General features: G+C 48.2%; 2 protein-coding genes, 1 long non-coding RNA gene, 1 other non-coding gene and 2 pseudogenes across 5 annotated transcripts in view; 2 read left to right on the top strand and 4 right to left on the bottom strand.

Annotated features, from left to right (window-relative positions):
- LOC144119964 (uncharacterized) overlaps nucleotides 1-3536 on the bottom strand; it is a 94347-nt gene extending 90811 nt beyond the window's left edge. The window contains exon 1 of the mRNA XM_077652460.1: nucleotides 3468-3536. Coding sequence (XP_077508586.1) covers nucleotides 3468-3510 — 43 coding nt within the window. The 5' untranslated portion in view covers nucleotides 3511-3536. The remainder of the gene's footprint in view (nucleotides 1-3467) is intronic.
- Nucleotides 3537-20110: 16574 nt separating this feature from the next.
- On the top strand, nucleotides 20111-37550 carry LOC144119963 (uncharacterized; annotated as a pseudogene). The gene is made up of 11 exons (XR_013312417.1): nucleotides 20111-20545; nucleotides 21976-22069; nucleotides 23020-23142; nucleotides 24022-24227; nucleotides 24601-24712; nucleotides 25952-26156; nucleotides 26519-26647; nucleotides 28146-28464; nucleotides 28733-28846; nucleotides 33177-33267; nucleotides 37031-37550. The product of XR_013312417.1 is annotated as an uncharacterized LOC144119963 (transcript).
- A 21278-nt stretch (nucleotides 37551-58828) lies between these two features.
- On the bottom strand, nucleotides 58829-59008 carry LOC144122313 (U2 spliceosomal RNA; annotated as a pseudogene).
- A 153-nt stretch (nucleotides 59009-59161) lies between these two features.
- On the bottom strand, nucleotides 59162-60522 carry LOC144118912 (uncharacterized). The gene has a single exon (XM_077651689.1). The coding sequence runs from the start codon at nucleotides 60437-60439 to the stop codon at nucleotides 59162-59164; it is 1278 nt and encodes a 425-aa protein (XP_077507815.1). The 5' UTR covers nucleotides 60440-60522.
- A 1035-nt stretch (nucleotides 60523-61557) lies between these two features.
- On the top strand, nucleotides 61558-70905 carry LOC144118911 (uncharacterized). The gene is made up of 3 exons (XR_013312183.1): nucleotides 61558-63164; nucleotides 68852-68954; nucleotides 70855-70905. It is a non-coding gene; the product is annotated as an uncharacterized LOC144118911 (long non-coding RNA).
- On the bottom strand, nucleotides 62320-62513 carry LOC144122309 (U2 spliceosomal RNA). The gene has a single exon (XR_013312904.1). It is a non-coding gene; the product is annotated as a U2 spliceosomal RNA (small nuclear RNA).
- Nucleotides 70906-71556: the final 651 nt, after the last annotated feature.

The raw sequence follows: 71556 nt of genomic DNA, 5'->3' as shown, positions 1-71556 counted from the left end.
TGTGTCAATCAACGTGGTCGACATTGACAATGCGATGAACGGCTGTGTCAAAATAAACGTGAAAAGTGCTAATGGATCAATTACAAAATAAGTCGGGCAGTTAAAATCTGAAGTTAAAAATATTTTTAAACGATCTGCTCGTTACATAATTAGCAGTTATTATCGTACTGCCACTCCCACTAATAGGAAACCTAGTTTGCCTTTTCCTCTACTCGCACTGAGACGTCAAATACTGCCGCTAAGTTAACTTCACAAAATATACTATCCTAACATACCTCACGATCGACGTTTCGCTTCAGCGCGCTACACACACATCACGTCGCCAGGACCACCATCATAATCTGTTACATGCCGCACCAGACTCGCTCGTTTTAGGACTGGAACCACCTTTGTGAAGCTAGTGTCAATATCAATTTTTTTTTTGTTTACAAATGCTGTAACATCTCATTTGGGTGTTCCAATTTTACCATTCTGCTCAAGTGCCACCTCTCGACGTACATCTGTGTTTTCTTTTTCCTATGATTTATCGAACTTATGTTGCACTTCACTCTGATCTGCAACCCCCGACCAGGGCCCTGAGGATACTAAAAATAAAAACTCACAGGACCATTACGACTGTGTAACGCAAGATTCAGCGATAGCTGTTTAGGCGTGTAGTTTTGGGGATATTTTCCTGGCGCAATGCTGTAGTGGTCACATGATGCACCCCTGCACTGGCAGGCGACTGTTCCAAACAAAGCCACCCGTAGGCGTATGCAACCCAAGATGTCCGGTTACGCCGATGCCGACGACGGCGGACGACAACGCGCAATCCAGGGATGGGCGCCTAACAGCTATCGCTGTAAAAATAAATTCTGATGACAACATAGCCAGTTCTCTTGTGAGCAAGGAGGACACAAGCAACTAGACGTTGCTAAAATTAATTAAGTGCATTAAGTAAGCGTAAATACCATACCGTAGCGAAACTACTATTTTGTGTTGCCATCGGAAAGTTCATGTGCTCAGGATACATATTTTCCACAACTAAACAAAACATAAAACTTGCACTACACACAGGACCTGAATTACTAAGATGAAGAAAATATCACTATAAGAAGATGAAGTAATAAATACGAGCTTTAGTTAAAAAGTGATCAGATGCGTCGTTAGTTAAGCACAAGCATTAAACTATCACAGCTATTATGGCGCACTAACCCTATTGCAACGGGAGTGGTTTTTGAGAAGCCACTGCCTGTTATCAATGCCTGAATACTATGCATGTGAAAGGTTTCTGTCGGTCCGACGAGCGTGGTAGCACGACTACGTCTGAATCATTCAGATGGCACAGGCCTATTTGGGCATTAGCAGGAGATACGACCTTTTCTTTTTTTTACCGTGAGCAAAATACGGAGAAAAAGCCATCATGATTACCGCAGCGTTGACAGCGCTTGCACTATCCGTCACCTACAATTATAAATGTGCTCCACGCACACGTCATCCATATGCATAGTACCTAAACCACATATGTATAAATGGCTCCGTATATATGAAACTGGAATGCGTTGCGTCTTGAATATGCATATGCACTACAAAAACTGAAGACTGAGCTCGGTAATGCGTCATAAGCTTTTGAAACTATAAACGCCTAGAAACAGTTTCCAGCATATGATTTCCCATTGACGGTAGCAATAGTCTTTTAGTCATGGATTAACCTAAAAAAATCTTCTTACTCATGCTAATTTGGTGCATATTAAATGCAGCAACATATATGCATATTTCTGAACGAGTTCACGTGTGCTAGGCTCAAGACTCACGTGCACCGCAGAGAGCAGCACGTCGACTCGAATCTAAAGAGCGTCCACATCCCAGGGCGAGAAGTGGAATGCCCATACGCGGATGGTAGACCGGCATAAAGTGACGGCGCGAAGTGCAAATCTTGCGTTCCAGCCCATTTTCAGAGGGGCGTAACTACTCCTGTCCCAGTACGTCACGAATTAGGAACGATGTGGAGAGTGGCGCCAGCGTGCGTGAAAGCTGGCAACTATTATCCTATCCGAGAGGGAATAAAGGGAAGCGCAATACGTGCAACAAAAAATTCTAAAGCGCCAGAGAGCAGTTAGTATGCAAATAAAGGAACGTAAAGTTGGGAATAAAGCTTCAAAACAGTTGAAGAAAGACCCCGTCATGTCTTTCTTCACTTTTCACGTCCACGTCGTGTGCCCTCTTATTTTCAGGTCGCAAAAAATGCTGAGTACAAGGAGTGTAATATCCAGCCAAACGGCGCTATTTTTTTCATCTAGCAACCTCCAGTCGGCATTGCATGTGTGCTTCCGAATCCTTATCTGGAAAGGAACTTACGTTATTCCCTTAAACAGCAACTGAAGTGCTTTTTGAATTCGCTGAGTTTAAAAGAACCTAATGTGTGAAACATGCTGTTAAAACCTGCGAAATCGTTTTGCCCTACCATTTGAAATGTCGGCGTAATCGCCGAACAAAGAGGCATCGGCATTGAGGCTTCTCTGCAGTGCACATCGATGGGCAGACTCTCCGATAATGACGTCACGTACGACGGCGCTACGTTTCCAGCGAAAAAAATAGTTGTTTCATGGAAGGAAACCAACGCCGTAGAAGGTTAAGCTCACGAAACATTGTTTGGCGGCATCAGATGACGAACAGCAGCAGGCAGGCTAAGGCAGCGGGCATCTTTCGGCGATAAAAACGCCACTACGAGCTTCCTCGCACTTCCCGAACACAGTGAGAAGCCTGAACGTCGTCGTGGTTTTAATCGACGAATACGTCACCATTTTAAATGCTAGTTCAAAAATAGTTCGCACGCTTTTTTTAGAAGCTTCGTAGATTAGAATTCTTGAATAACCTCGAATTCTCAGAAAAACATTTAGGCTCCCTTTAAGAAAAGCAGAAAAAAAAAACAGCCGCCTTTTTTTTCTCAGACGGTCCTTCACCGCATGCATTTCAGATGGACAACTTTTCAACGAAGAGCACATTTCGTGAAATGCACTTGTTTAAAAGTGAGGAAATGCCTCTCATGCCGCACCGCTTCACCACCATTACTGCGGATCGACCACTGCAAATGCCAGGCGCATGGCAACGTGCTCTTAGCTATCTGAGCGTATACAGATAATTTATGATCTAAAAGAGCCAAACTACAGCTCCACTTAGAGAGATAATCTCAGATAAATTTTCTACTTGCTTACCTGCAAGCATCGCTGAAATAATCTAACGAACCTTGCATCGTGTTCTACCTGCAAGCATCGCTAAGCTAAGCTAACAAAACTTGCACCGTGTTCTGCCATGCCAGATATCATAAGCAACCCAGCCTCGAGAAATCGGCGCGCTATCGCTGTGATGCGATGACGCTGCAGTCTCTGCGCCAGGATGGGGCGGCGTTCACGAAGAATGCACTGTCTTACGTCCGCAAAGGCGTAAAGAACACAGAACAATGATGTAAGAAACATGGCACCACAAACCTGATAGGGGCGAGTTTCTGCTCGGAGACGAACAGCGAACCATGCAACGGAGATCTTGATACTTCGGCTTCTTTTTTCGAACGACGAAGACACGCGCAGACCGTGGCGGTGTCAGTCGTCAGCGTCTTCGGCGCTGATAATTATTGGTCAATCTGCGCGCTGCTGCGTAATTTAAAACCGCTACCTGTACAGCCGCAAGGCTTGCAACCCTATTTAAGGACCACTGCGACTCAAGAGTATAACTCGGACCTACCTAAAAGAGATTATAAACCCCAGATGGTATTTCTAAAATATATACATAACGCCGGTAATTTTGACCTTAATATACAGAAATTATTTGCTAACCGCGTGACCAACTTTTGAAGGAAAGACGGCAAGCCGCCGCAGAGGCTGAATGGTTATGGCGCTCGCCTGCAGATTCGAAAGATGCGGATTCGATCCCGGCCGCGGCGGTCGAATTTCGATGTAGGCAAAATTCTACAGACCCGTGTACTGTGTGATGTCAGTGCACGTTACAGAACCCCAGGTGGTCGAAATTTCCGGAGCCCTTCACTACGGCGTCCCTCATAGCCTCAGTCGCTTCGGGACGTTAAAGGGACACTGAGGAGAAATTGAAGTTGGCTTGTATCGATAGAATACCAACTCCTGATCACAAAAACGCCGCTCTTACTGAAAACAAACCTCTTGTAAGGTAGAAAATAGCAAGAACCAAAATACAGGTATCGCCACCACTGGCCAATCTCGCAAGTACAAGCGTGGTGACGCCATAGGACAAGAGACGCCACCTTGGAGGAATTTTCCATCCTACTTGGTTTCGCGAATCTCTGAGGCTGACAAAGGTAGGTTGCGCAGATCAATATTGAAGTAAGTTTTGTTTAAAAACCAATAGTGCACTTTTATCACACAAGGAAGGCAGGCAAAAGACAACCTGAATGTAGGAAGCAAAGAAAACGGATGCTTGGCGGCGCCACAGGCGGCCAGGTGAACTTCGATTTGTTACGGCGCTTCGCGTCTATGAGCTTTGCGTGCCCCGTGGTTTTGTTCTTGACGCGCTTCGATTTACAAGCGCTGAAGAGCAGAGGAACTTCAAGTGCCGCTTCAAGTGCTAGTTAGCCTTTGAAGGAGACAGTTAAGGCTTGTCAGATGATCGCCACTGTCGATGAAAAGCTATGATGGCACGATGGTCGGTGATCGTACAAGGCAGCGCTTGTGTATTCGCACGCTCGCCCGGCGAAACATTCCCGGCTGTGCCAGTCAACTTCAAACTACTTAACAGAAATCGTTTATGAGGGACGGGAGACAAGGTACAAGGCAGTTCAGAAAAATTGCTGATAGCCTAGCCCTGTTAGGCCAGGATATACCTAGCGAAAGCGCGGAGATTTCTGCATCAGAAGAGTGCATTCACTAGATGCGCCATTATTGACGGCTGTAACTTGAGCCGTCGTGGCGGCGCGGTAGCGTTACCGCCTCAAACGCCGAAGGACCTGGTTCGATTCCGAACCTCGGCACCGGACTTCTTTTCTTTTATTCAGCGAGTGGGCGGGGCGTTTCAGTGGCTCCCATGGATGCCGCCGCTGAATACGTTGGTTACCGGTTAAGCGCAGGCTCTGTTAAGGCGCGTTTATGCTGCGGCGAGGCGCGCGCGCGCGCGCTGCACGGCGAAGTCACGTCGGTCAAAGCGAGACCTTCTATACTCCAACTGCGCTTGACCGCCGACGCGTTCGGCGGCTTCGGCGCACTCTGACCGCATTGGCAGGGAGATTGGAGTACGTATCTATTTCGCGCCAAGTGCGCCAGCCGCCGCCGGCTCGGCCAGACTGATTTGGCTCCGCGGCGAGGTTCGCGTTATATTCAATAGCTGCGGCAGTTCGGCGGAACTGTTCTTTTCCAGCTCGGATATTTTAATCCATTCACAGTACATATCTGAAAGTACATGCAAGTTGGCGAGAGAGCCAGATCCAATGGACCCGTTGGATCTAGCGGAAGCCGTTGAAGCGTCGTGCGCCGGCTTTGGTTTTAAGCCGCCGACTTTAAACGCGACCGCCCTCGAGCACCCATTTGTTTTTTGTGGCAAAAAAAATAAATAAATAACTTGGCCCTTGCAACCTGCTGCGCCATGCAACCACGCCGTTCAAGGAATCACACTCCGTTGGCCCCAAAGCCCCGGTCAGCCTCCGATGGGCGCAAGGCGCCGACCTTGCACTGGCCCCTTGCGACTCCCCGCACTGGGGTTATGATATTAAGTTTGCAACGGCGGCTCTCTGAGGAAGGGGGAAACCACCCGCCGGCGCCTAACCTAACCGTGCTCCCTCAAAAGCATCGCACGCTCTGTGGGGCTGAGGTCGCTGAAATGCGGGCCAGAGTTTTTGCGAGAACTACGTCGTCGGGTTCGGGACTGGGATCCATCGTAACGCTGGCAAGACGCCGGTGCAAACGTAAAAGAAGCGACGGTGGCGACCCCCGATAGATGCCTTCAACGTGAGGCGGCGGTAGCTTTCATTTCGGCAGCTGCTAGACCGCACCGCTAGCCGCCAGAAATCACGGAGTCTCCGTTTACGTCACGTTTCACGTCACTCCGTTCTGTGTCGTCATAAGAGTTCTCCGTGTCGTCATAAGAGTTCTCGAGTTTGAATCGGAGCGGCGGGAAAAACTTTTTCAACTTCGAATCCAAATTTCTTTGAAATAAATGCATCTTTCGCTCCCGGACAAGCGTCAACAAAGCCATGAAATGCCGAACTATCAGATATTGCTAACAAAAAAAATTTGATAGGGTTTTCCTCAGTGTCCCTTTAAGAACCCCTTAAACCATATGTGGTCCACCATGATGTCGCACTACTTGACCTTTGTCCTTAAGATTCGTCTTTAGAAGGCGGTAAAATAGGTCGCAGCGTTCATTGGGTGACCAAGCTCTCGCGATTAACCAGTAATTCAACTGCCGCCTGTCAGGATGGCAAGGGGGGGGGGGGCTGTCTATCCAGTGTGTGGAATGCACTCAACGTTACAGACGCCAAGCCACGTCTACTTACTCGATGCACCACAACCTTCGCTCTTTAACCAGGTTCAGCAGTAGTTAAACCACAGCTAATATTTTTCGCCGAAAAATTGGGTTCAGCATGGTTTCTGTATGTAATATTTGACGCTTGGAGGGGTGTCGGCCCCTGCAAGCCCCAATGGCGACGCCGACTCATTACCAGCAGCAACACCGACACCGGCTATATGGCACAGCTGAGGCTGACGCGCCTGCATATACCCTGCCTATCAGTGCATTGCCCCCTACTTGAGAGTAGATTGACGTGCATGCAGGGTGTTTCAGCGAAGTCCATCAGTAATATTTAAAAATAGGCTTCCTGAGAAATGAATATGTATCTTGCGGAATGATAATACCAGTAGTGGTGGATGTCCGAAAACAGGTTGATTATTGGTTGGAAATCGCGGTTTAACGCCCCAAAGCAATTCAGGGACTCAGGGCGTCGGTACGTTGTTGGTCTACGATCCTTAATCGGGCAAGTCTTCTGGATTCTGCGCGTTGAAGGTATGTGGCGACGTCGACGTTCTCTTCTTCGGTAACGTTGGGCAGCATGGCGTCTGGCGTGGTCGTGGCCTCCCTGCCATGGACGAGCCTAAAAGGCGTCATCTGGGTGGTCTCCTGCACTGCGGTGTTGTAGGCGAAGACGATGTAAGGCAGGATGGCGTCCCAGGTCTTGTGTTCGGCATCCACATACATGGCGAGCATATAGGCGGTAGTTTTGTTCATACGCTCGGTCAGTCCGTTGGTCTGCGGATTGTATGCAGTTGTTCTCCGGTGGCTGGTTTGGCTGTAACGCAGGATGGCTTGCGTTAGTTCCACCGTGAACGCTGTTCCTCTGTCCGTGATGAGCACATCGGGGGCGCCGTGTCGCAAAAGAATGCACTCCATGAAAAATTGGCTACTTCTGCTGCTGTTCCGTTCCGTAGGGCTTTTTCCTCGAAGTAGCGGGTCAGGTAGTCGGTCGCTATGATGATCCACTTATTTACAGACGTTGACTTTGGTAAAGGGCCAAGAAAGTCCATGCCGATCTGCTGAAAGGGCCTTGAGGGGGGTTCAGTGGGGTTCAGAAATCCTGCTGGTCGGATGGGAGGGGATTTTTGGTCGCTGACAACCTCGGCAGGTTTTCACATAATGTTCGACATCGGCAGACAGCCGGGGCCAGTAATACTTGTCTTGAATGCGGCGGAGGGTGCGAGTAAACCCGAGATGTCCAGCTGTCGGCCCGTCGTGTGAAGCCTGTAGAACTTCTTCGCGGAGACAAGCAGGCACAACAAGGAGGTAGGCTGTTTTGTTCGCTGCGAAGTTCTTCACGAGGACATCATTGTGTACATAAAAGGAAGACAGTCCTCGCTTGAATAAGGCGGGGGGTGAAGAAACCTTGCCTTCCAAGTACTCGACGAGGCGTTTTAGATCGCGGTCCGAGCGTTGCTGCTGTGCAAAAGAGCTGAGGCCGATGGATCCCAGGAAGGCGTCCTCATCGTCGTCCGGCGGCGGTGCATCTGCAGGGGCTCGTGAGGGGCAACCGGCGTCAGAGTGCTTGCGTCCGGACTTGTTAACTATGGTGACGTCAAACTCCTGGAGACGCAGACTCCATCGAGAGAGTCGGCCAGAGGGGTCCTTCAAATTGGCAAGCCAGCACAGCGTGTGATGATCGCTGACCACCTTGAACAGACGTCCATGCAGGTAGGGGCGTAATTTCGACGTAGCCCAGATGATGGCAAGGCACTCCTTCTCAGTTGTCGAATAGTTAGCCTCGGCCTTGGAAAGGAAACGGCTAACGTGCGCGATCACTTTCACCAGCCCGTCGCTTTTTTTAACGAGGACGGCGCCTAGGTCCACGGTATTAGCGTCGGTATGAACTTCAGTACTATCGGCGTTTTCATCAAAATGCGCGAGGATCGGTGGGGACTGTAAACGACGCTGAAGTATTTTGAAGGCTGCTGCTTGCGGCGCTTTCCATTTAAAAAGAAAGGCCGAGGCTTCGGAAGCCGACACCCCGCAGCCGTCGAAAGCGCCTACCAAACTCAGGGCAGACATCAATACTCTGTCAGAGAGAACTAGCGCTATATCAACAGAACAAGCAAGCTTCCAAGGCCTCGTTACTACCAAATTTGCAGAGATAGATATTCGCTTTGCAACACTAGAGGGACAGGTATCCCAAATAGCCACCTGCATGCAGCAAATAATGGATAGGCTTACAACAATCGAGGCCCGCCTACCCCCCACCTTGGATCTGTCCACGACGCCACAACCATCTATAACCCAACATGGCACCACGCCAAAAATTTGAAATTTGGCAATGGAACTGCAGAAGCTTCCGCCGCAAGCGAGCCCACTTGCAGCTCCACATCCAACAAGAACCGTCTGTTCCAACCCCAGACGTGATTGCATTGCAAGAAGCTAGCGGCAGGGCTACACTGCCAGGCTATAAAGCATACCTGCCACCTCATTATGATACTAGTAACGCAGCCGGCTCCTTCACAGCCACTCTGGTGCATAGAAATATCACCGCAATTCAACATTTTATAAATGATTCGGAAGAAGATTACACCCTACTTGAAATAGTACCAAGGCAAAAAGGAGGCTCAAATCTCTTCATCCTTAATGTATACAACCCTCCCAGAAACAAAGGCAATGGACTCCCACACTTGTTGATAAACACAGTAAAGCTGGCTGCTAGGGCTCAACTATTAATTGTGGGAGACTTCAACGCTCAACACCCAGCATGGGGATATACCAAAGCAACTCCGAAAGGGAACCTGCTCTGGCAAATCATACAGTCACTAGGGCTCACAACGCTAAACAACCCGAGCGACCACACACGCATGGGTAACAGTGTATGTGTAGACACATCTCCAGACTTATCCCTCTCTAAAAACGTCAAGGACGCAAAGTGGGTCAACACCAGGCAAAACCTTGGTAGTGATCACTTCATCCTTAGCATCACCTTCCCCACGACAAAACTTAAAAACAAAGCAAAAGAAATATGAACCACGGATTGGGACAAGTTCAGGCAACTTCGCGACAAAACAGCTCCAAAGGAGATCTCTAACCTTAGCGACTGGGTTATCTCCCTGAATGAGGATGTCAGCTCCACTAGCGTTGTGGTGCCAGTTGAGAAGGAGGAGCAGATTGCAGACTCAAAACTGTTACACCTGTGGCAGGCACAAAAAGGCCTCCAAAAACGCTGGAAGCAGCAAAAACACAACAAGCGACTACGCAAAAAGATCGCTGAAATCGAGAGGCGAATCGAGGAACATACACTTACTCTCCAAACACAACAATGGAACCAAATATGTGAAAGCGTCAATGGACAGCTCGGAAATAAGAAGACATGGCATCTTCTAAGACACCTGCTCGATCCAGAACAAACACGTCCCGTGAAACAAAGTCAACTGTACAGACTCATACATAAATATGAGGGTACAACTGAAGACCTAATCAAAGAGCTAGCAGAACGTTATCTAAACACGGATGATAGTACCACACAACCAGACTACCGGGGGACTCCTAATCCAAATTTAGACGCAGACATCACACACGCAGAGGTCTGGTACGCAATTGGAAAACTGCGGACAACATCTGCGGCAGGACCAGACAAAGTAACAAATAAGACTCTCAGGAACTTAGACGCAACGTCGATCGCGGCGGTTACAGACCTTATGAACAAATACTGGCATGCAGGCAACATACCACCAGAGTGGAAACACGCGAAAATCACTTTTATTCCTAAAGCGGGTAAGAAACTCAGCACTGAGAATCTACGCCCAATTTCATTAACATCATGCCTAGGCAAACTCATGGAGCATGTCATCCTCAATAGGCTCCAAAACTATGCGGAGGACATGAACCTCCTACCTGAAACAATGTTAGGATTCAGGGCCCAACTATCTACCCAGGACATTCTCTTGCAGCTTAACAAGGACATAATTGAAGCTGACGAGGGAACAGGAACGAAAGCAATATTGGGTTTAGACCTTGTTAAAGCTTTCGACAACGTCACCCACAAAGCCATCTTGACAAACTTGTCAGAAATCAACCCCGGAGAAAGGACGTACAACTACATCCGATCCTTCCTCACTAACAGAACAGCAGTGATAACGGTCGGAACAATAGAGTCTGCCCCAATCAAACTAGGAAGTAAAGGAACGCCACAGGGCTCCGTCCTGTCCCCTTTCCTTTTTAACCTCTCCCTCATCAAAATTCCCCCCAAACTGGCACAAATACCAGACCTACATCACACGTTCTATGCAGATGACATCACACTTTGGGTAACCAAAGGATGCGAAGGCTACATAGAAGACACACTCCAAGCAGCAGTGGACATCATCGAGGCATGCGCATGGGATTCCGGCCTCACTTGTTCTGAGCAAAAATCTGAACTCTTCGTGATCCGTCGTAAACAAAGAGGTAGGCGTACCACGACATCACCCCCGCAAATAAACGTCTATGTTAATGGACGATCTGTCAAAGAGGTACAGACCATGAGAATACTGGGGTTGTATTTACAAACAAATGGAAACAATACTGACACACTCACTAAGCTAAAACGCACGGTAGACGCGACGGCGCGATTACTCCGCCGCATAGCTAACCGCAGACAAGGGGTGAGGGAAAGAGATTTATGCCGCCTAGTGCAGGCCTTTGCGCTGAGCAGGATACTCTATGCCACCCCTTATCCGAAATTTTCGAAAGCAGAAAAGGACAAATTGGATAGCATGATACGGCAGGCCTATAAGGCTGCGTTAGGACTCCCACTAAATGCCTCAACCGAAAGGCTTATGAGGTTAGGAATACATAACACCTACAATGAACTGAAAGAAGCCCATTTAATGGCTCAAACAGCGCGATTAGCCAATTCCAGAACTGGCAGGAGTATTCTTACCAGGCTCGGAATTAACTTTCAACCTACGAATAACGATGCTAAAGTAGACTTACCCCGCGCCTATAGGACGGCCCTACTAATCAAACCACTCCCCAAAAACATGCACCCCTTACACCATGAGGGTAGAAGACAAGCACGAGCCAAAGCCTTACATAAGAAATACAGACAGTGCGCTGCAACACTTTATGTAGATGCGGCAGAATACAAAAATACCAATGCCTTTGCAGTTGTGGTTGTGAACGAGAATGGTGACCACATCGTCTCGGCGACAATCAAAACGAAATCCTCTGAAACGGCAGAAGAGGCGGCTATAGCCCTCGCCCTAGCACATACCCAAGGGAGCATCATCCTCAGCGATTCCAAAATGGGTATCAATAATTTCGCTAAAGGGTGAATTACAAACACCTCCCTTAGAATCCTTAACGCAACCAAATTCTCACCAAATTATTCCGAATTGATATGGGTCCCAGCCCATTCGGGGAATCCGGGGAACGAGGCAGCCCACAATAAAACCCGAGGTTTCGTCGACCGGGCAGTGGATGAGTCTGGCTCCCTGAATTTCACGAAGGACTCAATGATCACATATCATGATCTCACCAATCATTTTGAACTAGAGAGGAGAATTTTCCCCCCTCCAGACAAAAGACTTACTAAAGAACAAGAGGTTACGTGGCGTCGTCTACAGACGAGATCGATACGCACCCCATCACTCCTCGCGCACATTTATCCAGATCTTTACAACCCAAACTGCAAACACTGTGGCCAACGTGCTACCTACGATCACATCCTGTGGGACTGCAAAATAGAGCCACCTCCGGGTGATCTAGTTACAGCTCCTTCTCTCGAGCGGTGGGAGACCGTGCTGGCTAGCTCTGACCCCAGAACGCAAGTTTTGGCGGTGGAGTGGGCTGACAAAGTCGTCGAGGGCTATGTACTCTCGACCACTTAACGCGACCTCTTGCCAAGCTCTTCCCGGCGAATAAAATGTTTTACAATCAATCCCATTTAAAGGGCACGTCTGCCTTCGTCAGTTGGGTCAGGGGCTCTTCGATGAACTAAAAGTTTTTCACAAATCGTCGGTAATATGCCCATAGTCCGAAGAATCTGCGCACTGCTTTCTTATCGGCCGGCAGGGGAAACTGTTCAATAGAAGCTGTTTTCTGCGTGTCTGGGCGTACTACCTCCTCGCTAACGATGTGGTCTAGAAGCAGCAGCTCTTCAAAGGCAAAGTGGCACTTTTCTGCTTTCAAGGTTAGGCCAAGTGACTTGATGGCGTCTAGTACTGTTCGAAGTCTTTTGAGGTGCTCTTCAAAGTTCGAGGCGAAGACAGCGATGTCATCTAAATATACGAGAAAAATTTGCCACTCCAGGCCTACCAGCACTGTATCCATTACTCGCTGAAACGTCGCTTTTGCGAAACAGAGGCCAAATGGCATCAGTTTGAACTCAAAGAGCCCATCCGGAGTTATGAGTGCGGTCTTCTCGTGATCTCTTTTATCGACCTGAATTTGCCAGCAGCCGCTAGCAGCGGTTACGTTGGACAAAGCCATGGTTGGAAAATAGCACGAGTGAAACCTCCACTTGCCAGCGCAAACTACGTCGATGTACCGACCACTCTTCGTCGCCCTCCATTTTTTACGCTCATTTCGAAATGCCCGGCGCCTATTTCCAAACTGCGCCTTCAAGAATCCTGCGTAGGGAATCGTAACAAAGTACAATGCATCGCAAGCGCAATTTCGAGAGCCCACTTTGCTAGAAAGTTTCAGTAAAAATTAAAAAAATAGATTACGTTTATGGTTTATGTGGGTTTAACGTCCCAAAGCGACTCAGGCAATGCGGGACGCCGTAGTGAAGGGCTCCGGAAATTTCTACCACCTGGGGTTCTTTAACGTGCACTGACATCGCATAACACACGGGCCTCTAGAATTTCGCCTCCATCGAAATTCGACCGCTGCAGCCGGGATCGAAACCGCGTCTTTCGGGTCAGCAGCCGAGCGCCATAATCACTGAGCCACCGCGGCGGCTAAAAAAAAAATTATTACTTGCAGGTCGTGTACGGGGCTGACTCGGGATGCCGCACCTCCATTTCCGTGGCGATATTTTGCCACAATTTATTCCTTAGCGTCATGTTGAGGTGGTAAGCGTGTCAGATATTCCATATATGTTGGCAGCTCTCAACGAGCGCTAAAAACGTGCCGGTCGCTTCGTCACCGAGCGGCTTCTTTCCAACATTAGTCATATTAGCAGAAACAACAAAGCAAAGCGGGCACTCACGCAAGCGCACACGCTCAGACACACAGTAACGACGCAGTGCAGTCACTACGTAGTGAACAACGCAGAGAAACACGAAAAGTAGGGAACACAATGTTGCACTCGAGCTGCAAACACGGCGGAAAGCGCGCCAAGACGAAAGGCGCCAGCATCGAGCAGAGCCGACGTCGTTCCGTGTAGCTTGTCAGACGAGCGCTCGAGCCAACGTTGGCTGACCTGGAAGCAAAAAAAGAGCAAAAACAATCCCGGTCCGCCGCCAACCCCGCGGGCTGTTCACTCGGTCCGCGGTCCAGGCCCGGAAAAGTCCGCGCCGCCCGCTCATGGTCACTCAGAGCAGTGACGTTCACGTCACATGGCACGCGGACAGCGCTGGCGCGCCCGGACCATCCGCGATCCTGTCTACTCGTCTAAACCCACCTATCGCTGTCCGGGCGGACTGCCCGGGTGGAGTGTCCGGACTGGCAGCAAGATTCATGATGTCAGACAAAACTTGGAACTAAAGCATAGCTAGCAAAATACGCGGGAGCGGACTGAACAGTGATGGAAGATGATGAGGGTGGTTATTGGCTGTGCCTCTAATTAGTGGGGCTTTTCTTTGTGCGTTGCAGGCTCTCCCATGCCCGTGCCATCGAGGCGGTCGGCATCTCCTCCTGATGTGGGCGGGGGAGCAGTGGCGCCCACTGCCACAGTTTGGGGTTCTCCCATGTCGGGACAGCTGCCCCCTTCCCCGCAGGGCTGATGTGGGGAGGACTTGGGGGGCTCGGCGGCAACGCAGGCAGCTGCCCTCAAGAGTGCCTGGTCCTCCTCCTCCCCTGAAGACCAGGTGAGAGCCTTATGTATGCCTCTTACCCTCTCACGCCGCCGCTTTGGCTCAGTGATTGTGGTGCTCGGCTGCTGAGCCGAAAGACGCGGGTTCGGTCCCGGCCGCCGTGGTTGCATTTAGATGGAGGCAAAATGCTAGAGGCCCTGTACTGTGCGATGTCACTGCACGTTAAAGAACCCCAGGTGGTCGAAATTATCCGGAGCCCTCTGCTGTGGCATTCCTCATTGCCCAAGTCAATTTGGGACGTTAAACCGCATGAAACCAAAACAAATCTCCTCCTCTTGGGTGGTGTTCCAAGACTGTGGAGCGAGAATGTACCAAAGCAGCTCCACTCTATATTAGTGCAGCCTCGTAGTGTCGCAAATAACCAAGCTTCTTGGAGTCAGCTGGAAAGACAACTATGCTCACACGCATGAGAGTTTTTTCCGCAAGGAGTCTAAAGGTCTTGAGCACATGCGCTCATATTGAAGTGTGCGGGAGGTTTGTACTTCAACTGCAGCCATGGCATTACGCTGTGCAAGGGCTTCCTTCTTGCACTGTCTTTTCGAAGTGTTGTTACATGACCATGTGTTCATGCTTGCACGAGTGGGAAACTTACATATTCTGCTCTGTACCGTGCTGATAGGCGCGCACACCTATTGCTGTGTAAGAAAGTAGTGTTAAGGAGAGAGAACTCAAGGATGGAAGGGCAGATGCTGCAATGTGTCCTCTATTGTGAATATAATTTTTTTTTACGTAGTGGTTGTGCCTGAAAATTCAAACTGACTTGCCTAAAAGCTCATTTCTCCTTACCAGTCACTTTGACTATCGTCCTATGTCTACCTTTCTTCTTGTCCATCATTTTTTGCACTGTTTTAGCATCATAACAATCATCAAATGCTTAATTCTTTTAAGAATCTGGAGATTACTCTCCACCTACAAATTCTTTCAAGTCGTTAAACATAATTTTCTGCTTTATTTAAGATGTTGATCCCCCTGTGCCTATGTGTATTTTCTGCCCCAAAGCGACTTTTGACAGTCTGTTCTGTTCAATTTCTAGAGGACTTCGTCATTGTGCCAGCTTCGATTGCAGAAGACCAGCAAAGTAAGTCTGCAAGGCAGTCTCGAAACCTACTTTTGTAGCGCCCATAAATGTTTGTTGTGCTGTTGTATTGTTCACCATTCCTCTTGGAATGTGTGAACTGTACACATCGCTATTGATAGTTAAAATTAAATTTAGCTCCTCTTGATCCTGCTACGAATGTTTTTTCATGCTCAATGTGGACAGCACACTAATGTGCATTGATTAGCTTTTCATGAGGTTCTCAACAGTTGGGATGAGGAAGGCATGAAGGAATCCAATCATGTTCAGTGGCCTTCATGTTTTGTTGTACTTGATGTCTAGATGCTCCTCAATGTCTAGTAGATGTTAAGACAGAATGATGAAAGCACTGAGGCATTGTGGTCATGAAAACCCAAGTGCACAAATCAAGGCAGAGGCTGAATAGTTGCTTGTAATCACACAATGTGGAGCTGGCGCTAGTTCATAAAACTAATTTTTCACAAGTTTAGTTATTGACTGGGCAGCTTTCCTGCACTGGCCATCTATGAATCAGTCTTGTATAGTACTTAACGTTTTGAATCTAACCTTGGAATCATTACAGTGCCATAATTATGACATGAAGTGTGTAATGCTTTGCCCTTTCCATATGTCTAGTGTAGCCTTGACAGAGAACATTGCTATCTAGGTGGGCATGTAAGAGGAGAAGTTAGCCTTGACATAATGCCTGGGTGACTGTGGGAGCTCCCATTTCATTTGGCGTATGCGTCCTTAATATGCGCCAGAATATTTTCCTTTTCATAGTAATGCCCATCATACAGTATCCATAGTAGATTGTTCCAACCGTGGCAGTCGCCTTTCGATGGAGGCGAAATGCCAGAGACTCATGTACTGCGCGATGTCAGTGCATGTTAAAGAACCCCAGGTTGTCGAAATGATCCACTGCCGTCCATTGCTCTTTCTTCTTTCACTCTCTTGTTTGGCGCTGTTCAGGTGCCCATGGAGATGTGAGATATTACGCCATTTCCTGTCCTCAAAAATCAATTTTTTCAAAGGACTGTGTACATTACAGAACTCTGGAGCCTGGCGAAAAGCGTCGAGTCCGGTACAGAGCTTAGTAGAAAATAGAAAAACAGAGGGACGCGAAGGCGAGACTGTGGTCTCCCCAGGCAGTTTGGTGGCGGTTTTGGCGTCCCTCATAGCCTGGGTTGTTTTGGGGTGTTAAACTCCAGAAACCAAACCACACCTTAATAGATCTCCTGGAGGTACTAGATACTAAGCATTTAAATTCATGTTCTCTGTGGTAATGCTTACTTAGACATGGGTCAAAGACAAAGTTGATTGTCCTGAGCTGCTCAACTATCAGTCTTACTTCCTAAACAGAACAAGCAGAAGAGGTGGAGGCGTTTCTTTGTTTGTGCTTGATAGTGTTCAGTGTGAAAGGGTTGATGAGATTACTTCGGTTACACCTGATTATGAGGTGCTCTCAGTTTGTAGCAATAAGAACCTCTTCACTGTTGTGTATCGCCCCCCGAATGGTTGTGTTGAAAACTTTTTTCACTATATGGAGCATGTTTTTCAATTTGCCACTGAATATAATTACACTGTATATATAGGTGGTGATTTCAATGTCGATATGCATGAAAATACACCCAGAAAGTCACGACTATCATTACTAATGGAATCATATTGTCTTGTAAACGTTGTGGCATTACCTACACGCATAACACCCACTACGGCAACACTTCTTGATTTGCTGATTACAAATAACGCAACAAATGTGCTCTCAACCGGGGTTATTATTTATGCTATTAGTGACCACCTGCCTGTTTACATCGTATGTAATAGTGTGCCTGTATTAAAATCAACCTGTAAACAAACAAATGTAAAAATACAGCAGATCACCCCAACCACGTTAGAAACATTTCGACGCAAAATAATGAACGTCAACTGGGAACCAGTTTTTGCTGCATTGACTGCTGACATAGCGTTTAGTTGTTTTCTGAAGATATTCGCTTGTATATATCGTAACAGTTTTCCGTACAAAGATGTAAAGAAACCAAAACGAGCTCGTAAACCCTGGATTACCTCGCATATTCTTCGAATGATTGCCAGGAAAAATTCCCTCTATCAGAAATTCTTACAAAGTCGCAGTCCAGAATCGTGGGCAACGTTCAAGAGGTACCGAAACAAACTGAACTTAACTTTAAGAAAAGCGAGGAATGCATATCACCTTAACAAGTTCGCTGGTCTGACCGATCAAAAGAAAGTTTGGAATAGGTTGAATCGAGTCTTGAACCCTAACTCTACAAATACAATTGACAGTATTACAATGGAAGGCATTAGTTATAGTGGACTCGCACTCGCAAATAAGTTTAATAGCTGTTTCAGTGGACTTGTTGATAGTGAACACAACAATATGGCATTGGATTACATTACGAATCATACAAGTAACAGTATTTTTATAACATGTTGTGACGAAAATGAGGTGCTTAATATATATAAAGGCATGAACAATACAAACAGTGAAGATGCTTTTGGACTGAAAATGAAACCTGTTATGTACGTCTTGGACATTATCTGCCCAATTTTAACTTATATTTATAACTTGTCTTTGACAACCGGCATTTTCCCTTCGGACATGAAAATAGCAAAAGTAGTTGTTCTATATAAAGGTGGTTCGAAAAACGATCTTGGTAATTATAGACCAGTGTCTATATTGCCTATTTTTTCTAAGGGCTTGGAAAAAACAATACATTTACGACTTTCCAATTTTCTTGAAAAATACAACGTGATAACTCCAAGACAGTTTGGATTTAGACCTAAGTCCTCTACTGAAATGGCTCTCTTGAAGCAAAAAGAAATAACCTTAAATAACATTGAATGTAAACAAATAACCCTTGGAATATACATAGATTTCTCCAAAGCCATCGATAGGATTCATCACGAAACTCTTCTTCTTAAACTTTCTGCATACGGTGTCCGGAACAAAGCACTATCTCTTATCACCAGCTATTTAACTGACCGATATCAGTACGTTTCTATAGATAATCATCGCTCTACTTACAATAAAATAAAGCATGGTGTACCTCAAGGTAGTATCCTTGGTCCCTTATTATTTAATGTATATATTAATGATTTAGTACAGATTGACTCCGAAACAGAATACGTAATTTACGCTGACGACACTACTTTATTTCTGACCGGCACCAACGCGAATGATATAGTAGAAAAGGCTAATAGCGTGTTGGGAAAACTTAACTCATGGTCTGAAAAAAATTCCCTACTAATAAACAAACGGAAAACGAAGGCGATATTTATTAGAGCTAAAAATGTCAAATGGGTTGTACATACAGATTTAGTATTGGGTGGTAATATAATAGAAATAACTAATGTTGTAAAAACACTTGGCGTTCACTTCAATGAATTTATGTTATGGGACTACCACATCGAGCAAATGGAGAGTAAGCTAGCTCGCGTTGTCGGCATACTCAGAAGGTTAAAGTGCATGATACCTACTAGGACAAAACTTGTTATTTACCATGCCCTCTTTGACTCTCATGTTAACTATTGTCATTTGGTTTGGGGTACAACGACGCAAACTAATATTCAAAAGGTTTTGACATTACAAAAAAATGCAGTCAGAGCAATTGCGGGTGCCACATACTTAGCACATACGAGTGCTCTATTTGCAAAATACCGCATTATGGATGCAAGGGTTATTCACCAGTACCGTGTAATTCAGCAGTAAAAATCTCAGGTACATAGTGACACCACATTTTTTTCTGACCTTGCGAATCTACGGGAAAATACCGCTGTTCACAACACAAGACACTACGAATATTGGTATGTACCTTGTCCACGCACAAATTACGGTTTTCAAACACTCAGGTATGTGTTGCCATCTTTCCTTAATAGAAATGCTTTCACTAATCAATCCATTCTTTCCGTTTCATATAACGCTGTCAGAAATATGTTCTTACAAAACAATGAATCATATCCAACTGTAAAATAAACTAAGTATCCATGTGCTGTGATTAAACTATCATTTGCGTGTGTGTAACAGTACCGAGACTAATCTGGTGATCTGTTATGAAGATATTGTACATATTTGTTATTTCATGCATTCTCTTGTTATTGTTTTACTGCTGCCTGTCATCGCCGTGCCAAGCCGCTACGGGTGATGGGAGCTTTGTCAAGCCGCGTGCGCGGCTTTTTTTCCTTTCTCCTCAGCCATTGTACATGACTGAAATAAATGCAAAATAGCAAAAAAGAATGCTTTTTGGACTTGCCAGAGAGAGCCCTTTGTTGTGACTTGCTGCGGGGTGGCTTAATTTGTGTGGTGTTTAGCAGCTGAGGGTGAGGTCATGGGAGTGAATCTTGAATGTGGTGTCTACATTTTGATGGCACCGAAATGTAGAATTGGCTGTGTGCTCAGCAATGTTATTGCCATTGAAGAAACCCATGGTGGTCGAAATTAATATGGAGGTCTCTGCTACGACGGACGTCTCTTGCAACAACTGTTTATCTTTGAAACATTAAATCTGATATACCACTTTCTCTTCTATTCTTCACTTCTGCTGATTATTCTCCAGGTATGGGTGTCTTGTTCATTGCAATTGTTGCTGCTCAGCCTAAGAGTTCCTTGTGGCTTGCAACTGCCACTCGTGCAAGCAGCGGCGGGACAGGAGAGACCCGGTGGCCCTGTGAGGACTCTGGGAGCACCCCGGCCAAAAAGATGGCTTCGGGGGCTTCCGTGCCGGCGTCCCCCACAAGCCACGAGGGTTCCTCGCGGCCATCGTTCTTGCCCGTGCAGCAGCAGCCGCAGCCGGCTCAGCCTCAGCCGAGGGTTCCATGTGGCCCCCGCACTGAGCCGATACCAGTGCCGTCACAGAAGCGGGCCTTTGAGCAGATCCAGCGCAGTGGTGGCAGCAGCAGCGGCGGCGGAGCCACAGCGACTGTCGCCGCTCTGCCCTCGGAAGGAGCCGCTTCGCCCACCGAACCCCTCACTGGTACCTCATCATCGCCACGGGTGAGATCTCTTGCCTGATGACGATGCCTAAAAAAAGGACTCTGATAGGATAAAGGGCATGCATAGGATCAAGCGGCATGTTTCGGAGGAGCGCATGTATTTAGGCCAGTTCGTGTATGGTCCCTAAACTTTAAAATGCAGGGACTTCCTCTTGCCTATAATATTGCATAAATAATTCTCGCCACTTTCGTTCAGGGAATCTTGCATGAATTTCTGGCAGTGAAGGCTCATGACAGACCTGTATAGCTGTACCTGTACAGCTTTGAAAACATGATTTTGATGTTTCTGCACTGCTAGTTAGGTATGTTCCTCTGAAGGCAAGTGGTGCACTGTCATGTCATGCTTGCTGCAAATACTGGTGCCCCTTTTTGTGTGCTGGTATGTGCAATGGACACAGAGAACAGACAAGATAAGATGGGGACTAGCAGCCACATATATTATTTCCCCTAAGTTTCCGTCAGCAAGATATACAACATATCACTAAAGTGATCTGCGGTTTTCAGTATAGGTTTGATCAGCATTTTACAAACAACATAAGAAGGACTTGACAGAAACATGCTTGTTGTGGTGTATGACAGATGGTTTATATGTTTTGCATGTGATTTTTTCCGTGGTATTTTGTTGTCGCTGTGAAGGCTTGCATAAGGGGTCATGCATTTTGCTCTTGACACCCTTACTGGCAAAGCGTGTTCAACTGGCTGCCTTACTGAACAAAATAATGCACCACTTAATGCGGCTAGCTTTGTGCAAAGACAAGTTTTGTACTAAAGCCCTGCTGCCATGGTGTCACTCTGCAAATTTGCTGAGTAATCTCATATACAGTAAAATCTCAGTGATACGAACCTCACGGGGTCATGAAAAATATTTGCATCATCCAAAAACGAACAAATCTGTGTGCGGAAGCACGGGAAATGAATTCACACATAGTTCTTTACTACTGATGAGATTTGTTAGAGCTGTACATACCGTGCAAGTGGTGATCACAGTGTTGGTGATGAAAGGAAATGCCATGCTCCATTGCTCAGTGCTTGCAGTGCGTACTTTGTGCCTGGCAATCATGGCATTCGCTAAGCAAGGGAAACGCTTTTTTCTCGCCAATGTGCTCGTGGCTCTCGCATCCGTATCATGTGTAGTGGCACGCATGGGAGGATGTGTGAAACATTCGAAAGTCCACCCATTGTTGACAATGCACTTTGGCCAGGGAATTTTACAAATTCGTATCATGCTGAAGTTCATGTCAGTCACTATAGTATCATTTAGATTCTACTGTATTCTTTGCTCTCTGAGCACTATGCGCATGCATAGAATAATGCGGAATTTCACTGGGTGCACCTAATTTTCTCAAGGCGCACACCATGAAAAGTTGCTCCTGACTGTGGTACTGCGGCATGAATGTGCTTATAGCTTCTTTTTACTGTGGTTGTGTGAAGCTGATGCAGCTGGAACGGAAAGACTCGCTAGGGTCGAACTCGAGCTACCTAGGGCGCAGGACACCAGATTTCTCCAACCTGTCCCCTCCATCAGGTACGTGGCTGTTGCAGCTAGCGAGGTGGAACCTGCTTGTATACCGGGCTTCAGCTGAGTGCACAACAGCTGTACTTTATACTGGCATCATGATTTAAACTGTGGGTGGCCACGGCATTTCATTCGTGTAGCGAGAAGTTTCAATTACTTGAAATTAAATGGTGTCCAAGAACCACATTACGGTGCATTTGGTTGAACGAGTTGTGCACAAAGGCCTGGGAGCTTTTACAAGCTTGATTTTGTTGATGGCCTGCTTCTGGTGGCGTCGCAGTTTTTTGCCACTACTGTTCCAGGCACTGAATGCAGCTTGACCTTGAAGTGGTCGATTTCTGTTGAATGGAGAATATTTCTTATGTAGTGGAAAAATGGACTACGGAGGTATCTTATGCTGTTCCTTCACCATCTGGTTGATAGTGTCAAGTCTGTATCACTGCATTTTGAGAGGTGTGGAATGGCACGTGTGCCCTCACAAAGTGTCTTCTGGCCACTTGCTGTTGCGCAGCAGGTCTGGGCATTTCTACCATTCACACTTGAATGAGCAGCAAGGCCAATCAAGCCTCCTGGCCTGTGGATGTATAGAAGCACCTGTCGTATTGCAACTTCAGTAGTATCTATGTACACTTGTTGAGGAACTTGTGTGGGGGGGGGTTGTTACATTTAGTTAGACCACTTGCAGAGGCTGGAAACAGATTGATATAGGTATTAAAGTCATTTTACTGAGTGTGTGCCATGTCAGTATATTGTAACCTATAGCAAACCGATAGGAATGAGTCATATTGCCGCGTATTGATTCTAGTTGTAGGGTGCCACTGAAAAAAAAGCTTGCTTTTTACCATGCCTCAAATCTTCATTTTGCATATGTTCAATATCTCTTGTTTTCCCTTGCCTGTGAAATGCACAGGAATGCTGCCAGGACGACAGCACTAATTTGTCCTTCCTCCTCCCTGCAGTGCAGTTCCACATTGGGACTCCGCCCGGGGGTGGTCGTCGGCGCCACCTGAGTGGAGGCACCCCACCGAGGGTCAGGCACTCCATACCCCTCGCTACCTCGGGATGCCCACTGCGACGACACTGTGAGCATACCCTTCCCTGCCATGGCCGTCTAACCACAGCCGGCATTGCACTGCCAGAACCATGGAGAGAGATTTATTTTAGACAAAGGCAGCAGCAGCAGCAGCAGCAGCTAAAAGTTACTTTGTGTAGTCAGAAATTTCACGATATTTTAAAAGCAGCAAACTGAGCAGCTTGCTTTTCTAGGAATCGCATTTTGTTTTTGGCGTATGGTAAATAGAGTCCTTCATTTGTCTTGGTATCTTTGAGTGAGTTGACAAATCTTGTGAGTGGTTGTAAATAAGCTAGTATACTGTCCTGCTGCGTGCTTGCAGATTTTGGTCTGCTGTGCTTGGCTCTTTGGACTGTTGCATGTTGTCCCATTCTGCTGTTTGCCGGGACGTCATCGTAGCTGTCACTGTGATCCTATTTCCTGTAGAAATATGCTGCAGTTTGGGGCAGTCTGCGGAAAATGCAGACCTTGGCTGTGGAGAGAGAGTACTGGCACCGTCTAGGCAATTACATTCCTTGTGACAGCTAGAACTTCCGTGCTTCTCACTGTGAAGCCCTACTAATTTTATTTCACTTGTGTAGGAAATCTTAGCGGAAACTGAGGAGCGTTAAAAGCAGCATAGCAGGTGGTGACACGAGGTAACCACACTGTCTTACGCATTGGACTGTGACAGAGACTTGTACAGACATGATTGGTGCTGCACAGCTGTGTTTACTTGGTGTTGGAGTCCAAAAAAAAATTTTACCAGTGTTCTCCCAAGTGGCTGCAATTTGAGAGGAGTGGTCTTGCGCTACAAAAAAAAATGTTGGGTGCTTTTTGTGGTGCTGGTGTAGTTCCCATCGTCTCGGGCATCTGTGCAGCACAGTCTCCTGTCTTTGCCATCGTGCAGTGTGTGGCATGGCCAACGTGAACCAGCTGGCGGTGCTGAATGGGAACCCCCAGCAGCTGCCGCCCATCCTGGGCTCGCCCCTGGCTGGCCGTGAGGGCGACATCGGTGCTGTCGGGGCCTCAACCTCAACAGCCTGCGGGGCACAGCCCTGGCCACCCGGGCTATGACCCTGCCCGAGATGCGCAGGGACAGCAGCAGTGGATCAGGTACATGCACAGTTGACGCTCTGTCTGTATGGGTTTAAATGATGGTTGATATAAGGGCCATGAGTGGGCGCAGTGGACTCATGATAATTCACCTTCAGCTGGTAGCTGTCACTCTCATCATGGTAACACCTACTTTTACCAGGAAGATACACTGGTGATTCATATGCATTGGCATACTGTACTTTTTTATTAATATTGGCTGTGGGCAACTTTACCCAATTCCTCAACAAATGGCCTCGAGCCTCCCTTTCTAAATAAATAGCGCATTCATTCATTCATGTTGTCAGTGGCCTTTGCACTGCGGTATTAGCAGTAGTGTGTGCATAAAGAAGGACAGAAGACAGCTGACCGTTCCATTGTTCCCCTGCTGCAGACCAACTGGACGGTAGCCTGCACAAGTCTGGCAGTGCTGGGGGCAGGCTGTACGACCACGGGGCATTCCTGCGGGGAGCCAACCTGGCTTCTGAACAGGCTGCTCTTGATGGGTGCCTTGTTCACCTTGCTCTGGTGGAGGAGAACTGGTGGTAGGGTGCCAGGGTTCCTTATTGTTGAGCTGAGCGCAGTGCAGACAGAGGACGACAAAGTTATTGCAGCCATTTGGGCAGATGGCAGTGCTACTTTGTTGTTGCTACTGCCAGTGAAGCTGCAAATTGCCTGTTTTCAGTGGAGAGGATGAGCATTGGTCCAGCTAGATTACCTTAAAAACCCACACACAATTCGAGGTGTAATCGGGGGTTAGAAAAAACGATAAAAAGAAGATTTCACCTGTGTACAATGCGGGATAAGGAAATGCAGTCAGATCGAAGTCTAGTTCTGGAAGTCGCGGAAGCCAATTGGCATACGCTGACTTGTTGGGTACAACACGTGTGCGATGTGTGTACCCTGTGCACCAAATATCTGGCAGGTACAGACCTGGATGCTGCACGCATGCGCGGACAGTTTACGGGATACGGGTGAGTGCGCATGCTTCGGAAGTCTTCGGAGTCGGTTTTAGTGATCGTCATCGTCAGGTGTACTGCCTTCTGAGGGACTTTTTTCAGAGATGCATTTGCATCGAAACACGTCCTCAGTACCGTTGAGCATGTTCGATATCCCGTCTTTCTTGAAATCTTGACTGACCAGCTGCTCGGGAATGCTGGGCCCAAGCGTTCCCTACCCAACTGGACAGCAAAGCTGGAAAGGTCCTTTTCCGGTGGCAGTAACCGCAGGATTTCCCCAGCTCATCCAGTCCATGTGGCAGTGCTTGAAGTTGTGCCTACGCTTTCAGCATCTACAATTATACTTTCCATTTAAAAGCAGCCAAGTACTGCTCCTGTGGTCTCGACATCGTGTAAGGTGTGATCACCCTCCTTCTGATAGTGTGGGTGTCTTGAGGTCATGTCGGCATATTGAAATGGCATTGAATTCGAAACAACCAACCTACACCACTTCTAGGTAGCGCCTCTTCTCCCTGGAATAGCAAAACCGGAACTGCGGATTTTGGCTGAAAATTGTTCGGATCCGCATATAATATAACGTGAAAATTCAACATGCTAAAATCTGGAAAAAAGCCTCGTATTGTACGCAGGATCTTGCTGTAACCTGCTGTGCTGAGTACTGAGTGCTACTGCTGCGTTTGTGACTGCGTTATTGTTACGCTTCCCAAGGATTGTGGCCTATTGCCCCTTGTGGTCTTCATGTTAGGTGGCTGTCTCCTCCTCCCTATCGCGTTCTTAACATTGGAGCGTGCATGGTGCAGGCTCGTACAGCCCACCGGGCAGCATGGGTGCCCTGTTCCCGGGCAGTGGAGACTGGCCTGGTGGCCGACTGGGCTCACCGGGGGCCACCGCAGTGGCCCCCTGCTGCTTCCCCTTTGGCACCTCACCACCCACGGGCGAGCCGCCGAACTTTGTGCCACCCCCTGAGCTGCCCCAGGAGACCCTGCTGGATGTGAGTCTCTTTTTCTTGATTCAGGTGGCTGGAGGGGGGGAGCTGGGAACACTGTAAATGTGTTCGAGGTTGTGGAGGCCACCTCAGAAGCTTTGGCACACTTGGTAAGGCATACTCGAGGAAAGCTTCTTCACAGTCACAGTCTGTTTAGGTTTGCCAAAAATGTTCACTTTTGATTCTGACGCAGGTAGGATACGTAAATACGATGACGTTGCTAACAAGACAGGTTATCTGAGTGCCCCTGTGTACAGATATTTGAGCCAATTTGTGGCGTTGCACAAAGCGATGACAGCGACTTAATGGTTTTACTGCAGAGTTTTCAGCATGTGCACCACTGAAGAATGCATTCCCACCCTTTGCAGCGGGAGCACAATGAGACCCTTGCCAAGCTGCACTTCATTGATGCCCTGGTTGGGTGCATAGTGGAGCTGGCTCGGTCCAAGGCGGAACCCCTGGCCGCGGCCCTCACCGAGTCTGTCTACTGGCGGCAGGTAGGCTGGCATTGAGCAAGGACCTGCACCGGCGCGTTTGGCGGGAAGCCCCATTGACATACCCGTTACCCCAACCACATAACTCATTTCCCTCTGGCTAGCATTCCGTTCCTTCCTATCTTTTCACTGGGAGGTTCAGGGGTGCTTCCCCGGCTGCAAGGGCACTTTGCGATTTTCTTTTCTTTCTGTTTATTTTTCTCTTAGTGTGTACACTTCACTGCGCGCTCTCTTGGGCCAATTTGTAATTTTAAAATTGGTTTAAGCCTGTTATATTTAGAATTGGAGGAAAGGGAAAGATAAACAATTACTGACCCTTCATACGAACACCAACATACTGACACACATATTGACACACGCAATTTCGTACCAGAGGCTGATGAAGCATTTCACCATGCACAAGACGGGGTTTCCCTAAAATGCATCAGTAGAACGGCTACTCAGCTGATGAAAGGCACCTATCTTCTAAGCAGAGCAAAATTCAGGCCCCCACTTTGAAGACTCCTACGATGGAGTAAAGTGCAAAATTTGATGTGATTGTACGAGCTGCATCCCCAGTGCACTTTATTGTATGTGTGAAGAATAAAAATAATTTAAAAGTATTCGCAGTTACTTTCTGAGAGTAATTGTAATGCAGTGGGGTCATTGCTTTTTGTGAGCTGTAATTGATGATATAATTTATTTACATTTTTGAAAGTTTCCTGAAAGAAATTAGTAATGTAATTAAATTCAAAATGTAATTTTTCAATCTAAGGTCGGGGGTCGATGTATTGGCAGCAATATACGGCATATATTGTATTTTATGACCTTTGAAGAGTTTTGTTAGGGCTTGTTCGCAAAATCTCCGCATAATTTGCGCACTCCCTCACTTAAAACCTTGGTTTAAAGAAAAAAGTGCACAAATTAAATAACTATAGTATCTTATAGTGCACCGCTAATTATTATTAGTCTTATTAATTAGTATTATTAGGCCACCACTAATAGTATTTTGTCAGGTAAAAGGACTTGGGAGTGCATCAGATTATCATCGGCCTACTTGTACTTTGTTGGTTGTGCTACCTGCACCCCAGTTGTGTGCACCACTAATGACAAATAATCAACACAGCCGCCGCGGTGGCTGAGTGGTTATGGAGCTCGGCTGCTAGCCCGAAAGACGCGGGTTCGATCCCGGCCGCGGCAGTCGAATTTTGATGGAGGCGAAATTCTAGAGGCCCGTGTACTGTGCGATGTCAGTGCACGTTGAAGAACCCCAGGCGGTCGAAATTTCCGGAGCCCTTCACTACGGCGTCTTTCATAGCCTGAGTCGCTTTTGGACGTTAAACCCCCATAAACCAAACTAAACCAAACAAATAATCAACACCGAATGGGCATGAATATATGGCCATTCATGATATACACTCTTGCTTTGCATGCTATGTACAAAACGGAGTGCGTTCATCAAATGGTCATGTGCTCCACGATAGGATGCTAACGGCAGTGTTCCCTTCTCCCCATGTGGCAGTGCTGCACATCCCCGGAGGAGCAGGTGGCAAGGGCGCTGGGCGAGGGCCACCGGCGAGCAGAGCAGCTGGTGCTCTACGTGCGGGCCGTGCATGCTGCTGGCGTCAGCGCTAAACCTGGCACGGGACCAGGTGGCCCAGAGGCGGCTGCGGGCATCATCCAGCGTGCGGCAACTACTGCGTGGCATGCAGCAGACTCTGCACCGGTGCATGGACTGTTGCCGCTGGCTGTCCCAGCAGGGGGTGCTGCAGGCTGCGGGTTCGTCGGCACCACCCCCACTGACGGCCGATCGTCTACTCTACAACTATGCCATTGACATGGTAAGCTGCTCTCCACTGCTGCACGAAAGGGGGTGGTGGAGAGAGGCAACGGGAGGCTGGCCAGCACTAAAAAAAAAGCACTCTCTCTTGCGGTCGAGAGTACATGTAAGCATGAAATGCTTTGCTGTACAGGCATTTACGCAGGTGCTTTGGGAACCAAAATGCACTCTTAAGAAACCCAAGAGTCCTGCAGAAGTTGTTTGAGAAACAGTGGTCTGGACCATTGCAATGCAGTCAGCCTTTTACCGCTTCCTTCTTGATCTTTCAGTGCCAGACGGCTGCTATGGGTGGGCTGTATGTTCACACGGAGGAGTATACAGGCGCCCTCGATGGCACGTCGAGCGAGCACAGCCGTGAGGCAGTCACCGCCACCCTCACAGAGGCAAGTGCGCCCTTTGGCACCAACATAGTTGTGTGTATGCTGCCAAGAGCAAGCCTCGCTATTATTTGGTACTGTTTAGGGTTACCATATATGCCTGCCTGTTTGCAAATCATGCTATAGAACAAATTTTTTGTCAGGGAAGTAACATAAAGAGCGCAAGTACAGTTGAATCCCACTACAATGAAATTCATGGCACCCACAAAAAATTTCGCTGAGGCAGAAGCTTCGTTGTCGTGAAATCGGGCCAGGATGCCGGGTGATTGGACTGGATAGCTCATGAACGTTTATTTTCCAAAAATCTGTCTGCTTTGGCCTTTTGCCGTTTCGCAGTCTGTGCCGTGGCGTTACTCCGGAAACCTCGGGCAGTGGATGTAGTTACGTAATAAACACACCCGCTACATTTTCTGTAAGAGTTTATATTTTTTCCGCATGCATCATAAAAGTGCCCCTGCTTTTGTCCTGCGAGAATCCATACTGAGACAGGGGTGCCTGGAGACATTTCGGCACGGACTAAGCGCGCCTTCGCCCACGTCACTGCGCATTGAATGGGGATCATATGTACCTCAAGATCAATGCTGCAGTCTTCAGAATGTTGTTCTGGTGAGACTCTGCCTAGAACCACCGTCACACTGCTATTTACACTGCAGTGCACATATTAGATCATTGCCCATGTTCACCAGAAAGGAAAGGAAAAAAACGCTACAGTGAAAGCTGGTTAATTTGACTTTGATTAATTTGGAAAATAGGATAATTCGACCTCCGCGCCTGGTTCCTTCAATTATATATAGGAGTCTATGGGATGAAACTCGTTAGTTCAGACAGATTCCACCCCACCTCGGATAAATTGAATGACTTCGGGCAGCCACCGAGGCTCAAAAACGAAAATACGGCATACGCTTCACTAAAGTGATACCCAAACGTAGCGTCGCCATGGACATCCATTAATCAACTTGACTCGACTTCTGGCTGGATGAGCACTTTTCCTTGTTTTTTTCGCGTGTCGGCATTATCGACGGGGCCATTTTGTTCCTTTGTTGCTGTTAGTACACTGTAGCCTTCCACGTTGTTTTGCTGAGGACCGCTGAATTTAGCGCAGCACAGTTATTGAACTTCATTGGTCCTTTTCTGTTCTGCGCCCGTGTCACCACTTCTCCGTCGATGGCAACACCGGCGAAATGGCCGAAGCACAAGGCCTAGGACTTTGCTAACAAAGTGGAAATTTTACGGGCCCTAAGAGACGGGCACAAGAAGCCGTGAAGAACTAAGACATGAAAAGACTAACCTTGGGCACGTATGTGAAAAATGAACACATTCTCCAGGCATTCGAAAGTGAGAAGTTCCAAGCGTCACGAAAGCGTCTGTGAACTGCAGCTCATCCGGAGTTGAAAGAGGCTTTGCTTCGGGGGTGGTCAACTTGCGTAATGCAAACCTGCCAATTGAGTGACCCTCTCATCATGGCGCAAGCCGAGAGGTTTGCACTGATGATGCATATCGATGCATTCAAAGCATCGGAAGGGTGATGTGCACGCTTCACAGAGAGACATGGCCTCACTTTTAAGACTGTGTACGGCGAGAGAGGTGCTGTCAACGAAGGCGCTGCCAACAACTGCAAGAACGCTCAGGTGCTCGGAACACATCACCGCCTACAATCCAAATAATATATTGATAAAAGTGCTGATGAAACAGCACTTTTCTCTAAAGCTTTGCCAGACAAGGCTGTGACCATGAAAGGAGATCCGTGCATCGGTGGCAAAAGAAGCAAGGAGCGAGTCACCATTCTTTTAGCCGCCAACATGAGAAGGACAGAGCGCTTGCCGCTTGTCGTCACTGGAAAGGCACAAAAGCCACGGTGCTTCAAGAACATGCCTGCTCTTCCGGTGGAATAACGAGCGAATAAAAAGGCCTGGATGACATCGGAAATTTTTTGAGGCTAGATGCAGAAGTTAGACTGACAGTTTTCCACGAAGAACCGCACAGTATTAATGAAGCTGGACAATTTCAGTGCGCATAACAGTGTCACCGCACTGGACAACATAGAAGTTGTTTTTTTGCTGCCGAATACAACATCGACCCTCCATCTGATGGACCAAGGCATAATTCAATATGTCAAGACCAAAGACCACAGGCGCATGCCGGAACGTATGCTCCTGTGCCGTGTAGTCGGCAAGCAGTACAACGTGAATGTTTTGAGCGCGGTCAACATTCTTGCCTACGTTTGGCACAACACGCCCGCGCATGTCATCACTAGCTGTTTTAGACACAGTGGCTCCGTTGTGCGTGAGCCTTGCGATGATGCAGTGTCGCTAGATGACAATGGAGATGACTGCCAGGATTTCGGAGGAGTTCTGCCGGATGCGGTGCCTTGTATGGTTTGCTGACGGGGAATCAAAAATACTTCGTTGGGGCAGAAATTTCGCTGTACAGCATACACCGCTTATAACGCATACCATGGGAGTCTGGAAAATCCGCATTATAAGCGGTACTGCACTGTAGCCAAAACACAGCTTTTTCGTGCATTCGCACTTTCAGAATGGCCAGCCTACCTTTGAAAGACCACCTGACAACACATCAGGCGTACAACACTTCGATCACAAGCAACAAAGAATTTTATTTGATCTTTTTGTCGAAGAGTCATAGTGAATGAAAGAATGATTGAACTGCATTGGTAATGGCTTCATCTTCAAAAACAGTGAGGCACTTGAGCACTTGCTCACTGAGGTTTCTCTGAGTGCAGTTTGTTGCAACAGTCGAGCGGGTCTTTGCACGAAGCTTCTGCTGCACTTTCACTTACTTCGTCGGGCTCATCCTCGGATACAGGCTTATTGCGACCGCGCACCACTGCCACGATGTCTTCATCTGTGGCGGTTACTTCACACACGCCGTCGAGGTTGGTGACAACGACGAGGAGCTTATCTCGTGCCGATCGTTGAAACGCTAAATCCAAATGTTGAATGGGTTGGTTGAAACCATCATGCCCCAAAATGTTTGCAAGGCACCTGGCCATGGCTTGCAATGTCGAACCACTCGCAGGCATGCTCTGGGTCTGGAGCTCGCGAAACCATTCAAACAAAGCGGCAACATCTTCATACTTTCACACGGGAATCCGGTTCGTTGCAAGCGACGCGGAGTCTTCCTGCAGCTGTTGTCGCAACTTGTCGCTGTTCTGTGAAATGGCGGACAGAGTACGTAGCGTCGGCGACACTGTACTTTTGTGACACTGTAGCTTTTTTCAAACTGCTCTCAACGTTTCTCACAATGCTCTGGTTGGTTTCGAGAGCTTGCCGTTTCTTGGCTTTCGGAGGAGCAGACGTTATAGGAACTGAAGACAGCCCAGGCTGGTAGACTTGCTCACGTTGCCAGCTGACTTGCCTTTGTTAACTTTTCGCTACACGCGATGACACACATCTCGCTCATGGGCTCAGGTGTGACAAGTTGCTGTCGCACGTGCGCGCGGTACGAGCAGTACTTGCAGCATCATGCCATGGGCTCGCTGCCGCTGCGGCGGTCGCCACTCCAGCATGCCCGTCTGACCATGCCATCACGTGCTTTCAAGTTTTGTACAATCAATGTGTCCAACGAAGGCACATCGGAGAGTGGGAGGAAAAACGACTGCTTTGCGGCCTCTATTTTAATTTTTTTTGCCATCCTGTCCTGCCTTCTGCCTTGCCTTGAACCACGCTGACAACGCTCCCCCGCCCTACCCCCGCCCTGCCCCTGCTCCCCCGCCCCCTTCTTGCGCAATCTGGGAAGTACGCTCCTCACGCCCGCCTGTGCCCACGCTGTTTCGCAGGCCGCCAGGCTTTCCAGAAACCACACTATACCCGTTCTCCTGTTACGCGCTGCCGTGTATTAAGCGGCACGCCAATACAGTGAACTCTATGGGAAGCGAAGCGGTTGTCACAAAAAGCCGCATATAATCCGGTCCAGCATTATAAGCGGTTACGTTATAAATGGCCTGAGCTGTAGTGGCGCTAGTTGTAGCTGGGTTTGACTGCAGTACCATAAATTCGAGAAGTGTGGGTAGAGGTTCAAAGACCAATGGAAGGGCTGATAGGTGGTCTAGTTAGTTGTTGCACTAGTTTAATACAACAGGAAGAATGCGTAATGCAGCTTGTATGAAGAGCAGACATTTGCCATGTAATTGCCTGTTGTGTGGCCATCCATTTGCCTTGTTTGTACATTTTTATGAAATTAAAAAAGAAATCCAGTGATGGTTCTGCTATGCCTCTGGGTGCCATTTTGCCAGCACCACAGCCAAGCAGTTGAGGGGATGCTCTTGGAGTTGCCTTGGCTATCTTGTTTATCTTCCTGTTTCTTTTCATCTATGCAGTGCTTCAGGCGTTATCAGACGGCTCAGATCCTGCTGCACAGCCTGGCACAACAAGTGGAGAACGATTCAGACAGGGCACTGCTCAACCGATGTGAGTCTGGCTTCCCATTAATTTTTATTTTTTTATGTTGTTTTTTCACTTGTGCATAAAAGTTGATGCCTGAAAGTGGCCATATTACAATACTGACTTCCTGTTGGCTGCTGAATAGGTATATTCTGCAAGCGTGTTTTCAGTTCTACAGCTTTTGTTCTTTGGTTGGCTCCACAACCAACACTTGCTTAGCCTTGAAATTTGACAAACGTTGTGAAGGTCTGAAGTGATACCTCTTTAGGTCCTTCCATAGTATGAACTGAATGCGAAACGTTACACACGTGCAAATAGTGGCTTTTTTCGTTCAGAGCGACTTCGAATTGAATAGTAATTCTCTTCGAATAATTTCGAAGCGAATATTGCGATTAGTCCTAGCACACAAAAGAAGGTTGAATGGCACAATAGGCATTTTAAAAATCGTGTATTTTTCAAACACACAAGACTATTACATGAAAAAGAGAGAGAGTGCATTAAACTATATCACACTCATTGAGGCTGTGTCGATGTCCTGATTAAGTAGCCACCAGGAATTGGGGAGTTGGCTTACATGCAGAGCCGACAAATTATGTGGAGTGTGAGACCTAGCTATGAAATCCCTGGTGTGCTGGCCTTAATTGCGATTGCGTTGTTATGCAGCTATTGCTTTTAAGCGGCGACTCCAAAAACACCAGCTAGGCGTACGCAATGCGCTCTCAGCACCACCCCGCATCAGGCGTCGAAAAGGGGCACCCGTCACAATGTGCCTTGTGCTTGCTCCTCTCAGCTCGCGCCGTCATGCTTGATTGGCGAATTTCACGCGGAAAATAGCGGCTGCAGCACCTGCAGTCTGCTCAAACTCGTTCCTCAAAAATAAAGAGAACCACGCCTCCTCCGATGAAATAAAATTAGCATACCGCGATCCGTGCCTGCTTTGGTGGTTCGATTCCGCTGGGAGTCACCGCACATGTGCAAATCGCCCTGAGGACGCCACAAGGTGACAGGAGCCAGCCAGTGGAGCTGTTCGCATGCCTGCCCTGCCGGGACCACTCAGCGTGTGTGCACTAGCGGCACGCGGAAGCGGAGTGCGATGTGGTAAATCACGCAATTGATGCACACTATCCGTGCCGGTTACGGTGCGTGCGCTCTGCGGGTAACGTGGCCGCAGACACCTGGCAAGTACAGATTTGGATGCTGTGCTTCCGCCTGCTTGCGTCTGTTGCTGCAAGCATGCCCAGACCGGCTCCTGCATACGTGCCGGAGTGCAGGCACACAGCCGGAGTCGAGGCTTTTGTTGCACGTGTACCGCATTGCGATCCCCGAGTACAAAGCAAGAGTTCCGGAAACGTTATTCGCTCGGGACAAATACTACTTAGAAATTTGGAATACCAAACATTCGGTTCGAATTGAATATCGAATACATTACTATCCGACCGAATGTTCGAAATTACGGAATATTCGCACAGGACTATGAAAGGTGTTTTTCCTGGGGTAGTGTGTGGCAGTAAAGGCATCTGCAACAGACCTAGTTATGAGCAGTGACACAGGAAGGTACTAGAGGCAGGACAGCGTGGGGAGGCGCAAATAGGATGGAAGAGCAGCGGAATAAAGATTGTCGGCGTGAAAGTCAAGTGTGTTGGAGCTGTGTGTTGGGTAGTCAGGTGATTCATGAAATGTTTAAAGGCGGCACAGCTGGGTTTAGAGAAACCACGCAGGTAGCTTTTTTCTGCTGAGCCGTTTCTGTGGTCTGCTTGGTTTGCATTGTGTTGCCGACAGTTGTGAAAACAGGTTTTAGAAGGTCTCACTCATCACATAAATCGAATGCAGAGAGAATACAAAAGCTCATTTCAGAAGTATACTCATGCTGATCATATTCTAAGCCCCAACTCTGAAACCCTCCTTACCTCGGCAAGAAAGCCTTGATTGATGTTATTTGCCAAGCTTGCTTAGTTAGGGGCCCTCAGTGAAGGCTTCCTTGATGCTTCCTCAACATAAGACAGCTTGAAGCTATACTTTCATGCATCCTTTCACAGCTTCTGGCCTTGGATGAGCACTACCTCTCACTACTACCCCACTTGATGTTCACTTCTGCATATGTGCTGTTGCTTGCTGCTGACAGGGAATAAGACATGAGCCCAGTGTAAACGCATTCGAAGGAAAATCACAGCGTGGGCAGGTAGCATGCGCAGGCGCCAGAATGCCAGTGTTGCTAGACCACATTGTTTTATGCTGGTCAATGGCAGTTTTTCACGTTGAGTAAACAAAATTAGAAGAAAGTGCTCATGCATCTGTGTAGCATATTTGCAAGATTGTAAGTCCACCTATTTCTAAAATTTTAGAATCAGAAGTGGGGTGGTTGGCTTACAATTGAAACCAAAAAATGGCACCATATATAAAGGCGAGACAAACGAGGTATCAGGGATGCTATAGTGTGTTTGCTATTTTGTGCTCTCTCTATGTCTCTACCCAGTAGCATACGGCTATTCTGCGCATTTTTTTTCAGAAATATTTTTTCATTTCTTTATTTTTTTAATTTCAACTGTGTACTCGGCGCTCAAGGGAGTATCGATAATCGATGGAAGGGCCATTGTTCCAATTGCGACGGAATTGCCACTCGGAATAGCACTGCTTCTGGGGAGTGTCGGTAGCTGATAGAAGAGCTGATGCTGCTCATGCGTAGTTTCTTTTTGGCTTTGTTTGATGCATTTGACGACCGCTGGCCATGTTTTACCAGTTTTCAATGTAGTGCTTCGTCAATCGTCATTTGTGCTCTGGGTCCGGGAAGTGTCTGGCGCTCGTTCACGACTACATTTAAGATGGCTGTATTTCTTTACGCCGAAAAAAAATAACAACTGCGCCAGGCCGCAAGTTCGATGTCTCAGAATGGGTGATACAAGCAGGTGTGGCTGCTGTAGCGAGGCAAAATTTTTAGCTGTTCCATGTGATGTCGTGGTGTGGCTCTTTGCTGAGTGCGGGATTTTGCAGGGCGACGACCTGCTGTGGTTGCTTGCAAAGCGGGGATTTTGTTGGACTATGACGTTAGAACAACTTGCTGTGGGACCGCAGCAGCGATGACGATGGCATCGCAAGTGTGAACAAGTAGACCAATGACTAATAAATTTTCGTTTTGGAATGTGCCCACGGGCACGCTCACACGTAGCTGCCGATAAAGTGGCAGCCGGATAATGCTATTGTGTTCTACTCTTAAAGGCAAAGCTTGAGTTTTTGTAGTCTGTGCAGAAAAAGCAGTAATTTTGCTTAACAGAGAATACAGCCATCACCGCTGGAAGCATGGCTGGGCGTATGCTTAATACAGTGAATGAAGAGTCCAGAAAAATCCCGTGGGGACTTATAAGTTGCTTGTGAAACAATTTTGGGAACACTTCACACTTCTCGGTAAACACTCTCAAAAAGAGGGGGGGGGGGGGGGGGCATCAACATTGGTTGTCATTGCGCTCAAGCACTGTTCGTGCTCAACAGGCCGGGGTTCTGTAATAGACAAGTTTACTCATTGGGAGCATGCAGGCTGCAATACTTCAGTGCAGATGAACAGAAGAGATTTGAGGGCATGGTAAAGTAGTAATAAAAATTTCTCATGGAAATCGGGGGAAATGAAGGAAAAAAACTGTATTCTGTGAACCCGTCATTCATCTTCTATTCGGGTGGAGATATCAGATAAGACCTCAAAAAGCTTGAGCACCACAGCAAGCACTTAGCATGCTCACACATTCTTTTTTGACGCACAAACAGTGCACTGATGCAAATCTTGTCTATTTGGGCATTTCAGACAAGGATGCGGTGGAGAAACGACTCTATGTGCTCCAAAGCGAGGGCCTTGTGTGTGCTTATGACTCGACCTGAGGAAGAAGAAGAGGCACTACTCCGCCACCCCCTCCACATCCTCCTTGCTGCGCCTCATCCTCTCTCACCGGCGTGCTTCATGCTGCTGCTGCTGCTACTGCTGGGTGGCTCCATCGCCCATTTTTTGTCTCTTGTTTTTTGCCTGCCGCCTTAATTTTATTCATGGTTGTTTAGAGAGCTGGACTTCTTCGTCTTCACAAACTTGCATCTCAGCCATTCACCACAACCATCCATCATGTCCTTTCCCTTTCTTCCAATGATGCGCACATTTCTCACCTTTTCATTATGTTAGTATGAAAAAAAAAAGTCCTGCACAATGCCGTGTCCTCTTCATACTTCTACTGTGAACCTACACTGTGAGAAATTCTTGCCTGCTCATTGCAACTTCAGCGGCAAAGAGAAAAAAAAAGGTGCCAGCTAATTAATATAATGATGGGTTCCATGTCTTTTGCAGCATGGTGTTTGCAATCAAGCAGCCTCATAAACCATCAGTCTTTTTGTGGGCTGTTCGCAATAAAAAAATGTAACAGTGAACGGAAGCAACTTTTGGCAGCTTAGCTGCAGGAGTCAAAACTGTGCAACCGAGGCAGGAATGCCAAGCAAAAACCCCCTCGCTTTGTGCATCGTCGGTCCTCTGTCTTTTCTTCTCCAGCGTTCTGCTAGCATCCATGTTACAGAGCCCTCCGACCCCTTTCTCCAAATAACTTATTTGCCACGCTTACTTTGTTCTTCACATTTTTTTTTCTCGACTCCAGACAGGTGTTGCGGGGAAACTTGTGATAAAACCTTATGTGCACGCGGCAAGGCTGATTGCGCCAGGCACTTGGTTCAGTGCAGTAGTTGTCTGTGGACCAAGCTGTGCATGTCTAAAGAGGCCACAACCTCGGCAGGCCGCCAGCTCCTCTCCACCCCTCCCCCTCGTCCTTAACATGCCCGCGCTTTTTACCGCTGCCGCGTTGACTAGTCAGATAGCCTGAGTGAGAAAGACTGAAGTAAAAGCAGTTGATGAATGCTGAACCGCTGTGCATTCCGAACCCGAGGCCACGGGGCTCCTAGTGACTGTGTTGCTCATGTCTTGTTCTCTTCGAATACTGATAAGAATTACTTTTGGTTCCTCTTCGTGTGTTTGGCCTAGTTTGATTTTCTTCCTTGTCTGTTTGGTCTGTAGCTGATGTGGTAGGGGCAGAGTTTGTTAATGCTGGTGAAGCCTACAGCGGGATATTCGTAGCATTGGCAGTTAAAGCTGGAGTGTTGTGTAGCTGAAACTAGAACCTTTTTTTCCCGGTTTGTTCATGTAGAAAACTAGAACCTCTTTTTCCCTGTTTGTTCTTGTTATAAACTAGAACCTTTCTTTCCGGTTTGTTCTTGTAGAGACGGTCCCTGACCGTTCATCATTTCTGCCTCATTTGAAGAGGTTTCAAGTCCCTCTCTCTTTTATTCAGATACATGATTCGCAGTCCTGTCTGGGCTGTGATTCAGCTGCTTTATCGTGCAATTGAAAAGTTGGCTTATCACAGTAAAAAAAAAACTTGAGTTAGCAGCTACTGAAGCTCCCTGTTGAGCATTTGAGCCTATCGGTTATGCTCTACGGCTTTTGGCCTCATTATGTTTGAGAGAGGAAGTAAGTGAGACTGCTGTTGTGTAACTTGGTGCAGTTTGCTGCGAGTCTGTCTGATTGCGAAGAAGAGTTCTGTTGAATGTGGCTGCCACAGGATGTTTGCACTTATGATCCGACAACATCAAAAATGCGACATTTTCACTATTGAAGAGTTGAGAAAATAGCGGGAAAGAGGCACTCTCATAGTTTCTTTTTTTTGTTTTGCAAGCTGTGTACATTTTCGTTCTTTCTAGTGTACCAGCTATCGAGTGCACCAGAGAAGACAGGACTGTGAATGTTCACACGGGTTGTGTCATGATGTGCAGTTGCCTTTTGAGAATGGAGTAGTCCGTGCGACAATCCTGTCCGTTTTGTGGATTGAGGTCCAACTCTAGAGAAGCAGCTCTGAGCTATCTTGGAAAGGAAGTGCTTTGAGCAGTGAGGCGTAGATTGAAGGCTTTCTTGTAGTACTGCAGTTGCAGCTTTTTATTTAAGTGCCATTTGTAGTGCCACTTGGCACATTGGAGACCAGGGGTTGCGCGAGTTTTCATGGTTACTTTAGGGCTGGGCTTTTGAAAAAAAATGAAAAAAGTAGGCCCTGTTTTTAAGCTATTGATTTAGTAGCACACGCTATGAAATGTAGGGGATGCAACGGGAACACTTGTGTACATTGTATTCACACTGAATGCAATGCTATTTACCCCATTATTATAGGAAATGAAAGAAAAGGCAAAAAAAATGTTTTGTGGAAGCTTGAAACAAACTCACTCTGCCATTTATTTCTGCCTTTTGGCTTTTATCCCCCTCCTCTTGCATGCTTCATTTTTTAAAGAGTATGAGGTTCCTTTGGAGTGGCAGAGCGTGTGGATGAAATACATACCATATACCAAAGTGTAATTGCATGGTTTGCAATTGGTGCCACGCACTGTTTCGGTCTTGGAAGTGCCTGTTTTGTTGAATGAGTCACCACTGTAGTAGTGTGTATGTATATTATGTACGGTTATGTTGTTAAGCTCCGTTCCCCTAGGCGTGTCCCTTTCATTTGACCTTTTTTTGATAGCTGCAAATATGGCTGTGTTCAGTGCCAGGTGCTCAGTGGTACCGGGACATTGAGGAGGGAGAGAGATGTGTGGACGGGTATGTACGGTGTAGCGCTGGGCCATCGTAGTGTGTAATCCCTCAGAATTCGCTTAGACGCTGTGCAGTAGAGGTGATAGTGATCCTGCAATGTTTGAGCTCACCGGGCAGCAGTTCTAGGGACTGCAAGACATTCACTAGGTTTCATTTCGGTTTGCACAAGGGGTACTTCTTGCTCCCTGTTCTTCACTGATCTTAATGCCTTTAGCGTTTCACCGTGTGCTCATGTCATGCTCTGTAGTATACGAGAGCAATTGTCCTTGTCGTCCATCTCATTTAGTGAACGTGAGGCTGTACCGGCATCATTTTTATTGTGCTCTTGTGCTGCATGTTGCCTATTTTAGTGCTTCCGTTTTGTTTTCAAAGTAGAGGTCACTACTGGCAGTGTCTTTTTATGTCTGTGCTAGATGAGCCTAGTATGCAGAAACTCCTTGATGACCCTGCTTGTTGTATACCTAAGGAAACAGCACGATTTTAATGCAGGCGGGTATCTTTCAGAAAGCGTAGAAGGGTAAAAAAAAAATGCTGTAGGCTGTTTGTTTGTGAATGTTTTGGAAGTGTTGTGATAATTCCTTTTCTGCTGCTATATAAAACTGTATAAATAACGCAAATGGTTGTGCATTACTAGAACTGTAGGGCGTCACCGATGCTGAATGTAGACGAGGGGAAAAAAAAAGAGCTAAGAATCCATGCCATGCGGCCTTTTTCTTTGCCGTCAAGGAAGTACATGCCACCTGAGCCTGCTGGGATCTGCATGCATAGTAGAAATGCTGCCAGTGTGTCGCTTTGCGAACAGGTTCCACTGTTTGGCAAGGCCAGCCGTTGTCATCGGAGCAGTTTGTTGCCTCTCGTGTCATTGTGTTAACTGTGCCTCCTGCAGTTACTGAATAGTTCATGTATATATATATATATTTTTCATTGTTGCCAGACTGCTTTGAAATGCACTATCCAAAATATCTCTGAGTGAGCTTTTCTTTTGAGACTGCAAGCCAGTTCAGTTGGCCAATGTACAAAGATAATGACTAGCTATCCTTTGCTGCCAACTCCACCTCAATGGATGATTGTCGCAGTGTTACCTGAGGGCACACTTTTTTTTGTATGCTTTCCCTAAGAAGTAGTAACCTGTGTTTGAAAAACTTATCACGCCCTTTCGTAGCTGCTTTTGTTTGTGGTCATCACCAAGCGCTGCATTCACAATTTGGAACTCTCCTTCTCTTAATTTAATCTATGTGCACTCCTGGCTGACTGTGTCATGGCCTAGCATTGATGTAACAAACGGCTGGCCTCTTTAAAAGAGTGGTGCCTGTTCAACTGTCGAGTTGGTTAGGAAGCTAGAGCAGAAAAGGTATGTGTTTGTGTGTGGTCTGTGTCTAGCGACAGGTGTGAAGCAGCTTTCTTTGTGCTGCAACTGTACATAGCTGTGTATACATGCAACAATGAACACTGTACATAGGCTTTGTTGGCTGTCACCTGAACACACGTGCGTGCGCTGGGTCAGAGTGCCAGCATGCTTGTCAGGGGGGGCAAGCTTTAAAACTGTGACGAGCATGTCTCCTGAGAAGTTTTTTTTTCTTGTGTGAACTACTTTTAACAAACTGTGCGTGCATTTATTATGTTGTGCATGCTGTGTTAAAAAAAAGTCTTGCAAACTGTATCGTAGCATGCTTTTGAGCTGTACTGTTTTATTGTTGTCCTTGTTTTGTCTTTCTTTGATTGGAAGCCTTGGAAGCTTGTATTTTATTCCCGTTCAAGGAGCAGAAGGTAAAAAAAGTATAAAACCCTCACAAAAAATACTTGATCTTGTACAGTCGTTTGTAATAAAGAGTTTGTCCGCTGCCTGTAGCTTGCTTTGTTCTGTCTTTAATAATACTCTCGGTCAGTAAGCCACCTACATGTGTTCGAAGGACCAAGAAAAGGCTGTGAAACAGGCTCCTGACCCATTTCTTTTTTTAACGCAATAAGCATTAAAGGCCTCATTGCACAGAAAATCCAGCTTCATCATTGCACAAAGCAACCTAGGAGGCAGGTGGGCCGCCCAGTTATGTGACCTTGGAGCGTCATCACAATCTGCCCAGCGGATAGTGAGAAAACTGCCCACCGTAGTAGGTGGCAGTTAAATTAATGATTGGTCGCTCAGGAAGACCAACATTGGTCACAATAGGCCTACCGCTGGGAGTGCCTGCCATTGCAGGCAGTGTCGCATATCTTAAGCTCTGCACCACTGCGTCAGGAGTGGTATGAGGACTTCCAGGGATCTATGAACGTAAAGTAGAGAATGACCTTATGTATATACTAATATACTATGAGGATTAGCCCATTATGCTATCTTGTCATACCCTTCAGGTGGAGCTTAAATTTTTGTTACTTTGTCATTCACTGCGACTCGTGTAGTTGGGGAATAAATGTTATTGATGTCGAATGGAGGAAACCTCGCCGAGTACAGCCTTGCATCACTGGGTAGGTCTCCGGGGCTTGGTGCTTGGATGCTGAGCCCATGGTCTTGGGATTGGTTCCAGACTGCAGTGACTGCTTTTTTATGGAGGCAAGATGCTTAAGATGCCCTTGTGCTGTACGATGTCGGTGCATGACCCTCGAGCAGTCAAAATTAATTGAGAGCCCTCCGTTACACTGTTCCTCATGGCCCAGATGCATAGCTTTCAGATTTTCAAGATGCTGCATGTTCACACACCACTGTGGTGTTTATGCTGGCATGCACATTGCGTCCCCGTAGCCTGTAATCTGCTTCCCAGTAGGGAAAAAAGCTTTGTCAGTTCTATGTATTGCCTGATTATACTTCAACCTCAGCCACTTCCCGCCTACCAGTGCCAGCTGATGAGACTTCCTGGTGTGTGCGTTTAATTATTGAGTTGATCTATTACGCCTGGGGCACAGGCGCATGTTTTAACATTCTCTATGTCTGTGTTACATGAATGTTGTTGAACAGCTAGTTTTTTAATAAGGCTTATTTCTAGCAGCTTGAACTACTGCACAGTTTCTCGACACACTTTATGCAGTCTTCGTGTAATGTGAACTAAGTAATTCTTCGTTATCTTTGTCATGAGTGTTCCTATGCAACATGTCAACAACACAAATAAGACATTAAAAATAACTACCGCTTCTCCTATATACCTGCAACAACCCCTCCCCAATTTGAATTCCTGGTGAAATCACTGCACGTGCTCCAGGTGCTCTTAAGATGACAGCAGAAGCACGGGTCGTGCGAAAGAGGGAGCATGATATGTAGGTATGTAAAGCTGGATCTGTCGTGGCAGGATGTCAAGGTGCTTACTGGAGAATGTAATGTCCTGTGAAGCATTGTCTTGAATGGTAGTGAGCTGCATCTTCTTTCATTTAATAATATCTAGGTCCACCTTCGTGCGTTCCTTCAGAAAGAAATTCCAGCTGATGTTAATATGTGATGCAATCATTAAATCGGTGAGCATTGGTGCTACCAACACAGATGCAAGCTGGAGTGGATTTTTTTCAAGGAAATGAATTCACTTACATTCACAACTTGTCACATTCTCACTGTCATCGCTCCCTGAAGACATTCCTTTTTCAAATCCACTACATGTAGCACATAGAGAAACTGCAGTGTGTTGAAGGATAAAAATGACATTTAATTCAGCATGTGACAAAGGACACAGCTGAGAAGGGAACATGCAAAGCCACATACAGACAGAGGTGATGGCCTTCTGATCTCACATTCTGCTGTCAGAGTTGAACACAGAGACTGGGAGCACAAAAGTCAGATTGCAGGGAGAAAATACCAGGCACATGAACAAACTACTCAGCTCCCAGATTCATTTTTGAATTCATATTGTCACAAATGGGCTGCAGAATCAAGAGGCTAGGCACAGGCCGAAAAAAATCAAGCAGTGTCCAGCTGCCAAGAGCACGCGCGACTCACTTCTTTTTTGTTCTCAAGGCGCAGCCCGGGGACACCTGGCGGCATTATCCCCCCCCCCCCCCCCACCAAAAAAAAAGGAAGCAAATACGTGGGCGCACTTGGAGCGAACGAGGTGCCCGTTACTGCGTAAAGTACGGCTTCATACGCAGTGCGTGCACCACCTCAGGCTGCGGTCGACGGCGCGAACTGGGCGGAGTGCCATCGGGAAGGACTTCATACGCCACATCCGTGATGCGTCGCAGCACTGTGTAGGGTCCAAAGTAGCGGCTCAGAAGCTTCTCCGACAGGCCGGGGCGACGTACCGGGGTCCGTACCCACACTTTGTCGTCGGGGTGGTACTCGACGTGGCGATGTCGTTGGTTGTAGCGTTTTGCATCCGTTGCCTGCTGCCGGCGGATGTGCATACGGGCCAGTTGGCGGGCTTCCTCTGCGTGCCGGGTAAATTCCTCGGCGTCTGGCGTGAGCGCCTGGTCGTCAGGGGGCGCGGAAGCATGGCGTCGAACATCGATTGGACATCACGGCCGTAGACGAGGCGAAACGGCGTAAATCGAGTCGTTTCCTGAATCGCCGTGTTGTAGGCAAACGTCACATATGGAAGGATCTCGTCCCAAGTCTTGTGCTGTACGTCGACGTATATATACATTGCGAGCATGTCTGCTAAGGTTTTGTTGAGGCGCTCCGTGAGCCCGTTTGACTGCGGGTGGTATATATGAAGGAGTCTTGCGGTGGTTCGTGCGACTCAGCTGGAACACCTCGTGCACGAGCTGCGCTGTAAACGCGGTGCCCCTATCGGTGATGACGGAGGACGGGGCGCCATGTCGTAAAACAATGTGGTGTATGAAGAAGCGCGCGATTTCAGATGATGTACTGCGCGGTATACCGCCTGGGTTTCCACATAGCGCATCAAATAATCAGTCCCAACTATAATCCAATTATTGCCAGAAGACGACACAGGGCATGGGCCCGGAATATCATTGCCGACTTGGTCAGAAGGTTTGCGAGGTGGCGCAATTGGTTGGAGCAAACCTGCGGGCTTGAGCGGTGGTGACTTACGACGCTGGCACTCACGGCAACCTCTGACGTAGCGGTGGATGGTCTTTGCAAGTTTAGGCCAATAATAGCCTTGACGCACTCGAGCGAGCGTGCGTGCAAATCCCAAGTGGCCAGAGGTGGGCTCATCATGACACGCCGAAAGGATGTCGTCGCGGAGGTCTGATGGCACGACTAGGAGGTAGGACCGCGGTCACCGTTGCTGGAGTTTTTCTTGAACAGTACGCCACTGCGAATGCAAAAAGAGGACAAGTGGCTTGAAAAGTGTCGAGGTACGTTGGAAGCATGCATGGTCCTCCAGGTGATCCATGACAGACCGCAGGTCAGCGTCAGCACGCCGCTTTGCCACGAAGTCCGAACTGCTGATCACACCTAGGAAACGACTGTCATCCTCTGCGCTGTCACCAGCTTGCTCGACAGGTGCGCGTGAGAGCGTGTCGGCATCTTCGTGTTTACGTCCGGACTTATAGGCAATTGTGTAATCAAATTCTTGAAGGCGAAGGCTCCAGCGTGCTAGGCGGCCTGATGGGTCCCGGAGATTGGTAAGCCAGCACAAGGAATGGTGGTCGGTGACCACTTTAAAATGACGACCATAGATATAAGGCCGAAATTTCATCGTGGCCCAGACGACAGCGAGGCACTCCTTTTCCGAGGTGGAGTAGTTGATTTCGGTGCGCGAGAGTGTGCGACTCGCATACGCGCTCACACGTTCCACGCCTTCTTGATGTTGAACGAGGACGGCACCGAGCCCGATGTTGCTAGCTTCGGTGTGTATCTCGGTAGCAGCCTCCTCATCGAAGTGAGCCAGCACAGGGGTAGTGTGCAGCCGTTGGCGCAGCTCTGTGAAAGCAGCCTGTTGCTCGGCAGTCCACACGAACGGTGTATCGTCACGTACGTTAAACGGGTGAGGGGTTCAGCGATCTTGGAGAAGTCGGCGATAAAACGGCGGTAGTAGGCGCACAAACCCAGGAAGCGCTTGAGCGTTTTCTTTGTAGTAGGACGGGGAACCTTGGGTATACGGCGGCAGTTTTCTCGGGATCGGGTCGTATGCCATCAGCACTCACAACATGGCCGAGATACTTGAGCTCTTTGCAGCCTAAGTGGCATTTCTCGGGTTTAAGTGTCAAGTTGGCCAACCGCAGGGCATCCAACACGGTCCGCAGACGTTCAAGGTGTTGGTCGAAGGTTTCTGAAAACACCACCACGTCATCTAAGTAAACTAAACAGGTTTGCCATTTGAGGCCAGCCAGAACAGTACCCATCATGCGCTGAAACGTCGCTGGCGCAGAGCAAAGGCCGAAGGGCAACACCTTAAATTCATATAGGCCGTCGGGTGTGATGAAGGCCGTTTTTTCGCGGTCACGTTCATCAACCTCAATCTGCCAATATCAGGTCTTTAGGTCGATCGACGAAAAATACTTGGCGCGGCGATGTCTGTCGAGTGAGTCGCCGATGCGGGGCAGCGGGTAGACGTCCTTTTTCGTTATGGCGTTCAGCTTACGGTAATCCACGCAAACGCGCAGTGTCCCATCCTTCTTCTTAATTAACAAGCACGACGGGCGACGACCACGGGCTCTTAGAGGACTGAATAATGCTGTCTGTAAGCATCTCCTTCACCTGCGTTTGGATAGCGTCGCGTTCCTTCGGGGAAATGCGGTACGGCTGCTGTCGTATGGGGCGAACGTCATCGGAAGTGATGATCCGATGCTTCGTGATCGTCGTTTGCCGCACTTTCGAGGAGGATGCGAAGCACGTTTTGTACTGGAGCAGTAGGGCGTGGAGGTCACGCTCTTGAGTCGCAGAGAGTCCGGAGCTAATATCGATGCAATCCAGGGACGTGTCCGGACGGTCCATGGCCTCGGACGCAAAGCACTCAGTAACATCGGTCAACTGGTCGGCCCACGCGACGGCAGTAGTTCGGAAAAGGGGACGAGGCTCGCTCGTAAAATTAGTAATCAGGAGTTCCAACCGACCGTCACGGAGGTGGACGACACTAGGCACAGGCCGCAAGAAATCAAGCAGTGTTGTTGTTGTTGTTGACCTCACACAATGACACATACCCACAAGGGGGATTGGCCATAACCAGGCGGTGACTATTTAAATGACCAGTTGCATGTGGCAAGCATGGGATGACCTACCAAAATTTGGATCGCACAGTTTTCGTAGCCGAGGTGGTTGCAGAAGGTTAGGGGGGTCATACAAACTAAAATTTAGGCAAAGAAGGGGTAGGGATTACTATAAGTGGTTGTAAAAACCGAAATACAGAAGCTGATAATGGGATGGGCACGACGAAAGCTCATGAAGGTAGACGTTTTGATTCTAGTAGATAATTTTGAACGGCAGAGCAAACATTCCCATTGGTATGGCCAAGCATAGAAGCGCCAAGAGACAGAACAACCGCAGAGGACAGGCGCAAACTGAGATTCTGTATTGGAACTTCTAATAGTCGCCTCCTAATCGATGAGTAGCGACGGCAAAAAAGAAGAAAGTGCTCTATTGTTTCCGGCTCCGCACAATACGGACACAATGGGGAGATCGCCAGACCAGGCCTGTATAGGTAAAAATTTAGTTGCGGCACTCGGCAACGAAGCCTCGTGAAGGAAACTTCAAGATTGCGCGATCGCCAGACTGAGCTTCTCCATGGTAACAGTAGGTGCTGGAAGTCGTCCAAGGAAGTAAGCGCTGATGCGCCCAATTCGTTCATTACAGTGTACCGTCGAAAGCGTGCCGCCGTGATGTAAGCAGTTGTTGGAAGCGGGTCAACAATCGGTCCACTCAGGGCTGCCTTCGCTAAAGCATCAGCTGATTCATTTAATAGAAGACCCCTGTGCCAGGAACCCAAAGAAATCGAATTGATGTGATGTGTGGAGGGATCAGGAATTTTAGAATCCGAAAGAGCTGCGATTCAGTGGACACCGAGAGGGAAGTGCATAAAGATAATGAGTCCGTAATTATTATTACTGCTGATAAAGAAATTGGTACCTTGCGCAGAGCGAGAACCACTGCTAGAAACTCAGCCAGATAGATAGGAGTGAAATCTTGGAGACGGAGAGAAAAAGACCAGCCAAGGGACTGGGAGTAAATACCTACACCTGCCTTTTCTGCACACACCGAGCCATCAGTCGCAATTGCAACATGTGAGCTGAAGGTCGGCAAATAATCCTGCAACATACCATTTAACCATGAGAAAGGCAGTAATTTTGCATTACGTGGATAAATGTCATCGTAGATGATAGACACATTTGCAGGGATGGACCGCACCGGAACAATTTCAGGTATTCGCACGTTGAGTGGGCCCAGCAAAGATTCAACGAAACAGATTTGGGGAGTTTGAAGGCGAGACCATCCGACACCCAAGAACTCCGCTCGCTGCCCTAGGAAGATCAACTCGGATGCATGCTGCTCCGAGTCGCAAAACTTTAAAAACGTTTGTACTGTCAAAAGGCGAAACCTTGCAGTAAGAGACGGCACCCGCGCTTCCAGATACAAAACATTGTTTGCCACGTATTTAGGGAGACCCAAACACAGGCGCAGAGCTTCTCGCTCTAAGAGCAGAAGTGGGCGCAGTTTGTATGCAACTGCTCCAGAAAACAAAACGCAACCGAATTCCAAGATTGGCCGGATATACATTTTGTAAATCAGCAGAAGAGCATGTCTGCGCATACCGCAGCGAGGGCTACTCATCCTTCGCAGAAGGCCTACCGCCCGAATCCCTTTCGCAGCAACCTGATCTATATGTGACCGCCAAGAGAGAGAGGAGTCATAAGTTACCCCGAGATACTTTAGGGAACATACCTGAGGAATGACATGATGACGATAAGACAATGAAATGTGTACCTGTTGAGTAACCGGAAAAGGTAACAAAGCGCACTTGTTTACATTAAGACTTAAGTGTAATTCAGCAGTCCAGCTGCCAAGAGCACGCGCGACTCACTTCTTCTTTGTCCTCAAGGCGCCGCCCGGGGACACCTGGCGGCAATATTCATGCTCTAGAGCACAATAACAAGCACCAGGTCCACAGTCTAAATTCAGCATCATTAATTGCTACAGCAATGGTTAGTTGAAGTGCTGAATGGCACTGCACTTTTTGGCACTTGTAGCTTGTGATGCAACACAATGCTACTGAGAAAACCTCTAAGCAAGCAAACCACACCCACTGCCATTAAGAACGGATCAACTGATCAAGTTTCAGACCTAACAGACCCAATTTTGTCATTTAATTTCCCTTTCCTCTTCCTGGGCTCGGCCTGTCTTTCTAAGTAAATTTATTCCTTTTTCCAACCCCTGTGGCACACTCACCACGTCACCAGCAAACTGCCGCAGGTCATGCATGCACGTGATTCATAAATGCCCTTACAACACACACTTGTGCTCCCAGCAGACATCGCAAGCAAATTTTCACCTGCAGCTCATGTGCATATGTGTAACACACTAACCATTGCAGGTACTGCATACCAACATGTCACGGCCCCACTTCGATGGCATGTGCCACTCTTGTTGATGAAGGAATCGGTGAGGAATAATTGGCGCTCTCGTTTCAAATCAAAACAAAATTGCGGTTGTCAATGTACACTGGTCATGTGCCATGGCACGTGTCTCATGCCTGCACTCGCAAACGAAGCCTACAACCAGGGCGCTCTTGCTGTGACACGAGTACCAGCATCAGAGAACTGCAAACAACTGAGAAAAGCTACTGCCAACATACCTGAGCTGAAACAAGAGCTGCTCCTTGGCAGCAACCCAGTGAAAACAGGTCCTGCAGATATCCCAATCATAGTCCCATATCCTCATCCCTACTAGAACTTCCAAGGGATGACTTAGAGATGTTCTTATTCTAGATGTCCTGACAGCTAGGCTATCTGCTGGATATCCCACTTGGTTTCATTACGGATGGAACTATACATGATATATTCTTTCTGCATCTCTACACACACACACACACACACACACACACACACACACACACACACACACACACACACACACACACACACACACACACACACACACACACACACACACACACATATATATATATATATATATATATATATATATATATATATATATATATATATATATATATATTGTAGTGTGGTAATCTTCATCGATATAACCACTGACATGCGTCGCGTGCTGCCGCTCTCAAGGACGAAGAAGTGGTTCGCTGCCTTGCTCTTTCGCCACGCCTGACGCTTCGCTGCGAGTCTCCCCTGAGCGGCTGGAATCATCTGGGTTCACCGAATAAACACACCCCTACAATTGGTGGAGGTGCTGGGTACGTTCCCGTCCACCCTGGAACTAAGAAGCCGCACGTTACCCTCTGCTTCCAGCATGCCGGATGACACTGCCACGACATCGTCGCCCCTCCCAACCACCGTGCTGTGTTCTGGAGCTCTACGGCAGCGTGATCCGTGCTTCTTCAGTGGCACAGCCGACCAGGACGTCGACGATTGGTTGGCGGCATATGAGCGCGTCAGTAGCTACAACAGATGGGACGACGCTATCAAGCTAAGCAATGTAATCTTTTATCTGACTGACGTGGCGAACCTCTGGTTTCGCAACCATGAGGCAGACCTGCCATCTTGGTCTGCATTTAAAAAGAATTTTGCAGAAGTGTTCGGCCGCCCTGCAGTTCGCAAGCTCCGGGCAGAACAACGCTTGCGTGAGCGCACTCAGCAAGTCGATGAGTCGTTCACTAGTTATATAGAGGACATCGTGGACCTATGCAAGCGTGTCGATCCGCTAATGACTGAAGCGGATAAGATCGAGAACATCATGAAAGGCATCTCTGACGACGCGTGCCAAATGCTTTGGGTAAAAAATCCTGCCACGGTGAGTGACGTGATCAAGCTTTGCCAGAGCTACGACGTGCTTCGTAAGAAGCGCGCTTCTACCCGGCGGTCCGGTGTTAGAGACGACGCCATCTCTACACTTGCGCTGGGCGGTTCTACCCCATCAGAGGACAGCCCTTTACTTCAGCAAATCAAAGCCTTCGTTCGAGAAGAGGTCGCCCGCCAGCTATCGCTGGTCCCTCAGTTACAGGATAGTGGCCGCCTTGTTCCTGACATGGCTCCGTCTTTGGCCCCTACCATACGGCGTGCCGTTCAAGATCACATCGCTGACGTTCTTCCTCCCAGCTCCATGCTCCCGCCCAGCCCTGTGCTGCCGCCCAGCCCCGTGCCAGCGCAAGTAACGGCACCACTGACTTACGCCCAAGTTGCGGCCAGGCCGCTCATGCCATCAGCATCTCTTTCCTACCAGGCCGCTCCTTCCAACCTTCCTTCGCCTTTGCCTGGGTCTGCATTCCATGTCCCTATTCCAAGGGTACGCCAACGCCCTACGAACCCTTGGCGTACCGCGGACAACCGACCAATCTGCTACTCTTGCGGGCTGCCGGGCCATGTCGCACGCCTTTGCCGCCAACGCCTTCCACCTTCTCGACCTGAACTATGGAACTACTCCTACAATACAGACCAGCCCTCGCCGAGAAATCCGCCCAGTTCCGAATTTGTATCTCGTGACAATCAAACGTACACAGCTCGCCGATCACCTTCCCCTCGTCGCCGTTCCCCGTCCCCACTCCGACGTTCTACCGGCACCGTTGAGGGAAACTAACAGTCGCAGTTCCCGGGGCAAGAACTGCGCTTGGTTCGAACTCTTCAAGTCCTCGGTGTTCTCCCACTAACGTAATTCAAGTGTTTGTCGACGGCGTCGCAGTACTCGCTCTAGTCGACACGGGCGCTGCCGTATCAGTCATCAGTGAAGCTCTTTGCCGTCGTCTTCGTAAGGTGACCACCGCACTTTCCGACTTTTCGCTTCGCACCGCCTCATCACAGCGCATTCATCCCTCAGCGGCGTGCACGGCCCGTGTTCTCATCGAAGACGTCTTATACACCATCGAGTTTATTGTACTGTCTCGCTGCTCACACGACATCATCCTGGGCTACGATTTCCTTTCCACTCATCATGCCGTTATTGACTGCGCCCGCGCGGAAGTTTCCTTTTTACCTCTTTGTGATACCGTCTTGTGTGACGTCCCTACCCGGCCTGCAAAACTCCTCGTCGCCAGTGACACAGACATTCCTCCATTTTCTGCTGCCTTCGTTCCACTCTCCTGTGCAAGCGTTATTAGTTCGACTGTCTTCTTCACACCTTCCGACGCCGCTTCACGCCATCCCTGCCTCCTGCTTCCATTTGCGGTCCTCAAGATCGAAGATGGCCTTAGTGCAATGTACGTCTCAAATCCATTTTCGTGCCCGTCCGTCCTGCTACGCGGCGAGTGTCTCGGTCGTATTGAAGAACTTGATCCCGCGCTTGTAAATACTCTTCCTGCAACGCCTACTTCATTAGACGTTAATGTGCTCAGCTCTTGCGATACAGCGACCGCTTCGACACCACCCGATGTTCTTCAACAAGCTATTGACGCAGATCTCCCACCCGCACAACGCGATCAACTCGCTGCTCTTCTACAGAACTTCACTTCTGCCTTCGACCTTCCTCACACTGCTCTGGGTCGCACGTCTGTCGTTACGCACGCAATCGACACTGGTACAAACGCACCTTTACGACAGCGTCCTTATCGCGTGTCGGCCTCTGAGCGCCAAGTCATTGCTGACAACGTGGACGACATGCTTCGCCGGGGCGTCATACAGCCATCTAACAGTCCATGGGCTTCTCCGGTTGTTTTGGTCACCAAGAAAGATGGTTCCATCCGGTTTTGCGTCGATTACCGTAGGCTTAACAAAATCACGCGCAAAGATGTCTATCCTTTGCCGCGAATCGACGACGCCTTGGACTGTTTACAGGGAGCCGAGTATTTCTCCTCTTTGGATTTGCGCTCCGGCTACTGGCAGGTACCGATGGCTGATAATGACCGCTCGAAAACTGCCTTTATAACACCGGATGGATTATACGAGTTCAACGTTATGCCCTTTGGCCTCTGCAATGCCCCGGCTACTTTCGAGCGCCTGATGGACACTGTTCTTCGTGGACTCAAGTGGCAGACCTGTCTTTGTTATCTGGACGACATCGTAGTTTTTTCTGCCGACTTTTCTTCTCACCTTCTCCGCCTAAAGGATGTCCTCACGTGTCTCGCCGGCGCTGGGCTTCAGTTGAATTTGAAGAAGTGCCACTTTGCCGCTCGAAACCTCACAATTTTAGGCCACGTAGTTTCTAAGGACGGCATTCTTCCCGACCCCACCAAACTTCGCGCAGTTGCAGAGTTCCCGAAGCCAACCTCCCTGAAGCAGCTTCGGAGCTTTATCGGCCTCTGCTCCTACTTTCGACGTTTCATCTTGAACTTCGCCTCTATCATCGCTCCTCTGACCCAGCTCCTTGCCGGCAGCTCCGACCTTTCCGCCTGGACTCCAGCCTGCGATAAAGCCTTTGACACTTTACGCCGCCTTTTGGTTTCGCCGCCCATTCTACGCCACTTTGATCCGGCTGCGCCTACGGAGATCCACACTGATGCCAGCGGTATTGGGCTTGGTGCCGTCCTTACCCAACGTAAGCCTGGTTACAGCGAGTATGTTGTGGCATACGCCAGCCGAACATTGACAAAGGCAGAATCTAATTATTCAGTCACAGAAAGGGAATGTTTGGCCATTATTTGGGCTATCGGAAAATTTCGTCCTTATGTGTATGGTCGACCGTTTTACGTTGTGACCGATCACCACGCTTTGTGCTGGCTTGCCTCTCTGAAAGACCCATCCGGTCGCCTTGCTCGCTGGGCTCTTCGTCTCCAGGAGTTTGACATTCATGTCATTTATCGATCAGGGCTGAAGCATACGGACGCGGATGCTCTTTCCCGCTCGCCATTGCCTAGAGATAATTCGTCTGACCACGTCTGTGCCTACGATATGTCGACTCTTACAACTATCGACATGGCTACCGAGCAGCGGAATGACCCCTGGATCAATGCACTTTTGAATTTTCTCTCAAGTCCTACTCCCGGTCATTCCTCCAAAGCGCTCGTCCGCCAAGCACACCACTTCTCCATTCGTGACGGTCTTCTCTATCGCCGCAATTATTTGCTTGATGGACGGAAGTGGCTTCTAGTCATCCCGCGTCATCTCCGCGCCGACATTTGTGCTGCGTACCATGGTGACCCACAATGTGCTCACGGTGGCGTATTGAAAACCTACACACGCCTACGTCTGCGATTTTACTGGCGTGGAATGTACCGCTTCGTAAGACATTTCGTGCGCGCTTGCGAATCTTGTCAACGCCGACAAACTCCTCAGAAGTCCTCTGTTTCGTTGCAGCCGTTACCCTGCCCTGCTCGTCCGTTTGACCGCGTTGGCATAGATCTCTATGGCCCTCTTCCGACTACTCCTGCTGGAAACCGGTGGATTATTGTGGCAGTAGACCATCTGACTCGCTACACTGAAACATCACCGTTACCCTCTGCCTCTGCAAGAGACGTTGCTTTGTTCATTCTCAACAACTTGATTCTTCGCCACGGGACTCCGAAGGAACTGCTCAGTGACCGCGGACGCGTTTTCTTGTGCGACGCTCTCGAGGCCCTCCTGAAAGAATGTCGCATCATTCATCGCACCGCTACTTCTTACCACCCTCAGACGAATGGCCTGACAGAACGCTTCAACCGTACTCTGAGTGACATGCTGGCCATGTACGTCAACGACGCTCATTCCAACTGGGACCACGTTCTTCCCTTCGTAACCTACGCGTACAACACTGCGATACACTGCGGCACCATGAGTCGCCAGGATGGCTCCTTCTCTGCCCGGGGGGGAAACTGTAGTGTGGTAATCTTCATCGATATAACCACTGACATGCGTCGCGTGCTGCCGCTCTCAAGGACGAAGAAGTGGTTCGCTGCCTTGCTCTTTCGCCACGCCTGACGCTTCGCTGCGAGTCTCCCCTGAGCGGCTGGAATCATCTGGGTTCACCGAATAAACACACCCCTACAATATATATATATATATATATACGTGCGTTATTTGCTTCTAAAGTACCTTCTATAGTTGGAAATATTAAGATTTCAAGTCGTGCATTACTATATATAGGATGCGTTTCTCAAAAAGCTACAGTTATCTACACTCTCAATTTCACGTAGAAAACAGTTCACATGGCCTGAGGACGTGCTTTTAGACCTGATCACACAACCTTAACTTCAAGGCCAGTTTACCGAAAAGTGTGCACAGGACGATGTAGCCGCCACGTTCACCACTGTTCCCAACCTCTGAACAGGTGTAGACAATCCGCGGTTTCAAGCTTCCCACGGCTCTGCTGCTGATGCTTGCAATTGGTTGAAAATAATGAAAACCAAAACCTCTTTTTTTTACTTTTTTAAACAACGGATAAGCAACAAAAGCATTTTGTGTTTTAACCTCACTCTATAGATAAGCACATTTCACTTGCATGCTGATGTGTGTTTTTATTGTATGGTATCCCACAAAACACAAGGGCTACGCAACGTGTAACGAAAGCCTACAAAAGTATACAGTAATGTCTACAAGAAATCCATTTTCAGATGTTCTGTAGGCAATGAGGCAAAATGAGGTGTTATATGCGTGCTAATGCTCCGCCAAAAAAGATCTAGAAAACTTTTTCGTAAGAACTCGTTAAAGACATATTTAGACATTTTTATTTTTTGGAAATGGCTCCTTATATGAAGCCTATAGACTCAAGATCAGTATGCTATATATTTAAAACCCTCTAAAGTCAACCAGTTAGATCCCAGTAAAAAAAAGATAACAACGGGTCCAGTCGGAAATTTTCCACTTGAGGCTGATGGGTCGAAAACCAATGTTGTTTTCACCACCCATTGAGCTCGACCAATCGAACCCAACCAGACAAAATGGCTCATCAATTCAATTGAGCTCAATTGGCATACATATTCGACTCAAATGGTTTGAGCTGGTCAGCAAAAAAAAATTACAATTGCATTAGAACCAATTGGTCTTTCTTCTGTGACTACTGTGAGACTGCTGCCAACATTTCTACAAGGGAACTGAATTTATAAATACACGTCGTAATGAAAATTAAGAGAGACCAACAAGTGTACAACAGTTTTGAGTCTTGAGGGAAGTGGTGTTATTCGCGTGGGCATTTTCACATGCAGTGCACACAGTGCGATCGGAATGATGTTCGCCGGTAAGCCAGCTTCCATCTAATTTCACATTACGCTTCAGGTGAAAGCGGATAGGGACTATCAATTTGTTGTCACGCCACTCCCTGTATTGTCCCGCTGCTCACGTTAGCGGGTTCATGAGAATCCGCTTTGACAGGGAAAAATTGCTTTTTTCTTTACTTGTACCCGACTGCAGTGCAAATAACAGACAGACAAGAAAGCGTAGGATCACGCTGTCATGCGTTTTTCTCTTAGATTTGTTTGCACTGAAACCTTGGTGATGCTGGAGAAAAGCTGCAGATTCAAATTTTTCATGTCTGCCAAATTTTTTGTGACCTTTACATTTCTAAACACACTACTTGTATTGAAGAAAGCTGCCTGCAGATGCGATTTTCAGAGATATCCAATAAAGTTTTATTTGCATGAGAATGTTGTCCTGCCCTGTGCTACCTTAGCACTTGAAAATACCTGTAAAAGAGAAAAATGATGGAGTGCACTTAGGACTATACTTACATGCATGCTTTGGATTTTTTAATTATATTTTTTCTTCCTTTTTAATGACACACTTACTATTAGCATACACTCGTAAGCTTAGAAACACATACATTAGGTTCATGTTTTTTCGCGAAGAAGCAGTTTTGTGATCTTTGGATTGCATATGCTCACTTACTTTGGTTCATGCAATTTCCCGCGTAGCACACGCGGAAGAAATTTCGTTTTTCTTTTGCTATGACGTCACAAAGTTTTGGTACTTTTCTTGAACAAATGCCGGGCTCCACTTCTGAAGAGCCATGTAAGGCTTTTGCCTTAAAATGAATCGTGGCCGACGGCGCCAAAATGGCGACGCGTGGCTTTCCCCTGTAGATATCCCTTAGGTCATGCCACAGACCGCGGGTAATTTCAGAATCTGCTTAGGATACCCATACATGTCCTGTCAGTCGAATGCAGTTCCTCAAACAGGTTCTCCGCCTTGTCACCAACACCACCTTAGGCAAAGTAATTAAGGTGAAAGCCTTTAATGGCTCATACTCGCGGCCACAATCGTACGTGTCCGTACTTTATTATTGGAGAGGAAGTCGGGGCACGCCCCTGGGTCTCCGCACGACCCCACTGCACTCAAGTGTTTATGTCCCTAAGGTCCATAACACTGGCAGCCCGGCCGGTGGCGATTGTCTGCACGGCCGGGTCCTCCGAGCGCAGCAGGGTCTCCCAGTCCTCCCAGGTCTTGAGGTCCTCTAGGCCGCGCGGGGGAGGGTCCGCCGGACAGAGGGAGAGGATGTGGAGGGAAGAGGCGAATGGTTCTGGGCACAAGGTGCAGGCAAGAGTGGTGAAGGAGGGGTGATAGTGGGCTAGGGTCAGGGGTGAGGGGTGTGTGTGTGTCTGTAGTTTGCGCCAGAGTGTTGCGTGTTTGTTATCTAGGGAGGGGCGGGGCGGGGGGTAGAGCTGGCGCGAGGCTCTGTAGGCCTGCGTCATCTCGCTGAACGAGTGCATTCGCTCCCTCGCGAATCCCCGATCCGAGGCCACCTGAACCCGGTTTAAAGAACCTCGGGCTAAAAGGTTGGCGGCCTCGTTTCCGGGATTCCCGGAGTGCGCAGGCACCCATATAAGCTCTACATGGCGGGGTGGGGGTGCATCGGGCGAGCCCAGTATGACAAAAGCAGGGACGTGGACTCGGCCTCGCGCAAAATTTAGAATTGCAGTTTTAGAGTCTGTTAAAATGTACTGGGCTTCCGTGCGGGTGATGGCAATTGCGATGGCGGCTTCCTCTGCAGCCTCTGGGGTGGTGTCAGGGGGAAGAGGTAGTGTGAGGAGGGCGGATGAAGAGTAGCCCACCACGGCAGCGGTTGCTTCGTCAACCGTGCAGGCGGCGTCCACCCATACGGCGTCCGGCTCGGAGCCGTACACTGGATGGAGTGCCTTCGCACGGGCTCTGCGGCGCTGCTCATGGTGGGAGGGGTGCATATTTTTTGGCAGTGGCTTGATGACCAGCTCTCGGTGAAGGGATCGAAAAATGGGGAGGAGGGTTGGGTCGTTGGCCGGTATTCTGATTCCGAGGGAGTCCAGGATATACTGGCCTGTGGAGGTTTGTGTAAGCCTTATGTATTGGGCCTGTCGATGGGTCTCCACGGGTTCCCTGTTCGTGTTGTGGAGGCCCAGGCCTAGTAATCTGTCTGTGGGGGTGTTGAGGGGAAGATGAAGTGCGACTTTGAATGCCTTGCGGATCAAGGCATCCAAAGTATTTATGTCGTGTTTGGATAGTTCTAGGTATGGGGCAGTGTAGAGCATCCGCAGGGTGGGAGCCGCTCTCGCTCTGAGCGCATAGCGAGACTAGTCAAGCCGAATGGTCAGCGAGTTTTTAGAGCGGAAGCGCAGGAGGCAGAAGGGGGACGTAACTTCCGGAACCACTCCGCGGCACCGCTGCTGATGTCAACAGTAGCCGCACGTAAGGTCCCTTGATTACCTTTAGCCGCACATAGTTTGCATCGCGGTCGCCGCTGAGCCTGTATCGATCGCTACCCCGGCTTTCCGTCCCACGGGACGCTCATCGCCTTGTGTATAGCACTGTCGTCCTCGTCTGAGCTGCTGCTGGAATCGCTGTTGTCATCCGACAGCAACACAGACTGCGTTCCTAGCGTAGTTATCCGGCGTATCTTGGACATTTTTCCTCACACAGCGCGGCACCCGCAAAACACAACACAGCAAGGAGGCTGCTACTGCGTCAAAAGCCTACACTTGCTTCTACGCGCAGGGGACGCCGAGGCCTCGCACCGCTTTCGCGAAATGGCGGAAGTGGCTCTGTCACGTGGACGCGAGCGCTCGGAAAGAACCAGCCTAATGCAGTCAGTGCGGCCGGTTTGCATCGCACCTTCGGGCGATGCTGCAAGAATTCATATTCTGTTTTTGTATTGTGGAACATCTCACCCCGGGATGGGGTGAGTGGGCCGATCCCAGCTGCAGTGCTATGCCGGGCCAACCCGTGGCAGAGGTGAAGCGAGCCTCAAGCACTCTGCCGCTTTACAAAAATACGTTTAATATCTGGGACCCATATAGGATCCCTACCAGATATTAAGCTGATAAGAACAGAGGCTTTTTCAGAAATGTTTCGGGACATTTCCTTTTTCTCATCGGCATATCTGATTATTGTTCGTTCCTTTTTATCGGAAGTCTCGTCTGTAAGTTTTATCCGTGTGGTGTGAGTGTGCAGTTGTGCGTGTTTGAAGTCTTCCAACTCGCAGCTGCTGAGGTCCACCGAAGTGCGAGCCCCTCACTTTGCAGCCACGTGTCTGGAGTAGACTTCGCGTGAAGCAGCGATGGTGTCGCTCACCGCCAGCTTCTTGAAGAGGCGCAAGTAGCGTCTGCTACAGAGCCTCTTCATTACTTTATCGTTGTTGGGGTCCCAAGAGCCGAGCGCTCCAACAACGATTGCCTCGACGCTGACCCGCTGGAACTTTCGCAGCAGGTATTGGCGCACGGGTTCGTACTTGGCGACCTTACTCTCCCGTGCCGCATCGAAGGCAGTTCTGCGATTGTCAAAGGGGCAAGTGACGTCGATGACGATCGCCGACTCCCCTCGCGCCAGAACGAGGTCTGGCCTGAGGTTAGTCGTTCCCACGGGACGGTTCTCGTGGGTGACTGTGAATCGCTTCCCAGCGGCCGTTTTCAGCCGGTTCACGATTTTGTTGTGCCGGTCCGTGTAGGCAGCACTCTGACGCATGCAGTGGCAGAGCACGTGGGGTAGGGTTTCCTTGTTGTGCCCGCACGCTCTGCACCGCTGGTCGCTTGCACGTGCCCACGGCCTGGCCCCGTTGAGTGGCAGGAGGTTAAACCTTGCCCTGTGAAGGAAACGCCAGTCACAGAAACGGGTGAAAAGACCTGAACGCATGAAGTGAGAGCTGCTGGGATCGGCGGCGACGCACTCCATCACTTTCCCCTGGTTGGGTTTCTGTTGGAGAGAGTGATTTCGTGCGGCCGTGGCGATCGAACGCAGCTTCTTCACGACCTTCGTTCGGTGCTTCGGCGCCAGAGTCACGTCGGCGAAGGTGATGTGGGGCCCATCTTCCCGCATTTCCCACGTGACCTCGAGACGCCGGGACGCCTTTCGCGCCTCCGTCCATACGGATTTGAGCTGCGAGGCCCGCGCCCTGAAGTCACCCTCCGTCTCCCCGCTGAGGTAGGCTGCGACGTCCGCCTCGGTGACTTCTCGTCCCAGTCTCTTGGTGGTGATCTCGGTGACGGCTCGCTTCGCCAGGTCTCGAACCTCTGCGTCTGGAGAGGAAAGGAGTTTAAAAGCGCTGTCGATGCGGCAGATGTCGCTCAGCTCCGCTGCCAGGGGAATTCCCGCCGTGCCCGCTGCTGCGCTGCCGTAGATGTAGTCGTTGCTGGCGTTTGCTGGAAGGTAAAGAGTTCTTTTGATTAGTGGTCGCAGGGCTTCGTCGAGGCGCTCCCACTCTGCCTTCCCCAACAACCCGCACCGCATGGAGAAGTTGAGTGCTGGATATACGAATGTTTTGACAGCGTCCAACCTCTGCCACGGGGCGAGCATCGAGGTCAGCAGGCGGCGGCCTACGCCGATGGCGTCGTCGACGGTCGCGGTGTCCGGGAACACGCTGAATCCGACGGGGCGTCCTAGAAAAGATTGGGACTCGAAGTCGTTGATCGTTGGTATGGCCGTCCCGTTGATTTCGAAGACTGTCGGCCTGGTTCCGACGGGCGTCCGGCCGCTGAGGTGCAGGGTTTTGCATTTTCCGGGGTTGAGTTGAAGTCCCAACCTGGAAGAGAGGGCTGTCACTTTGTCGATCCGGGCTTGAAGTTCTTCCGGGCTGTTGGCCAGCGGGGTCAGGTCGTCGGCGTAGGCCAGGATGTTGTGTTGTCGCTCGTCTCCTTGAACTTCTCGTAGCACTGGATCGATGACCAGGTTGAAGAGTAGTCCGCTGAGGGGGCAGCCTTGGCGAATTCCGGCAGAGATGTCGATGGACTGCGTTGCTCCGTCCTTTGCTACGATGCGGGTGGTGTTGTCGCGGTACAGGTCGGCTACGATGGCGCAGAAGTCATCTCCGGCGCCGGCTCCTCGCAGGGCGTCGACGATGGCGTTGTGGGCGACGGAGCCGAAGGCGTTGGCGAAGTCCAGGAACGCCACGCAGAGCTCCCCACGGCCGGCCCGCGCCGCGTCAAGGCGCTCCTGCAGCACGAAGTTGTGCTCGAACACCCCGTCGTGCGGCAGGAACCCCTTTTGGCAGCGCGAGAGGGTCTCGTGCTCTTCGAACCAACGCTGCAGCCTGGACGCTAGGCAGCCGGCGTACAGCTTCGCGATCGTCGAGCCGAGGGCGATGGGGCGCCAGTTGCCGATGTCTTGCTCCTCTCCCTTCTTGTGGATCAGTACCGTCCGGGACTCCTTCCATTCTTGGGGCACTCTCTGGAACTTGACGCAGGTGTTGAATACGGCGGTCAAGAACTTGGCTTCCGGGTCGGTGGCTTTCCAGTGTTGGTAGGTGATGCGGTCGTTCCCGGGGGCGCTGTTCTCACACTTGCGGAGCTTCCTGAGGACTTCTTCTTCCGTGAATGCGTCGAGGGGGAATTTCGCCGGTTCGATGCAGCTGGTCTTGTCTAGGAGGATGGTCGTGTCTACCTCCTTGGGTCCCCATGTGGCCGTGAAGTAATCTGTCTGTGGGGGTGTTGAGGGGAAGATGAAGTGCGACTTTGAATGCCTTGCGGATCAAGGCATCCAAAGTATTTATGTCGTGTTTGGATAGTTCTAGGTATGGGGCAGTGTAGAGCATCCGCAGGGTGGGAGCCGCTCTCGCTCTGAGCGCATAGCGAGACTAGTCAAGCCGAATGGTCAGCGAGTTTTTAGAGCGGAAGCGCAGGAGGCAGAAGGGGGACGTAACTTCCGGAACCACTCCGCGGCACCGCTGCTGATGTCAACAGTAGCCGCACGTAAGGTCCCTTGATTACCTTTAGCCGCACATAGTTTGCATCGCGGTCGCCGCTGAGCCTGTATCGATCGCTACCCCGGCTTTCCGTCCCACGGGACGCTCATCGCCTTGTGTATAGCACTGTCGTCCTCGTCTGAGCTGCTGCTGGAATCGCTGTTGTCATCCGACAGCAACACAGACTGCGTTCCTAGCGTAGTTATCCGGCGTATCTTGGACATTTTTCCTCACACAGCGCGGCACCCGCAAAACACAACACAGCAAGGAGGCTGCTACTGCGTCAAAAGCCTACACTTGCTTCTACGCGCAGGGGACGCCGAGGCCTCGCACCGCTTTCGCGAAATGGCGGAAGTGGCTCTGTCACGTGGACGCGAGCGCTCGGAAAGAACCAGCCTAATGCAGTCAGTGCGGCCGGTTTGCATCGCACCTTCGGGCGATGCTGCAAGAATTCATATTCTGTTTTTGTATTGTGGAACATCTCACCCCGGGATGGGGTGAGTGGGCCGATCCCAGCTGCAGTGCTATGCCGGGCCAACCCGTGGCAGAGGTGAAGCGAGCCTCAAGCACTCTGCCGCTTTACAAAAATACGTTTAATATCTGGGACCCATATAGGATCCCTACCAGATATTAAGCTGATAAGAACAGAAACTACACAACGATCATAGCCATAGGAGGCCGAGAAGCGATAACCTAAATTCGGTTACGATCCGAAGCCCCCTCGGATGACCCTCAAAAAAGCCCCAGACGCCGCGTAAGCTGCAAGCGGCAATGCTCCCTAATTCCAAAACCTCTCTCAATGCGCCCGCTCCATTGGCCATAATAGCTGCATAGGCACATGTTTTTTAGTGCTTTAAAGTTAATAATACCCCAAACTGCTCACAAATTGCATAGCAATTACTCAGATCAAAGGCGAAAATCGCCAGCGGTTGCCCTGGCGGTGTCTTCGCGCAGCCCCGACGAGGACGTGTACAGAATTTAAAAAAAAAAGTGCGTGAAGCTAGATATAAAAAAGTTGCACAAAGATATTAGACCTATGTTCACCATACGAAACGGAATGAGTCTTCAATGACGAAGTGCAGTTCAACAGAAAAAAAAAAAAAAAACACAGCAGGGGACGTCACGCGCGTTTAACATGGCTGCTCCCATGCTCGTAAACTCCGCAGCGGTTGCAGCGGCAACGCGACCGACGAGCTCTTCGTGGGAAGGAATAAGTGGAGAAGCACCAGGAAAGGCGAAAAGGTTTACTACGAGTGCACGTCGTAAAATGAACTCCCGCCCGACAGTGCGAAAACGAGCTCAAAGCTCATCGACACTGCTCGTTGAACCTTGACTTGCCAGGTACGGAGCTGTTACCACACGCACTTCCATCAGCTGTGTGCTGTCACTGTCACTTTATAAAACATACTTTATCAGTAATGACGGCATATTTGATTTACGAAGTGAGCATCAATTTGGGTGTGTTGCACGCTCCAGTACCCAAATATTGTTATAGAGACTGTCGAATTCTCTTGATTCCAGTTTCAGCAAAAAAAGATTTCAATTTGCCTTTTTCTTGATGTTAAAAAAGCGTTTAGCTAGCTATGGGTTTTAATTGTGGCCTTTTTGTTGCTGAGGTCGTCATCGTCATCAGCCCGACTATGCCCAATGCTGGGCAAAGGACTCTTACATATGTATCCAATTATCCCTGTCATGCACCAGCTGTGGCCACCCTATCCCTGCAAACACCTTTATCTCCTCCGCCCACCTAACTTTCTGCTGCCCACTGCTATGCTTGCCTTCGCTAGGAATCTACTCATTACTCCTAATGACCATTGGTTATCTTGCCTTCGCATTACATGCTGTGCCGAAGCACATTTCTTCTTGATTCCGACTAGGATATCATTAACCCGTGCTTGTTGCCTGACTCACTCTGCCTTCTTCCTGTCTCCTAATGTTACAAGTATATCTTTTTACTTTCCATAGCCAGCTGCATTGTCCTCAATTTAAGTCAACACTTTTCATCAGCCCCCATGTTTCTGTTTCATATATGTGAGTACTGTTAATATACAGGTGTTATATAGATTTCTCTTGAGGGATATTGCTTACTTGCCAAATAGGCTCTACCTGATTCTTATTAAATGTTCTAGTTATTTCACTCCCATGATCCTGATCTGCAGTTACTATTCTGCCTTAAGTAGACGTATTCCCATACCATTTCCTATGCCACAAATGAAAAATCAGTTTTGAAATTCAACACCAGCTTTTTAGACACTTGCTCATATAGAGACTGAATTAGGCTGCCATACTATTTAAAATTGCTAATCATGCCAGCAGTAAGTAGCCACTGAAATGGGGAATTGAGAAAAGCTTTCGTATTTATGTAGCTGTATGTGTGACCTACACAATGAACTAGTTTAAATGCAGTGATGAATACTGGGAACATAATCTTTGAAAAACTAAAAGTGAGAAAAAAATTAGAGATTAATCACGCCTGGCCCAATAGTGGGCTGTAAGCTCTAGAATTCTGCATTTATTTTATTTCTCTTATTAACTGCATGAGTGTAAAGATTTTCATTTCAAAATATTAATTCAATAAAGTTATCACTGTTCCTGTAACACAAGGTTTGAGTAAAACAAAAATAGAGCTTTCAAAACATGTCAACGATAGGGAAATAAGTAGATGCCTAAAACACAGGTGCTTAGCTAGGCCTCCTGGAGACATGGTGAGCTCTGTTTGCTCATGTGACTGCTTGCCTTTTTGTGCACATAGCTCCACTGACCCACTGCTTCAACTTTTTTTATTCCACACCACAACGGGCCACATGGCACAGACCGACCCCAGGATGCTGGTGTGTAGAACTACAGTGACACTATGGCAGCTGTGGCTTGTTCCATTCCTCAAAGGTCTCCATCTCTCACATTAGCTCATATGGTGAGGCTGTAGTAGTACTGTAGCTTATCTATAAGGGCACCAGTTAACTTCCCTTAAGCACTGCCTTCAAGAGCCACCTATTTGTCTCGTGGAGGTACTTACATAGTTTATGCACCTAAAGCATAATAGCTGATAACATCACAAACATCAAATATTGAAGGGCTAGCAGAGTAACTATAATATTAAGGTGAGGCAAAATTACCAACTTATTAATGTCAGAGACAAAGACAATGTTTCACCTTGAATTGAAAATGTGAAACTTGCTTTAACCTTCAAGTGAAATAAAGTCGGAATGTAGTTTTTTTTGGCCAGTAAAGAGATTTGGGCAAGTTGGTATAGATTCATAATTCACTACAGCGCAGCAAAAGTGATAGTGCCTGTTTTGTCTTCCTTCTGTCTGTGTCTGCTGCACTGTTGCGAATCATGAATAATTTTTTTTTCTGACATTTTGTCGAAGGTTTGGGGACATTTAAGATAAAAAACAAGATCAGAATGTAGTCTGAAACCTTAAAGCCCTATCTTTCTGAGTGATCTCAAATGGTGATGTGTAGAGCTGTGCAAAGCAGTAAAATTTTTTACACTTGGTGTTTCCCAGAGCTCTATATTATGGCTATTTTTTATTTAATCTTCATGGTAATGATCTTACCAGCATTACATATTCATCATATATTTACCAATATGCAGATGAAACCCTGCTTACCTCTACTAACACTAATTTTCTGTGCCCATGCACTCTGGGAACTACAAGGGGGAGCTATTAAAGGGACCAAACACTGACCAAAACGTGTCATGAGATTATAGTGGAAATGAAAAGATTGTGCCTCAAACTGTAAGAATTGAGCACTGCAATATCAAAGAAACAAGGATTTCTAATTTTAATTTGGCCTTGAAAATTGCATAAAAAGCTATATTGTGGCAAAACCCGCCATTATCACAGTAGCCCACCACATGACCACATCTCGGTAAAATACTGCTTATTTGTTTCAAGAGCAGTGTTTTTTTTTCTTTCACAAGTGTTCGTCATGTTTAATTGTAGTTTACACTCTCCAGTGCACCATTTGATGAAAAAGGAATGCTCTCTTCGCATCGTCGGCCATGCGCTTTTAGCTTTTGTAACTAGATGATGCCACACTGTTCTGAATTTCTTGGATGGAGCGGCAACCACGGTCTTTTAAAACTTTCATCAACAAGGTGTGCCACAACAGCTTTGGGTGTGGAAAATGAAATGGACACTACTCCATATACTAAAAATATAACTGTCTGGCAGGTGAGATTTACGTTAGTTTTTGTTACAGCGCTTTTTCCGACATGCAATCGCCATTGCGCTCGCTGATCATGGTTTCCAGCATCGGGACTACATAAGAACGGCAGCATGCACTGATTAAAGAATTCTCTGAAAAATTTCCTATAGTGTTTCCAATAAAACTGTTGCGGAATACAGTGCCTTAGGCAGCAAACTTTCCATTGGGCAAAAAAAAAAAAAGAAATTGGGTCACTAAAAGTCGGTGTGCTGTCCCTTTAAGCAGAACGATTGACTCGAAAAATTCACCTCCTGCTCTTGATATCCCATTATCTGCGTTCCAACTGTAAAGCGACATATGGTATATACCAGGGGTCTCAAACACGTATTGCTATGCAGGCCGCATTGAGAAAATTTCGTCCCCTGCGGGCCAGAAGCCGGTTAAAAAAAAAAAAGAGGGGAGAGCTTCAATCACGATGGTATATTTTTTTGGGGGGGGGAGGCGGGGGGAGGGACTGGTGATGTGAGCACCAATCTTGCAGTGTGTTAAAAAAAGAAACTATGAAGATAATTAGCCTTATCAAGAAGAGGTTTGCACTTTTTAATCACAGGAATTGCCCTTCAGTTGTTAGCATGCTGCTCGCTAGAGGTTTGACAGTGCTTAGCAGCGACAAGGTATGCAATATCTGGTGTTAGGTCTTATGCGGCGGCGATTCGCATGGGGGCTCTGAGGTGGTTGTCTGTCATCCTTGAACGCAGTGCAGATTTGTTGAATTTCAATAAAGAGAAGAGATGCTCACACAAGTAGGTGCTCCCGAGCATAGCAATCATCCTTGTCGCTTGGTGCTGCAGAGCCAGAAAAATTGTCCTATCTAAAAAAATGTAAACGCCCGGGACACCTACCTTATTTATTCGAATCAAGGCCGATAGTTTTTTTCAAATAATAATATTCCAAACTTTAGGGTCGGCTTAGATTCGAGAATTAAAAAAAAACGCACCAGTCTTTCATTGAAACTGCTAAATATGGTATAGAGGAGGCACTGATATGGTGCATAGCTAGCGCCATATAGAAAAGTCTGTATCGCAGCCGCTACTTGCCGTGCCAGTAGCCAACCGTACACAAGCGAGGTCGCCATTTTGACCTGTGTCGTGTCGGTTGTATCGGTGTGCGGTGTGGTGTTATCGTGATGGCACCAAGCAGGAGATGCCACTACAGTGCCGCTTTCAAGCGAAAAGTTGTGATAGCCGCAGAGGCATAGTCGAACCTTCAAGCTGGGCGGGGCTTCGGCGTCGACGAGAAAAACGTCCGTCATTGGAGGGGACAACGACAGCAGCTTTTTGCGTGCGCCGCAACGAGGATGGCATTTAGCGGACCAAAGAAAGGCCGTCACCACGAAGTGGAGACAGTTTTGGCCAACTTTGTTCGGACGCAGAGAGCAGGTGCCCTTCCAGTGACAACAGAAGTGCTCCAAGCGAAAGCTAGGGAACTTTCGAGGGAGCGAGGCCTAACGCCAGATTATTTCAAAGCCAGCAGGGGCTGGCTTCAGAAATTCATGAAGCGCTTTGGCTTCAGCCTCCGATGTAGCACTTCAATCTCCCAGAAGCTGCCAGCGATTTCGAAGAAAAGCTGATAGCTTTTCAGCGCTACGTGCTCCAAAAGAGAGAAGCGGCAGGCTACAACCTTGGGCAAGTCGGCAACGCCGACCAGACGGCTGTGTATTTTGATATGCCAGTGGCATACACCGTGAATGAAAAGGGTGCCAAGGAGGTGAAGGTGCGCTCTGCAGGCTACGAGAAGCAGCGCGCAACTGTGATGCTGTGCGGCACAGCTGATGGACATAAACTCCCTCCTTATATGATATTTAAAAGGAAGGCACTGCCTGCTTGAGAAACTTTCCCAAGAAATGTCATTGTGCGGGCAAATGAGAACGGGTGGATGACGGGTGCAATGGTGGAAGAGTGGGTTAAGATTGTGTGGCGACGGCATCCAGGAGCCCTTTTGACAAAGAACTTGCTCCCTGTCGTTGACACTTATCGTGGGCACTTGACCGACAACGTGAAGCCTGCGCCCGCCCAAGCGAACATGGATCTTGCTGTTATACCGGGCGGCATGACGGGCCAGTTGCAGCCACTTGATGTCTGCATCAACAAACCTTTCAAGGATCGTCTGCGGAAATATTACACGGACTGGTTGACTGCTAACTGCAACGGGCCGCATCAAACGTGCATCGCTATTGCAGCTGGCGGGCTGGGTAGCTGCAGTGTGGGATGACATCCCAGATACTTTGATTGTGTGTGTGCGCCTTTAAAAAGTGCAGCATATCTAATGCGCTTGACGGTACCGAAGATAGTCCACTGTTTGAAGGTGACAGTGACAAGGAACACAGCGACGAGTCTAGCAGCAATGACGACGTTGAATGAGCTCTGCACGTTCAGATTCAATAAATGCTGTTTGCATTTTGTGAACGCTGTCCTCGCTTCTTTTGTTCGGCCTACATTCGAGGTAACATATTTTTTTTTGTCGGCTTCGGACTTCGCGAACGCGCATACTTTCGCTTTCGCGCAGCCCGCGAGACTGTAAATACCGTGCGGCGTTTACGCAGGGCGTGGCCTACGGCTGTGGGCGTCGTGGTTTGCGCGGGCGTGAGTATAGTGCGGGTATCTCACTTGCACGTTACATAGTGTTAAAGTTCCGCAACAGCCAGTGCTCCGCTACCGCCATCACCCTCAGCATAAAGTTGAATGGCGCAAGGGAACTAACACAGGAAGACACAAGGTGCTCTTTCTGTCTCTGTGTCTTCCTGTGTTCGTTCCCTTGCGCCATTCAACTTTATGACGAACTAGCCCAACAGCAAGTACTTCTGCAACCCTCAGCATCAACGTTCGAGCTACAACGGTGGAGCCGACCGGGGAAATGCCTCCCGCAGAGCGGCGCCATCATTGCTGCAGTGAACTCAACTTCCGTGGACATCGTCGTGTAAGTAATATTTTCAAACGTTGCAATCGGCGGCTCATGTCCAGCCATGCTTAGTGGCCGGATTAAGCGCTTACATTTCCCGCGGCACACTGAAACCATCATTTTATGTATCGCGCCTTGTCACTTAATTCATGTTTACTGTCATACGTCGCAGGCTTCGATAAAGCGCTTCGAGACGCATCTTTGCATCAAACTCAGCTGTTTTTACATTTCGCTGCGTTGGCACTGATAAATGCGGTTTTCACAATCGTCCGCACTACGGTTTGGTTTGGCCCGCCAGGCTATGGGAGACGCCGTAGTGGAAGGCTCAGGATAATTTTGACCACCTGAGGTTCTTTTACATTCACTGACACCGCACAGCACACGGGCCTCTAGCATTTCACCTCCATCGAAATGTGACCGTCGCGGCCGGTGTCGAACCGGCGTCTCTCGGGTCAGCAGCCGAGCGCTCTAACCACGGAGCCACCGTGGCGGCTCAGTCCACGAGTTGGCTCAGGGGTTGGTTTCGTCATCCGTAAATTTTTTGGAGGAAGTGTTTTTTTTTTTACTCAGAATTCTGAAGCTTGGCATCGGTTCGCTCCGCGCGTCTGTCTACTTTATTCGTATGGCTCCATTTGTTTTGCCACACTTCACTCAAGCTAAAGAAGTGGAATGTTGCATGGCGCTTGCAAAATGTATATACATGGTGCGTGTAAGTTTCAATAAAAAAGAAGGAAGCATATTGCTGATGTTATTTATAAATAAATTCATGAATTTTATAGCTTAATTAAGGGTGTGTTTTTAATCAGCTGCTTAGACTACAGAAATAAAATTTCTTCACTTTATTTTTTTCAGTATGTGAGCCTTATTCCAAACTAAAATTAAAGAATTTTTCATCGAATGAGGGCATTGTCGAAACGTCTCCTCTCTAAACTGTCGCATACCGGTCTCGCTGCCCGCTTCCATCGTGCTAGCACGAGTAGCATACAACAGACCAGCGAGCAGTATGGCGACTCCCAGGGAGCCCTTACTGCCAACATCTAACAGTTGATTTTGTAGTCCATGGTAAAGAGAGGGCAGAAAGGTGGGAGTCTTCACAATACTAAACATATCAACGTGAACAAGGTTTGAGGGGGGGGGGGGGGGTGAGTTTCCATGTGATTAGCCAAAGTTCAACAAGAGGACTTTTGTCATAGTCTGTGTTCAAACTAAATTTCCAAACACTGGCAATTAAGTTTTCGCACTACCTGCAAAGAGAAATTTCTTTAAACATAAAAACATATTCGACCACATGCAGTTAATTTAGTTCGGTATATGCATCACACAATAGTAAAACCCTAAAAAAAAACTGAGGTGAGTGGTCTGTTGGTTCCAGAGAAAATCTTCCATAAAATTAAGAAACTTGTGTGTTCAGAAATCGCTGGTTAAAGTTGGTCTTGTCACCACGGTCTTGAAATGCAGCCGGTGCATAGCCTTCAGTGTTGTTTTATTGAACTGCCTAACGAAGCCAATGCCCGTGCATTACTTGATCTTCCTTGCCTTGCTTTATGCGTAGCCCCAAAAATCGGCCAGTGTTGTCACAGTGTTGTCTACGTGGTTCAATGCCACATTACAATATACAAATGGTATGACAAAATGGTTTGCTCAAAATGCGCACTTTTTACAGGAGGGTTTGGTAGGGAAACAATGCATCGCTATCTTTGCAGTGTATTCGGAAAGTAGAAAGCAGCTCCCAGGTTTTGTAAACTCCACAAATTAGGACTCATGAGAAGCAAAACGGATGATGATCCACTGTTTCAGTTTTATAAAGTTCGAGCTACATGCATGCCTGACATGCATACAAACTTTAAAATTGTGCTGAGAATGATTCTAGAAATTGAATGAAATCACTTTCAACCTATTTCGACCACTGGTATTGCAGGAACAATGGGCACATATTTGTACCAATGACTGCAAAAAGACTTCAAGTGTGGTACGTATCCATACCTTAGTCGTACTGACTTATATGTAGGTGTTGAACTTTTCGGTTTTTATTTTTCGAAAATGCGGTGGACTTTCAGTTTCTATTTCAGGGTGCCACTTTAGTTTTTTTCCCGGCGAATGAAATACTGACTTTTTCCGGTGACTTAATGTAGCAATTCTGGGCGGTCAAAAGTCATTTAAAGCCTGTCTCAGTATTTTTGTCACCCTGGACAATTTATTTACCAGTGATTAACGTGAAAATGGTAATACTTTGAGCTCTGCTTATAGAACACATTACTACCCACATTAAAAGAAGTAACCCAAGTTAAATGAGACAGCCGGCAGACAAAAACGTAAGTGGAAATTTACTTCTAAGAACTAGGTTGACAAGTTATTGTTGGGTTGCCACGCTACGGTGAGCAAAAGGGCGGGGCATCATGCGGTCTACGTGTTAATGTGGAGATGGAGCAGCCAGAGCATACTTTTTCATGACGCCCATTCGCGGTTTCGTGTCATGTGTCTTACAAGCATTTGATTAACCTAATAAACTGACTGACCGCTCTAGCCGGTGACGATAGCAGAGAAACAGTGCTTAGCTAGAAGATGACGAGATGATGCTTCCCGGTCTGAAGAGGCGTGTAAGCTAGTAGAGCAATAGCTC

This window comes from Amblyomma americanum, chromosome 2, assembly GCF_052857255.1.
Source record: "Amblyomma americanum isolate KBUSLIRL-KWMA chromosome 2, ASM5285725v1, whole genome shotgun sequence".
NCBI classification, from domain to species: domain Eukaryota; kingdom Metazoa; phylum Arthropoda; class Arachnida; order Ixodida; family Ixodidae; genus Amblyomma; species Amblyomma americanum.
Note: the sequence above shows the minus strand (reverse complement) of the source record. Positions and strands in the feature narration are given on the sequence as shown.

Coding starts and splice junctions, on each gene's coding strand:
- LOC144118912 (XM_077651689.1), bottom strand. CDS start 60,439: ATGCTCGCCCCGTGGCAGAGGTTGGACGCTGTCAAAACATTCGTATAT.